This window comes from Ailuropoda melanoleuca, chromosome 7 (assembly GCF_002007445.2).
Source record: "Ailuropoda melanoleuca isolate Jingjing chromosome 7, ASM200744v2, whole genome shotgun sequence".
NCBI lineage: Eukaryota > Metazoa > Chordata > Mammalia > Carnivora > Ursidae > Ailuropoda > Ailuropoda melanoleuca.
In genome coordinates, this window is record NC_048224.1 from 12,682,969 (window position 1) to 12,755,057 (window position 72,089).

A 72,089-nucleotide genomic window follows, 5' to 3' on the forward strand; every position below is an offset into this window, starting at 1 on the left:
ACAAATTGTTTGCTCTCAAGCAATTGAATTAGTAGAAGAAATTACCAAGAAAAAGCTGAACAGAAAGAACTAATAAATAAAAATCTTAAGGCTTTTGAAATTACTATGAGGCAACTTTTCCTTCCTAAGCCAGGAAAATTTCCCAAAAAATGATGAGGTAGGTTTTTGATCATTTCTACTGGCCTTGTTTTTGTATTTAGCAAATATATATTTAATTAAATTTGAATACGCTTGCTGCAACCATGGGTGAAAAAAAATTAACATACACACTTAGCATGACCTTGTGAAGCATACAAAGCAGAACAGAGTAAGAATTTTTCCTCGTCATCCTATTTCCCTGGAATAAATCCTAGGTTGTTTCACTGTTATTAAACCATTTTTCAACAATAGTTCATCTGCCAGCATTAGCATGAATAAATTTCTCCTCTCAGTATAGGAAGCAAATCACCACTTTCTTTATCTTTCATAAGCACCTCCAATCCTTCAACAAGTTCACTTGTCCACTGGTCCACGTACACAGACAACTAGGTGTATATAGCTCCCAATTCTTAGCCAACTTCTCATTCCCCAATACAAAGAATGTCTCCATCTACCCCAGTAGATCTAGTCAGAATTGGTCTTCTGAGTCCATATTTTGCCTCCTAAAGAACATCACAGAAGCTTTATTCATTAGCATTCTGAGTCGGTCCTCTAACGTGGGGGTTAGCTCTAATGCAGTTTATATTTAGTTCACCCCATGTTTCTAGTTCTTTACATCAAGCCCCCCTATTTGTGCTGAGCATAAGGGAGCCAATTGGAAGAGGTTTTGAGCCCTTGGCAAATTCCACCGTAAAATACACCAAAATGCTATAATCTGTATGCAATCTTCATTAAGAATTTCTACCACCTGCTTGCTGAAGCCCCAGCACAGCTCCACTTATAATCACCATGCAGGGGGCAGCATTAGTTAATGTCATTAGACAAATGTTGAGATCTTCTTTTGCATGTTCATTAGCACCAGGTGGGAAGAAACTGCTAGATCCAGGCGTGGAACTTTGGGGGCTAACTTGGGCTTATGCATTATTTAATCAGCCAACTTTCTGAGCATCCGCGAAGAACCAAAAAGGCTAGAATAGCAGGAATTTTCTGTGTTTTTTCCAGATATGTTAGGACCAGTGTCAATTTTCACAAAAGAGAGGATGATCTGTAGGAGCTGTGCATGGAGCAAGTCACTTAACCGCTCTGTGCCTTGATTCCTCCTGACGATAACTTTATCTACCTCCTAGGGTTGGTTCGAGGATTAAATGAGTTAATTCAGATAAAGCACTTTGAACAGAGCCTGGCGAGCTCTTCCCCCCCTCCTCCTCCTCATCTTTGTTTTGCTAACCCTGCTGTAGTACACTGTTCCTTTAAACACACTGGGGACCCCACCGTGCCAGAATCGGAGGGCAGAGAGTGATCGGACCCTGAAGCTCGGAAGCACAGCAGCTTCTCTTGTTTTTTTCTTGTTTAATCTTCAATCTTGGGGCACTTCCTAAGTGCCGGTCTCTATGCTAAGCTCTTCACAAACATTTTCTCACATAAACCTCCAAACAAGCCTAACAGGAGAGAGACACTACTATAATTTCCATTTTAGAGATGAGGACATTGGAGTTTGGAGAAGTTAATTTGCTTGCAGAATAAAGCTCCACCGTCTCTTAAGAAGTAGATGGCTTTCTTACATGTCATATTAACTTTGCTTTAGGGGTTATAGTCACCTCAGGACTAGTTATGACAAGAGCTTTGAGAGCCGAGAGGACCTTTACCCTTGATGTAATCCCCATGAAGGAGTTAAGGCTCAGAGAAGTCAAGGACTTCACCCAAAATCACACAGCCAGTTGTGACCAGCCGGGATCCAGGACTTTTGCAGGGATCCCTGGCCCTACAATGCACTGCTTTGTATCTTCATGTTATTTTATATAATTAATAGATCTCTTCAAGTGTGCAAATACTTAAAAGTATGCATTCCTTTCAGGGCATGAGTTTCTTCAGTGTGGAAATCATATACTTAGATGGAAAATTAATTGAAGAGAGAAAAGAAATACTTGGGAGAGGTTTTTCGTTTAATTCAAAATTAAACACAATTGCTTTAAGTGAGCAACATCTTAAAAGATGGTATAAAATCATACCCCAGAAGCCACAAATACGATAATAAAAGGTTTACAGTGCTTGTTTTACTAGACATTCTTCAGTTCCATGTTTCTTTCCTGTGTTTTTAACTAGCATGGAACTGAGGGAATTAAGTACAGTATTCTTTCAGCTTCTCTTAAGACTTTTCCTGCTTTAAACCTGAATTCTTTGTGGTGGAGAAGAAAAGGGAATTCCCTGTTCCTGCATCCATCCCCCACCCCCCCCAGCCCCGCCCTGAATGGCTCCTGACACACACACACACACACACACACACACACACACAGAGTTATTCCTCTCAGAGTGAAATCTTATTTTTTTCATCTCTTCTTTCTCACAGCCTCCACACCCTCCCCCAAATCCCTCCCCCCAAAACCTAAACCTCAGCATTTGGCTCAGTGACATTCTCTCAAGATCAAAGTCAAATGAAAATTTCCATGAAAATCAAAGTAACCTCAGTCTCTGCTTGCTCTCTCCCTGGAAAGCCTGGGTCTCCAGCCTGTGAAAAACTAAAAATTCCACACTTCCTCCTCTCCAGCATGAAACTCTCTGCTCCCTCTTCCTCTCTTCAGGTGTCTCTTCACTTCAAGCACATATCTGCTTTTCTGCAGAGACGTTGATAGAAACTTTCAGCCTCAAATTCAAGATCTAGCTACTGTTAGTGTCTCTCTCTTCCTGGGATAGGCAATGCCTGCGAGGCTTGAGGTGAAGGTGGGACAAGAGGACCAGAAGGGGGTGGGGAGGAGGTTGGAACAGAAAGAGAGGGACAGGAGATGCAGTGGGGATGGTAGGAAAGTCCTATTTAGTGATTTCCTGTATGTCTGGTATCGCCATATGGGTAACAAACATATTTCTTACTTTATGTGTGAGTGGCCTCAAGTTAGCAGAAACTGTTTAAAATTTTCAAGTCACAGAGCTTGTGAATGGTCTGGTTAAAATACTAACCCAAGCCTGTCTGACCTCAGAGTCCAAGTTTTGTGCAAGGATGTGATGTCAGTGACAAATATGGGGAAGAGTGGAAGGGGCTCTATGCAATACCAGGATCCCACCATTGCATACATTCATACATCTTCATGATGCATTATCCACCTGACCTTGTTTAGCACAAATGATGGGCCAAAAGCAACTGCAAGCTGGAGTGTGGACAAGGACTCTGCCCTCTGTCATTACCCCACCCTCCCTCCATGCATAATCATACATATGCCCGAGTAGCTCCTTTACTGCAAGGGGACTCAGGCAGTTCTCATTTTGCTCTTACAGTGGAAGGGCCCATTCTGAAATCTTTGCTGCTGTGTGGGAACCCTCCCATAAAGCTACTAATTGGAGAGTTAACTGATAATAGGAGGACTTCATACTTTCCTTTGACCAAGACGTCATCTGAGAAGTTTCACGCAAGTGAAAATAATATTCCTCCTCAAGAAATGGCAAAAGCAATTCCGAGCTTTGTTAGGAAATGCCTTCAGAAAGGAAATACAGTAGGGTTTTTTTTTTTTTTTGAGAGGAAAATATCAAATAACTAACACAGGAAATCTCCCTAGAGGCTACCTCCAGTAGGAAAGCTCATTTCATATTTTGCAAGTTTTATGAGAAAAGCATTCAACTCTAATAAGTAGCTATTTGAGTATTATTCCTTGTGTGTGAAATTCATTTGTTGAGACTAGCATAATACCATGGGATGAAGACTGGTCCCAATAGGAGCTATAAGTCATCCTAGGGATTATGACATGAAATGTTCAGATATCCATTATTAAAAATGAATGTTTTCTTTTGCTACTTTTCTGCCTAGTGGGGAAAGAAAGAAAAGTACCCTACAGATTCCATTAAAACAAACAAACCAAATCCTAGAGTGTATATTCAATAAAATCTTGGCTTGACACAGGGTCCTGAGTTGGTAATATGAATCAGCAAGTGGTTTTCCTGATCTGATTGGACAGCAGTATAAAGAAATGGAAGGCAAAACAAGCATTTAATGAGCATGCTACCCTTGCCCATTGCCGTGTTACATTGTAGCACTGTTTCAGTACTACTCTGGACTTAGCTCTGCGACCTGCTTTGGTCCATCTGATTAACAAATGTGTTGCAAGGAGAGACCTGAGAAGTGTTTCAGTTCCCACTTGCTCTTGTATTCTGCCTTAGCCATGAGAACATGTCTGCGTTAGCCTGCTGGAGGATGAGACACACACAAAACAGAGCTAAGTCACCTGTCACCCAGCGGAGATGATCCTAGATCAGTCAACAACCAGACGATCCTCCCACACATTAGCAAGCTCAACCGAGACCAGCAGAATTACTTAGCTGAGCCAAGATCAGCAAAACTCTGAGCACAACTCTCAGAGGCATGAGTAATAAATGTTTATTGTTGTGTGGTTTGTGGTAGTTTGGTATGCAGTATTATTGTGGCACTAGAAATGGATACAAAACCCGCAGTTAGGAAATAGTTTCTGGTATCAAAACATATGGTAAGTTGAGTTGCATGTTATGTGAAAGCCACAGTGAAGATTTGTGTTAAGATAGACTGCAGCCCTGGATGGGTAAACCACAGCCAGGTAAGGAGGGGAAGGATTCTAGCTTAAAAGGGAAACTCATTTCCCTACCAATCACCCAGGGAAAAGGAATATCTCCCCAAGTGAAAATGAAACCTAAGAGGAGGGGTCTTTGTTAAGTAGGCATTACGACGGGATCTCTCCTGGGAGAGTACTTCTCCAGGGTCCATTCAGAATGACTTCTGCTTTGTGGGAACAGACCAGGAGCTGAGAAGCAAGGGTTCAGGGGTTTCCGTATGGCAATGAAGATGGTATGTGATACTTTATTGAGCAGGTTGCTTATTTTGTCCCAGGCACTATATGCTATATCAGCTCTTGATATGTATTAGCTCATTCAGTCTTCATACCGGCCCTATCAGATAGGTATTACTTTTTTCCCATTTTATACATGAGACAATTGAAGCCCAGATCTATCATTAAAGAACTTGCCAAAGACAAATGAAGAACAGAGCTGGGCGGTCACCAATCTGACTCAAGGACCTCCATGCCAAAGGGCTATGGAACCGTACATCAGACAAGTGGAATTGGGACCAGACTTGATACTTTGTAAACTCAGTTGTTGTTAGCCCATGTTCTCTGTTTCTGACTTGGAACGGAGAAGGCATTTCATCCCACCGTAAGGCCAGTATCATGGTGACAGCAGAAAGGGAATAGGTAAAGAGAGCTAGAGTGAAAGAACAAAAGAAAATCCTAAGGCGAAGGTCAAGCTGGGGACAAGGTCAAGTGCCTTAGGGGCTTTATCTCACTCACTTTGGCCAGGATGTTCTCAATCTGGTGCTATTTCCTTAGACGCTTGGGGTTTAATTTTATGGCAGAGACTAGAATTTCCTTATGTTTTGTACTTACTAGGCACTTTTCTAAGCATTTCACATACATTATGCATTGAATTCTAGCAACAGCCCTTCAGTGATTAAGGATATTTTTATCCCTAATTTTAAAGATCAGTGTGATTTGAAATGGAGTTTCTGGACTGATGGCAGGCCATGAGCTCTTTCCAGGCCTCAGCAAGATGAGAAATTGAGATGAGAAGTTGAGAGTAGGTGTTTAGAAACTTTTAACAATTAGAGCAATGTTTTGCCTATTGAATCGAAAAATGAGTAAAAAAAGAAAATGAGTATATACTCCGTATGTTTATATTTTTTCATTTTCCTGTAATTCATTTTAATGCATTTTATGAAAGTATTTTTCCTCAAATGGATTGGATATTTAAAAAATAGAGTTTGAGGGGCGCCTGGGTGGCACAGTGGTTAAGCGTCTGCATAGGGCTCAGGGCGTGATCCCGGTGTTACGGGATCGAGCCCCACATCAGGCTCCTCCACTATGAGCCTGCTTCTTCCTCTCCCACTCCCCCTGGCTTGTGTTCCCTCTCTCGCTGGCTGTCTCTATCTCTGTCAAATAAATAAATAAAATCTTTAAAAAAAATAGAGTTTGAGAAACACTTCTGGGTAATAGAATTGAGGCTCAGAGAAATTAAATAACTTGCCCAAGTTTTAGTTGTTAAGAGGCAGAACAAGACTCCAACTCAAGTCTTAATCCAATGCCAATCAAATCATTTTATTTTTATTAAAATTAACATCCAAGTTCATTAAGACTGTGCCCGCCCACATCTGCCTATTTAAACCATGACTTGAAGTTTGATTTTTGGGGGGTGCTGGGAGGAGAGTGGTGGGCACCGGGGCCTTTCTATTGACAATTAGTCAAGTACTTAACAGAGGATAGAAAAAGACTCGAGAGCTGAACTTAAAAAATCAAAAGGATGCCACCAGTGTGGATGTGTAATACACACAGCGATGGCATGATTCTTGCAGCATCACTTGGAAATACCAGCACAGAGCTTTTTCCTTTGGTCCTTCTTCAACTCCTTCAAGGACAAATGTAGGAAATACAGAAAATTCTCATTTGAGAAAAAATTGTCTAACAGATCCTACACCCAGTGAAGCAGTTGATCTTGTGGTCTTAAATTCAAAAGCATTTCTTCCCGTCATCTGTTAGAGTAAAGCTGCGTCTTGATTATAGCCAGTAGTCGTAGATCTGCAAGGGCTTTGGAGCCAGACATACCCAGACTTAGGTCCTGCTTTTGCCATTTTTTTTCCTGCTCTGTAACCTTGGCATCAAGCTAACCTTTCTGGACTTTTTTTCTCATTTGTAAAACGTGAATAATTCATACCTCATAGGATTTTGAGATAATTTAATAAGGTAACTCATATAAACTGCTCTCATCAAGTATGAAGTAAGAGGATAATTACATCAGATGCCCCCAAACCAAATACATTTAACCAGCTTGTTTGAGATCTTTTCAAATGCTGTGGCTGTACAATCTCGAAATAATTAACTAAAAGATTTTTTTTTAAATGTAGTTATTCAGCAAGTAGATTTCTTTTCAGCAAGGAGTAGAACAAGGTCATTTGACTCAATTTTAAAAATTGAATTAACTGAATAGTTTGCATGTTTTGTTTCCATATACAAAGAGTCTAAAATTCAAGATGATAATTCTGGCCTATTGTACAGTGAAAACTGGCTTCATTAAATTTGTGAGGTATTCACTTTTATAGATTACTGATAATCTTATCTCACAGGGATGTTGGGAGAGTCCAATTGGATTATGTAGTGTATAGTTTCTGGTACATGATAAGCCTGAATAAGTGTATTTTCCCTGTATTCCACCTTATTTACTATTGCTACTGTTTTTAGGTCAGTGTCACTTTATATCATTTGATTATGTACAATGATTAGCACCTTGGTCAACTTTTTTACTTCAGGACTTAACAGAATGAAGTTATTTGTACTGGGAAGGTAGAAATAGGGGCACATGTGATTTAAAGCCATTATGAATTTGCCTTGAAACCCTATGGTGAAATTTCTCCAAATGAATGATAATAAAACCTCTCTGATAAATGATCCTCAAGGTCTGCACTCCAACTTGTTTCTGAGCTGGCATGGAGCCTTTGGCATTTCCTCAGTAACTGGCCCTAAATTATGTCAACAACTGCTTATGTACCTTTATAGTTTTGCCTAACCTTTAATCATTCCAGCATTCTTTTCCGAACAAAACACAAACCTGTGCTTTAGATCATTAATTGATTTTCCTTGTGACATCCTGGGGATCTGAAGTCTGAAGTCTCTTTTGGGAGCTCATTTCAGGCAGACTGGAAAGGATTTCAGAACACTAGACAGGACCAGTTAGAAAACCAGCTGCAAACATTGGGTAATTTTATTTCCATCTTCTGGTCATCACTTTGGTGGAATCTACAGATTTTAGATCCTTCCAGAGCACACATAATAACATGCTTGTAGGATCATTTAAGCATTAAATGAGATTAGGTATATAAAAGTACTTTTCAAACTATCAACCATAGACAAAGGATATACAAAGTTCAAATATTGTTATTTCATAGTTACCCCTCTGTGGTTCCTTTATGGGCACAAGATGGCTGCCGGGGCAAAATGTCACATATTTATTTATATGACTGTGTCCCAAGCAGTAAGGGAGGGGTGAAGGATTTTTCAGAATTTTCTTTCTTTGTATCAGGCAGAAAAATCTTTCCAGAAGTCCTCCCAATATAGCAGATTTCCCTTACGTTTTCATTGGCCCAAACTGGGTCACATATTCATCCCTAAGGGAGGATCATAGAATTACCCATTCCAGGCAAGGAGAAACAGGATTATCATGATTGGTTTAGGCCAAAGGGGCACAAATGGTCTGATTTAAAGATCTTTGATATTTAGCCCCTAGTCTTAAGAGCCTAGCATAGCTCTTTTGGGTTCCCTTACTTCTTGGCTCCTAGCCTGCTTCCAATGGAGACTTAATTTTAACACTCCCTGGACATCTTGGTTGTACATTCTGATTTTTCCTCTTAAAGTATACCTTTCAATGAAGGAAGTGTACAATCTCAAAAAAAAAAAAAAATCCTTCAAGTGTGCCTGAACTCTGCTGCATGAATTCTTCTGTGTATGTCTCCTTCTCTATACCTCTTGGCCATCCAGGCCAATATAGAATTGATGAGAAATGATGAGCTTTGGAATCAGTTGGACCAGAGTTTGAATCCTAGCCCTCTTACGACTTAATTAAGTCATGGAACCTCTTTGGACCTCCATTTCCTCATCTGTACAGGAACATAGGATTTAGTACAAGAATAGAAAGTACCTGGCAACCAAAAGAAATGATCCATTTTTTTGTTATTTTCATCATCAAGTCACACATCGGTTGCTATGATTGCTGTATCTCAAATTCTGGTCAAATTCTTCACTCAGCTCACTTGGGTTGGAGACCTGGTTTTTGATGGCTTATCCTGGCTTTAACGCTGTACTCCTTTAAGGGCACATTCATTGCTTCCAATATTCTGTTCTTTGCTGATTGCAGTACAATTCTGGATAAAAGGGTCTTAGACCCCTGCGTCTTAGCCTGAAAGACATCACAATAATAAATACTTGTGAAAATAAAAAAAGGAAGATAAATGTAATGAACATATAAGAAAGTGCGATAGGATCAGCAATTGCAGTCATAACGAAGACTGGACAAGTGGCTAATTGCAGTGGGTCACATAGGCTTTGGTTACTTGAATAGCAGCAAAGACAGTAAAACTCCAAAAGACGACATTATGCAGTGTGGTAAAGAGAGCAACTGAAACAGATCAGGAGAAGACAGTGGATCAAAAGAGAAAGGGACTTGGGCATGACCCAAGCTATTCCAATAAATGAACTACTGAGAAAGACCTGGAAACATAAAAGATTTTCCTTTATTTCCTTTATATATATATATATATATATATTTAAGATTTCATTTATTTATTTATTTATTTATTTAGAGAGAGAGAGTGGAAGGGAGGGGCAGAGGGAAAGGGAGAGAGAGCATCTCAAGCAGACTCCCTGCTGAGTGTGGAGCCTATCCTGGGGCTTAATCTCACCACCCCAAGATCATGACCTGAACCCAAATCAAGAGTCAGATGCTTAACTGACTGAGTTACTCAGGCACCCCCCCTTTATTTCCTTTAAAATATAATGAAACACTTATAATTAGCTGTATTTCTTTAATTTAGATAGTCTATGTTATAATCTTTTCATGGTGCATTGTTGCACCAAGTATTTATTTTCATTTCATTTTTACATATATAGATCCTCAAAAGAAGGCAAGTAACATCTAATACAGTTCAGTCTGGCCCTTGCCAATGATTATCCCTAGTTGTGTTCATCTGTACTCTTACCCTCACAAGGCTAAGGTGAGGTAAAATAATACTGGTATTTTACCTGCTGTCCTCTCTTCTTGAGACCTTACGTTTAGCACTTAACCTAGGAACAGAAGTACAAGACAGATTGGTCATTGTCATCAGGTCCTTTTTGTTGACATTCTAGGCTGTCTACTTGGGTTCTGCACACTGCCCCACATGAGTTGTTGAATTTACTGCATACCTGTCCCTGGCTAATCTAGCTTACTGGTTTCTTGACCCTCTGCTTTGCTCTGACCTCATGATCTTGAAGAGTAGCTTGTTTTGTTTTGATTGCCAGGCTGGGTCTTCTATCTCCCACCTTACATTCCCGGGGAAGATCTGCATCTTATGGTGTTAAGAGTCAACATTTCTTCTGACTTCAGTTACCAGTATGCAGCCCTGTTTCCACTCATCCTCAAACTTTTTCAGCCCCTCCTTGGCTTTTCTGGCCTCTTCCCAACCAATCCAGGGAACCAATCCTCCGTGGATCCCTGCCCTGGGTTCCAGTCTACCCTTAGGTCTCATTCCCAGTTTCAAACTCTGAATTTGACCTGCTGCTCTCTGAGTTCCCATGCCTCCCCAGATTCTGAGCTATGTTTTGGTTCATTCTTGCCATAGTGAGAAAACTGAGAGGGGAAGAGAAACTAGGATCTCACCAGCACTTTTCCACTTTCTTGGGCCCCATAGTCCTAAAGGCAAGGCCCAACACTGAGATGGTGAGATGGTGAGATGGTGAGGATGAAGCTTCACACCAAGTGGTTATTTAGAAAATGCTCCCTTTTTCTGTGATTAGTATACTCATCTCTTCCTAACTTTTTTTTTTTTTAAGATTTTATTTATTTGAGAGAGAGAGCAGAAAAGCATGAGCAGGGGAAGGGGCAGAAGGACAAGCAGATCCCTGCTGAGCACAGAGCCTGACTCGAGGCTCGATCCCAGGACCCTGAAGTCATAACCTGAGCCGAAGTCAGACGCTTAACCGACTGAGCCACCCAGGCGCCCCTCCTTAACTTTTAAAACAAGTGTAACCCCTAGATCAGAACATTAATTTTATTTCTATGGAATCTCAAGAGGAGTAGCTTTAATTTCATCAAATCTAAATGATGATAAGAACAGCAAACTTTTATTGAGTGCTTAACGGTGATAACTAATATATTCAGCACTCAAACCCTCTGAGGTATCATTGTTGTCATCTCCACTTTATGTATGAGGAAACTGGGAAACAGGCAAAGTAACTTCCCCAAGATCACACAGCAAATGATTGCGCGACAGGATTTGTACTTGGACATTCTGCAGTCTGAGGTCCTAATCATTATGTCACATGCTTCTAGATGTTTGATATGGTCGTTGGTATAAATAAATAAATAAATCATAGAGGATATGCAAATTATGAATTTTGGTAGGGATTTTTTTAAGTTTGGAGATTTTTAAAAAAAATTTTCCATGTGAAAATAGGTAATTCATCCTTTAATCAAAAAGATGATGCATTGAGATGTGTGGTGATGCTCTGAGAAGCACGTAGTCCTATCAGTAGCCAGAAGTGTAAAGTCATTTATATAGCCTAGATGATTACAAATGCAAGGGTGCTCTGGTTGCCTTCAAAGTGCAGGAAAAGCTAGAGGGCATGTATAGAAAGGCAAGTGTGTGATGCTATTTGCCCTCCCCAGCAACTCTTCTTTTAATAATTATGATGGTTAATAGCAGTCATAACTCCTCATACGTATATAGTGTTTTACAGTTTATAAAGCATATCTCCATGATTTATTTCCATTTTTGTCCTCTTGATATTCATTTGCAAAATGACAGGTTAAACAGCTCATTTAATTAAATGAGCTAACTGAAGACTAAAAAGATTAAGTGACTCGTCCACAGTACATGGATGGTGGATGATCACAGCAAGGTAAGTTCCTTTGCCACAAACCCTCAATCCAGGTGTTTGTTACTAGACCAGGCAAGTCCCAAATATATGAATTTAAAGGAGCTTTTAGTATCTGGAGAATAATCATTGGACTGGAATGTTTAATAATTAACTGAAACATGATGATAGAAGTCTTCCTATCCACTCCAGAAGTGGTCCACATCACTGTGATTTTAGACTTACCTTTATGCTGTAAGTATACGGTTTCTTTTCTGTCACTAGAGAACATAATATTCTGAGTTAACAAATGGGGACTAATAGGAGAAGTTATTTTCAACACAAAACAAAAGAGGGATCTGGACTGTGTAAGGAATGCCTACAAACAACAATAAAATACAGGACACTCAAAAGGAAAATGGCAAAGCAATTGAAAATGGAAAACTTAAATGACTCGTTCATAAAGCAATGTTCCAGCCCACTAGTAATCCTAGAAATGCATTATCCTTGTCAGTTTGGGAAAAAAATTAGAAAACTGCATAATGCCATGTGTTGGTGAGGATATGGGTAAAGGAATCTTCGCACACAATCGACAGGGAGTTGAATATTTTGGTTCTGCACCTAATTCTGATTCATGGGGGGAGGGGCACCCCCAGACCTCCAAACAAATAATGCTCTGACACCAGCTGGGTGTTCTACCATTTAACCCACTGTTTATCACAAAACAGTATCAGATCCCTCAGGTTAAGGTGTCAGCCCTATGAGACAAACCCACCACCACCACCACCCGGCCCCACTTCTGGCCCATGGCAAGCTCACCTGTGCTTTTCACCAACTGAGTATGAGTCAGAGAGTCCCACAACCCCTTCCTCAGCTTCAATTAATCTGCTAGAGTGGCTCCAGAACTCAGAGAAACATTGTTCTTACTAAATCACTGGTTATTTAAAAAAGGATAAAACTCAGAAAGAGACAAATGGAGGAGATACAAAGGGCAGGGTTATGGATAAAGAGCGCAGAGCTTCCTTGTCCATGTCCATGTACACCACTCACCCAGCACCCCGGGTGTTCACTAACCCAGAAGCTCTCCAAACCCAGTCCTTCTTGGTTTTTATGGAGGCTTCAATTCATAGTCATGATTGATTAAATCATTGGCCATTGGTGATAGATTCAGCCTTCCTCTCTTCTCCCCTTCCCGGGGTTCAGGGGTGGGACTGGAAGTTCCAACCCTCTAATCTCTGTTGATTCTCCTGGCAGCCAGCTCCCAGCCTTAGGTGAGTGCCTGGGGTTGCCTCATTAACATAACAAAGGACACCTCCAGCCTCTCAACACACAGGAAATTCTAAGGGTTTTAGAAGTTAGGTGCCCAGAACCATGGGGAAGACCAAATATATATTTATTATAAATCACAGTGTCACAGCCAAACTAGCATAGCCATTCAGGAAAGTAGTTCTTTGTGAAATTAATACATATGTACTTTATATCCAGCAATCCCACTCCTGAGTATAAATCTTAGAGAAGTCCTCAACCAATCTGTAAAGGAAAATGTATAGGGATATTCCTTGCAGCTTGTTACTGAGATTGGAGGAAACTCCAACTTTATTGAGTCCTTCGCTAAAGGATTAGATGAGTAGAATGTGTAATAAATGCATTTGATAGTGTATTATGACCTTGCCAAAAGCAATAAATACATGTAATTACAGTAATAAGAAATAAGTTTCTTGAATGAAACTTATTGAATGAAAAGATAAGTTGAATGAAAAAAGAAAGATTTAGATTTCAAATACATTTGTGTAAATCATGAACACATTCACAGTGGCGTCTAAATATCTTCAAAGGCACTCCTCAGCTAAGTCTCCTCATTGTGTTTAGGCTTTACAAAGAAGATACCTTCAAACACTTGCTGCCTTCTGCCCTGCACAAGTCCCCAAAGCAAGGCAACATCAGGGATCCAGCTACTTGCCTGAAACATAAGAGAAAGGGAAAGATTCAGTAAATCAAGTCCAGATTAGTATCTCAGCATAGCATTCCAACTCTTCTCTACAGAACGCACTTGCACCTATCTTCCTGTCTTCTTTTCCTGGCCTTGCTGAGGAGAAAAGAGGTACACACAACTAAAGACACACTTAAGTACATTCAAGTGAACACCTTGGAAGAGGTGGCAGAATGTAAGTTGAGATAGGGATACAGGAGAAAAATAAGTAAATCCGGAGTGGGACCTTGCTTTAGCCGATGATGGTCATGGGCCATGAGCTAAAGAGAAAGACAACCTCTTTCCTCCTACAGCCTTTCCATAACCCCCAGGAGAGTCTTATTAATAACTTAAATTTCCTGCCAGGATAGATAGATAGGTACTTAGAGGGAGATTTAATTTAATTGCAGAGAATAAGAGAATGGGCATTTCTGCACTTTTCAATTTGTCAAATAAAACTCAAACTTGCATCAAATACATATTTCTATTCAAAGAAGAGTCATTTACTAAGCTGGTTTATAACTGCATGTAATGCTCTTTATAATATTATGTCTCCATCTGTATCATGATCACTTGATGCCATCTTTAGCAAAAGGATAGAGGAGCCACTTAAGAGAGCTTTAGAGAGAAATGATTAGTTCCAGTGCACTGTTGTTCAGAAATAACCCCTAGTTGTTATCTTTAGCTTGCTTCAATTGCCAATTTTTCTTTGAGTTGGTGAATGTGTTACTCGGTAGAGAGAAAAAATGTGACCCTAGGATAATTTCTGTACTCTTAAAAAAGTCTTAGGGTATGGGACAGGTGGTGATAGTAGATGAGGAAAGGAGATGTTGTCAATGCAACCAGCCAGTATTATGATTACCAAGACAAATTCAAGGAAAGGAAAGGGCACATTTTCTTCAAAGTATTTAGCAACTTTAGAGATATCAGTTGTTCCCCAGCTACCTTTAGACAAAACAAAACAGACAGATACCCACATCTAATTCTTAGGGGTGGGGCAATGGAGAAAATGAATAATTTTCTGGATTGCCAGAATGGAGGCCAGTGAAGAGAAAAGTTATCTTCTTGCTAATGAATGGCTGTGGAGGTGGGGAGGAAAGCTAGCAGACAGAGGAAGAAAGGGGCAGGTAAGCAGCTCTACTGAAGGAAAGAGGCAAGTTTTTCCGTACACTGAGGAAGGCTTAAAGTCCAAACCAGATCATTAAGTATCAACAAAGGTTCAGGTATGTTCTGCGTGCTTGTGGTGGCACGTGTGTGCTCTTTTTTAAGTGGTAAATTAGATCTTTGTCTACAGACATGTGAAGAGCAGAGGAGTCAGATAATGATCCCAGTGTATGGCAAGTAACTGAAACACCTCTCTGGCAGCTTTTCAGCGTCCTTAGCTTAGACCTGACATGACAGCCTATCCTGGCGTACTTGGGATGATTTAGAATAGTGCTCTCAAACTTTTATGTGCATATGAATCATCCAGGGATCTGATTAAAAATTCAGATTCTGGTTCAGTTTTTCTGAGATGGTGCCTGAGTTTTTGCATTTCCACCAATTTCCAAGTGATGCCAGTGTTGCCGGTCCTCCAGACCACACTTGGAAGAAAGAGCAATGGCCTGGAACACACACAGTCACAAATATATGTAGCTATTTAAGATGTGTAATATACACATATGAACTTGGACACTCATATAGGTACAAAGAAAGACATTCATTTAGACCACAAATTTTGAGTACATTTTTTTTTTAGAACAGGCACTGTACATATACAGACATACATATGAAGAACAACCAGATAACATACTTGAAGACTGATCTTTGCAGATGGACCTTAAAATTACAAAATATTTCTTTGGTTTCCCAAGACTTGCATCATTCTCCAGCACCAATTTCTTTGGCCTTACTTTCCTTACTCTTAGTTACTAGACTTTCCTTACTCTTAGTTACTAACTTTAGAATAGGCAGCTGCCCACATGCAGAAAATCCCAGTATTCACTGTCTAAAATTCTTAAAATGGCTGTATGGCCTCAAGGTGAGAAGATAGGTATTGAAATGAAGAGATCTGGGCTCAAATTTCAACTCTGTCACTACAACACAACTTTAACTTCCTTGGGCTCCAATTTCTGCATTTACAATACAATGATAAAAAGTCTCCCTCGTGTGGATGGCTATTCACCGAATTTAACAGATATCTATTGTAGATTGATGGCCTGCAAAGGACATAGAAATGAAGTCAATTCAACTTCTTGACACAAGGAATTCATAGTCTAGTAAAGAAAACAGATGTGGTAGAAGGATGTAAAAGAAATAACACAGGGAGGAATTGATTAATTTACCTGGGGAATGGGTGAAGTCTTCCGAGAGGAGGTGATAGCTAAGCTGGGCTTTGAAGGATGGGAAGAATTATCTGGTAGAGAAGGAGAAAAGAGACCCATGTTTCTTAAATTTAATCTGCATCCAAATCACTGGAGTTACAGATCCTGACTTAGTTGCTGGGATAGGTCATGTAATTCTGCATTTTCTAACAAGATTTAAGTAATGCTATTGTTGGTCATACACCTAGAGAAGTGAGGGAGTTAGGCATCCTGGTTAAGGAAACACCAGCACAAAGATGAACTGAGAAACAGTATGGTGAGCTTGAAGAATAATTAGCAGCTGGGAATGGTTGGACCATCAACTGCAAGGAAAGAAGTCATGGGGGTTGATGCTGGAAAGTGGGTAGAGTTGGATCCAGGGAGAATTATATGAAAAGACATGAGTGACTCTTCCTGGAGCTTAGTAGGGACTTCAGCAAAGTTGCAGGATAAAAGATCAATACTCAAATATTAGTTGTATCTTTGTATTCCAGCAGCGAACAATCTGAAAAAGAAAATGAGTAAACAGTTCCTTTTACAGTTGCATGCAAAAGAATATAATACCTAGAAAAAAATCAAACCAAGAAGATGAGATACCTGTACACTGAAAACACAAAACATTGCTGAAAGAAATTAGAGGAATATATAAATGGAAAGACATCCCATAATCATGAATTGGAAGACAATAATATTAAGATGGAAATACTATCCAAAGTAATCTACAGATTCAGTTCAATCCCTATCAAAATTCTAATGGCCCTTTCTGCAGAAATGGAAAAGCTGATCATCACATCCGTATGGAATTGCAAGAGGCCCTGAATAGCCAAACAATACTGTAAAGGAACAAAGTTAGAAGGCTCACACTTCCTGATTTCAAACCTTGCTACAAAACTGCAGCAATCACAATAGCATGAGACTGGCATAGGATGAATGTATAGACCAATGGAATAGAATTGAAAGTCCAGAATAAACCCATACATTTATGACCAAGTTGTTTTTGACAAAGATGCTAAGACCATTCAATGGGAAAAGAATAGTCTTTTCAGCAAATGGTCCGGGAATACCTGGATATCCACATGTAAAAAAAATTAAATAAAAAATTAAAAAAAGCTGGTCCCATACCTCACACCATCTGTAAAATTTAAGGGACTTGGGGAAAGGAACATATGGTGGCTCTCTTTACTTGCTGGTTAATTTTCCAGTAAACCTAAAAATACTCTAAAAAATAAGTGTAGTAAAAAAAAAAAAAAACAACAAAAAACCTCCAGATGAGACTACAATCCACATTACTGGAATAGCTACAATGAAAAAAGACTGACAATAACAAGTGTTGTTGAGGACATACAGCATCCGAAACATACATTGCCAGTAAGAGTTGAAAATCATATGCCTATTTTGGAACATAGTTTGATAGTTTTTTGTAAAGTTAAACATACACTTACCATACATATGACTCAGCAATCCCACTCCTGGGAATTTCTCCAAGAGAACTAAAAACATACGTCCATAAAAAGACTTGTATGAAATGTGCATAGCAGCTTCATTTATAATAGCCAAAACATTGGAAACAAAAGTTCATCAACTGGTGACTGGATAGACAAATCGTGGTATAAATATACAGTAGGCATACCACTCAGAAATAAAAGGGAATGAATGATACATACAACTGAGGTGAATCTCAAAAAGTATTATTATAAGTGAACTAGCCAGACATAAACACCACATACCATTTGAATCCATTTCTATGAAATTCTAGAAAAGGCAAAACTGTATTGACATAAAGCAAATTAATGTTTGCCAGGGACCAGGGTCAGAGAGGGTATTAACTATGAAAGGAGGCAAGAGAACTTTTGAGGGGTAAAGGAAATGTTCTAAATCATGGTTGTGATGGTGGTTACATAATTGCATACATTTGTCAAAACTCACCAAGTTGTGCATTAAAAATTGAATATTTTCATATGTAAATTATTCTTTAATATGGGTGATTTTTAAAACTGAAAAAATGAACTCAAAATGGATCAATGACTTAAATATAAGAGCTGAAACTGTAAAACTCTTAGATGAAAACATAGGGGTAAATGTTCACAATGTTGGATTTGACAACGAATTCTTACATATGACAAAATCTAAGCAATCAAAAGCATTCATAACAACAAATAGGTAAAATGGATTCTAACAAAATTTAAAGTTTTTGTGCATCAAAGGACATTATCAAGAGAATGAAAAGATAACGTACAGAATGGGAAAAGATATTTGCAAATCACATATCTGATAAGAGTCTAATATCCAGAATATATAAAGAACTATTATAACTCAATAACAAAAAGACCAACAATCCAATTTAAAAAAGAGCAAAGGGCTTTCATAGATATTTTTCCAAAAAAGATATAAAAATGGCCAAAAAGCACATGAAAAGATGTTCCATCTCGGCCATTAGGGAATTGCAAATCAATACCACTTCACACCCTCTAGGATGGCTATAATAAACAAGCTGAAAAGAACAAGTGTTGGTGAAGATATGGAGAAATCAGAACCCTTGTAATTGCTGGGGATATACAATGGTTCAGCTGCTGTAGAAAGCAGTTTGGCAGTTCCCCGAAAGTGAAACATAGAATTACCATTTGAGCAATCCCACTCCTCTGTAGATACCTCAAAAAATTGTAAAGCAAATTCAAGTGCACCTGTGTTCCTAGCAGCACTATTCACAATAGCCAAAAGGAGGAAACAACCCGAATGTCCATTCACAGATGAATGGATAAATAAATTGTGGTATATACATGCAAAGTAATGTTATTCAACCACAAAAAAGGAATGAAGAACTGACACATGCTACAATGTGGAGGATCCTAGAAAATACTATGCTAAGTGAAAGAAGTCAAAGACAAAATAATGGCATGCTGTGTGATTTCTTTTATATAAAATATCCAGAATAGGTAAATCCATAGAGATAGAAAACAGACGGTTACCAGGGACTGGGGATAGGAGGAAATAGAAAGTAACTGCTAATGGGTACAGATTTCCTTTTGGGGTGATGAAAATATTTAGGAACTAGGCAGAAGTGGTAGTTGCACAATATTGTGATTGTACCAAATTATTGCCCTTAAAGTGGTTAATTATGTTGTACACCTTAAGCTTATACATTTTTGTCAGTTATATCTCAATAAAGCTGGGAAAAATGATAAAACACAAACAACCCAATACAAAATAAATACAATGGTTAATATGTGAATTTCAACTCAATTTGAAAACAAAAAGGATGCTGCTGGCTTCTGATGAAAGATAATGAACTTGAACTCAAGCAGAGTCAGTGACAATGGAGGGAATGAAGCAGATAATAAGATTGGTATGGGACCATGGAGAGTGAGACAGAGGAGGGAATCAAGGGTGTAGCTGAAACTTCTCACCTGGAGGAACTGACACTACATTGGGAATGTGGGAGGAAGATCAGGTTTAAGTGTGGAGACCATGAGCTTAGCTGGGTCTGAGGATCAGAGGTGCCTACGGAAATTTGCAGGTAGAGTGCTCTCATAGTCAGTGAGGCCACTGGCCTCTGGAATATAATGGGGGAGAAGAGCTATAGGATACCCTCATGGACAGATTTTATGCATGAAATTCCCTTCTGAAGCAAAATACTGATCATGTATAAGAAATTATTAACTTCTTACCTTCCTACTATGATGACACGAGTCTTTCAGTGGATTCAGTCTTGCCATTTTAATTTATTAGTGAAGACTGAGGATTGTAAATATTAAGGCTTCATCTAGGGACACATAACAAATCCATCCTGAGCCAGAATTGGCCAATGCTATTGATCTCACCACTCCTGCTTTAATACCACACTCCCTAGGCACCACTTCACTGCTGACGGCAGCATTGGGCTTAATTCCAGACTCAAGGACCAAGAACTGTGTCACTTCTACAGCTGGTGGGCCTCCTGGGGAAATGCATCTATTTTCTTAAAAGTCTTTTTAATTATAAAAAATTAGCTGGTGCACGTTTCATTGGTATCTTAAGGCTACAGCAAAGTCATGGGTCTTAGAAAACTCTGTTTTAGCCTGAGAATCCTACATCACACATCTGTACTCTTAATTTCCTCTAGCCACTTTCGCTGCTGTGTCTTCACTCGCTTACCACCCTCACCCAAAGAAAAGGGAAACCGTGAATCCCCAGGTAGAGGAAACACTCTTTGCTGGGGGGCCACTGAAGCAACACCACCATGTCTCTACCTTCTTACTGCTCCCCACTCTGTGTTCATGCACAGAAGCTCCAAGTTTGGAATCCATTGGAAATGCCAGTTTCATTGAAAACAAAAATACTTTTGTAAAATTACGCTAAAGAGGCATTCAAGAATCGAGGAGAACTTGTGAGTGCTATAGAAATAGTTCTTTATTCACATCTGGAAAACATTTGGTAAGGGCACAAGGAGGGGCAGACGGAGTACAGGTGTGTATAGGAATCTAAGTGTTTTTTTTCCACTTTTCTTGAATCCTTTCTCCCTACAACCTCTTTGGCTCCTCTTTAGTCTTCCCAAACAAGCTCCCTTGGAAACCTGCCCTTGCAAAGTTCTCCCCGTCTCCATTTAATTCTCTTTTCCTCCTTTGTAGCTGGTTTTGAGCCACACGGCCCCAGATGGTCAGTCTGGGAACAGACACAGGCTTTTTCAAAGAGACAGTATTGATTCTCTCTAGACCCACAATGACCTCTTTCTTCTGCTACTTCTTACTCCAGTTCACAAGGCTTTTAATCCTCACTGAAGACAGTGCTTCAATATGGGTCAGAGAATGGGCCACAACTCAAAATCAACTGTTCCAATCCAGGAAGCTTCAACTGGCACAAGCAGTGTTCCATTAAGTGGGGTCTGGTGCCATTGTTTTTGACAAGGCTCTCACCAGCTGGTCTTGCTATGCTTGGCTAAGATTTAGACAAGAGAGGGAGGGTCTGGCTTGAATGGGAAGAGAGACAAGAGCTGGCTTTAAAAGGTGATACCCTCAGGACAAGCTTGAAGGGAAAGGCAACAGGTGGTGTCCCCCACTGGGGTGGTTCTGCTTTGGTTGAAGAACCAAGAAGGCAGAAGAGAAACAAGTTTATACACACTTAGCTGTCTCTGAAACAAAACCGAGACCAGAAGAACACTGAGTTTACTCATTCCAATTTACATACCCACCTTTGACTCCAGATTTAAGGAAAACCTCCTATGATGAAATAAAACATAAAATTCTGGTCGAAACTTTCATTTTCACAGTAGGCGTGTGAAACAAAAGCATTCTCACAGCCATTAGATTTTTCTTTTGGGGAGCTAACTTTCCTAGTCATCTGTTGTAAACATCATTTATCCAGCAGCAGAGAAATGCGAGATGTCCTGCTTGTGAATTCTGCAGCTCACTAACACACTGGCATTTTAAAAATGTGAACAGTGCTAGGTAAAACGATTTAACAAAATACATTTAATCTTACATATTAATGGTAAATATTGTGTATTATTCTATGCCTGTTTAAGCAGAATTTGTCAGACATAATAAACTTATAAAGTAGCAATATTATAAATGGTAGGGATCACTAGCCTTAGAATCAACAGAGCTCTGCCACTTACCAACTAAATACCTAGGATGAGTCTTTTAATTTCTCCAAGCCTTGTTTTTCTCATTTGTAAACGGAGGGTGATAACACTATGTACAATGAGAGTGAGTCAAAACTCTTAACATAAACACTTAGCATAATGCTGGCCTATTGTAAGCACTTGACAATAAAATGCATTTACACTTTTTATTGCTAATTTTTGATGATTTTGGAGTCCTCATAAGGAATGTCAATTATTGCACCTAGCCCGTCAATCCTTTTATGTAAGTGTCTGTTAAAGTGGGTATTAATACTGTGAGGTCCCTATGGGCCAAGCTTTATGCTAAGTGATCTGTCACTATTCCTGTTTCTTAGCTTTTGCTTCCCCGTGCTGCTTTCAGTCTGATCTCCTTATAAACTAAGAACACCATTCCCTCTCCCACTCACCAAGGAAACTAGATAATCTTGTGTGCTAAATCAGTAGGTTTAAACTTCTACCCAATTCTAAATAAACAGACTAAGTCTCCAAGATTTCCCTGTAGAGAAAAGTACACAGGCTTTATGACAGTTATTTCTTTTAACTGGCAGAGAGGTCTCTTGGAATGAGGACACATCCGTCAGAGGAGGGGAGAACAGAGCCCTGTAGAGAGGGAAAAGTGCAAAATCATGGAGACAAGCCAGGCCATGTTGGAGAAGGGGTAGATGGTGTCCTGACCGAATCACAGGTAACTGTGAGGAAAGGCTGTCCAATGATGAGATTGGAGAGCTAAGGCTCAGCTATTCTGGGTAGTGTATAATATTAATAAAGAGGACTAAAACTATAATCATTTTCAATATTTTGGGTGCTCCGTTAAGCATTATACGTGTATTATCTCACTGAATCCTTACCATAGCCCCATTAAATCTACACTATAATTATAGACGACTATAGATGATAAAACTGCAGCTTGAAAGGACTAAATAAATTGCCCAAGGTCTATCCAGGACTATTTGATTTCAAATTCTGTACTTGTAACTACCATGCTATTCTCTGCCCTAGAATTAGCGTCTGAAAATAATTTTGGCTTCTCCGTGGGCGCGAAGGGGAGCCAAGGGAGGTTCTAAGTGGAAAAGTAATATGATGAGATTTATTTTTAGGAAAATAACTCAGAACGATGGGTTACAGAAGAGAGAGGCTGAAGGTAGGGAGAATAGTCTGGACATTCAAAATAGATCCAAGCAGGACCTAAGCTAAGGCTTTGGCAGCAGGGATAAAGAGGTGGGGAGGGACTCTTAAAACATCCCCAGGGTAGAGGCAGTAAGACTTGGGGACTTGCTGATTGAGGGCAAAGAAGTAGGCTATGTTACCCAGGGTTTTAGACTGATGATGGAAGGGCTGATACGGCTAGGCTGGGGCAGCACTTTTTATGCTGTCCTCTAGGGAACAGAAATATGAAGGCTGTCATTCAAAAGAACCCATTATCAAACATGGTTGGGTTAAATAGGATTGTTTTGCAGGATTTCTTGATATGTTTAAACACTGCTGTTCATTGGGAATTCTCAAGGGAACAACTCCATATGCATTAGGGGATGTCTAGGAGCCTTGGCAATATGGGTCTGGTGCTCAGGAGGGCTGGGCGGGAGGTAGAGCTCCGAGGATTGTTTTCTTCAGATCTTTGACAACATTTCTGTCACAGTGACTGCTCACTTGATAAGTGTTGTCAAATAAAGATATTTTTAAAAGTCCAAAACCAGTGGCTATACATCAGGAGTTAGAAATGCAATCTGGGTGAGTACTAAAATATATCTACCTCTGGGTGGAACCAAATAGCTTCATATAGGAACCGTGTACCATGCAATTCAAATCGGCAAGCTTCTGGGATGGGAATAAAATGTTTGTCAACTGAATAAAGAAGCAGAGACAGAATGTGGGTCCTTGTTTCATCTGCCCCTGAAAGAACCAGGAGGGCCCAGGGCCTCATTGGAGCAGGCTCAAGGATTCAGCGTAAATTCAGCTCGGTTGACTGGGGACTTCCTTGCCTCACAGCAGAAGCTACCCATGCCGTTGTTTGTAGAATCACATCAGCTCTTTGTACATTGGCAGCAATATGCTCCCAGCTGCCCACGTATGTGGTTTCTCTGGTCATACGGTAAAAGGACTTGTGACCTTAAGTAACCCACAAGGGTTTGGATGACAGAGCACAACTTTCTTCCTGGCAACCACCATGCAGTGTGGTGACCTATCACTGTGTGTCAGTGTGGGGCAGGGTAACGCGTACTCTCAGAGATCCATTCCACACCTGCTACCTTCATAGTTGGTTCACTCAGTCAGGGGCAGTCCCCAATCCAATATAACCTTCACGATTTTTTTTCTCATACTCTCATTAAACTCTTAACTTGTGCCAGGCAGTGTTATGAATGCTTTAGAGATATTAACCATCCCCATAAGGTAGCATCATAACTGTCCCTGTTTAATAAATGAGGAAAATGAGCTATAGAACCATAAAAGCGCACAGCCTCTCACAGCAGAGAGATGAAGATTCTGGTTCTTATCTTTTCATCTAAACAGTATCTAGAGACTAATCATATTACTTCCAGCAGAGTTTCCCAGACTTCAGTCATTCACATACCGCATACCAGTGATTGTTGGCATACCTACATACCACCTTTAATATTATTTAGTGTATTTGAAAACTCAACACCCTCTTAAAACTTCAGTTTTCCCCCAAGGTCTAGAAAATAGAAACTCACACTATGCATGTGTTAATTTTTTTCTAATCTACTTGAAAATAAATTCCCAACTTTTACAATTTTATCCATGTCCTTCCTAAAATTTGTTCTCTAACCATTCACAGATATTTACTTTTCCTCTGAACAGCTTACATTGTAAACTAGAATGTTATTCATTCCAAACATTAAATATGTACAATCCTTCAACACAGTTAACAGTTATAAGGTATCTACTACCGCATTCAGGGCAGTGTGCCACATTAATTCCTCATTCCACACCTTCCCTCCATAAAGCCGAACCTGATAACCAGAGGCCACACAGATTTCTTCCCACCCTGGGCCAAGAGTATGCACTAGGTAATTGAGCATTTTATGGTAGACCATCCTACTCTCTAATTATGTCTTTCCCCAACAAGATGTTAAGCCCCTCTAGAAATATTACTGCTATATCCCCATAACCACTAATAAAAGAGCTTTGAACTTCACGCTTAGTGATTGATAAAGCACAGTAATTAATGCCCATGGTGAAAGTGATCAGATCTAAACACAAGAAGAGAAGAAGAAAGACACGGTAATTGAGTCCCCACTATATGCCAGGCAGCCTTCCGTTATTATCCTGTTCATTTGTAATTAATCTCCACAGCGGCACTGTGTGTAGAAAACTGAGGTGGAGAGGGGCCAAGTAGATCGCAGAGTTTCATGCTGCTGGCAGGTGGCAGAGCTGGGAGCAACACTGAGATCTGGCTGATTCCAGGTGAGTGGCTTTTTCTACTGCAGCAGGCTTCTGCACTCTGCTTCTGGTAGAAAAAGACACTTCGGGAGGAGGGAAGACAACCTTCTCCATCAGGAAAAGACAGCACAATTTCTCATTATCTCAGAACATGAGTCCTCTGCTGACAAGTAGTAAATTAATAGGCAATAGCAAACTGTGACCATTGGCAAAAGACTATGGAAAGAAAGACTTAGCATGGATGGCCAAGGTAATTAACCATCAACACAATAAATTCCGTGGGCAAGAGTCTTGGGCAGGCTCTCATTCTGTGCTCTGAGTCATACAAATTCCCGACTAGAGCATGGCCAATTGGTTTATGTCTGAATGAGCTGGGCACCTGTGGGTGCAGCAGCTGCAGGGTTTCTCATCTTGGCTCATTCACAGCGGATTAACAAATCATGCCTGGGAGGAAGAGACGACCAGGCCCTTGACTCTGTTCGAAGTCTCACTTGACGCTCTTGGATTGAGATCCAGGCAGGAGTTGGCAAACTAGAAGGGAATGCCCAAAGGGGGAGCAGAGTGGCGTCTCGGGGGCCTCTGAGGACCTCCACAAATGTGAGTAAAGGGCACTGGCTGCCATCTGCTGACCTGTGGACAGTGTGGCTCCGTGCACTGAGGTTCAGCAGCTTTCCACAACACCCTAAGCCCCTTCCTTTCGTCTGCCCTGGAGCCAGGCTATGCCAGTTCACTCTGCAGAGAAAGAGAGAAAGACACTTCCTAAAGAGTTCTCTTCAAATATGCAGAAAGGGGTGGGACTGGAGGCATCTATTTCCCACAGAATGCAGACTTCATTAATTAAAACTAACTAAAATAATAGCTGTTTGTCTTAAAAAGCCAAGGATATTGAATTTCAGTAGGCGCAAATGCCATAATTTTTTAATTTGGGGGATGGTTAGGGGATTTAACCCCTGTGTGAGCTAATATCTCAGAGTTTGAGTTTTTTTTTTCCATATAAGGATAACTGTTCCCTTCATGCAGGATTATTACAGGAGTGAGGATTGAAGACTGGCACATGAATTTACAACAAATGTCAGCTCTCTTCTTTTTCTTTCTTCTTCCATGAATATCTTTTGGACTTAAAAATAATAATCTTGGGGGGCACCTGGCTGGCTCAGTCAGTAGAGCACGCAGTTCTTGATCTTGGGGTCATGAGTTCAAGCCCCATGTTGAGTATAGGGTTGACTTAAAAAATACTAGCAATCTTGGTATGTAAATTTTATTTCAGTTAGAATATCATAATCTTAATCAATTCAACATTGAACTTTTCTCTTCTGACCTCTACCTTCGACATATGTTCATCCTTCAGTTACTCTTTCAACACTTATGCCCCAAGGAAAAAGGAGGGTAGGAATTGTGTGTGGATATAACAGAATGCCCTGTCTTCTGGAAGGGAAAAAAAAAAATGTAGGAAGAGCTGAATTTATTCCCTGGAACATACTTGTAAACCACAGGATCCAGGCTGTGAGGAGGCCATGTGAGAATACCTGGGGACTAGGATCTTTTCCATCTGACACCAGGCATTTTGAGCTAACCTCCTCACATAAGAAGGAGTGCTTAATGATGACAATAGCTCATGTTCAGTTAGAGGCCATAGTCTTTGAAGCATTTAACACATTTGGACTCTTTGCCCTTCTTTACCAAATTATTAGCCTGCTATAATCTCCATTTTGTAGATGAGCAGTTTGAAGCACAGAGAGTTTAGTCCAAGATCATCCAGTTGATAAGTGAAGGAGCCATATGCAATTGGCCATAGCATCCAGCCCTCGATCACTCACTGCTTCCTAATGTTCAAGAGCTGGGGCACAATATGCTTAGTCAAGGCAGCATGGTTATGCCTCTCCCCACGCTGGCCGTGAACAGGCACATGCCCAGTGCTGAGCGAACTTCTCAGAGCCCATTCTCAAGAGGCAGCCGAACATGGTTCTTTGGGTGAGGGGAGGGAAGGTAGAGAGAAAGCATCATTCTCCAGCTTTTTAAGAAGATAAGTTCCTAAAAGATATTCCAGAGACACAGAACGAAAGGGGGTGGCATCAGCAAAGATACTGATGTGCGCGAACGGCAGGAAGTGTGGGATGTTAGGAAGAGCATGAATGGGGAACAAACATGAGGCCGGGAAGAAAAAGCAGGCTCTAGATCTCAGAGAGCTTTGTCTGCACCAAGGAGCTTGACTTCATCCTTCAGGTCAGTGCTCCACTAATTTCTCCACTTTAAAATCTTAGGAGAGTGTTTGCTTATCTCCTTAAGTACTGGGTCAGGAGCCAACAACTCCAACTGTGAAATTCCTCTGGAATCCCATGTTTCATCTTTAACAGCCAGGAAAACTGTGTGTTGTACTCCACAATATATTCATATTTGTTAATACAAGGGTAGACTTGTACATTTATCACCAGTGGCATTACAGAAGATCTGTCCTGTTTATCCTGCGCTCTCCTATGCTCCATGAGCCCCTTTCCTCAAAGTAGCCCTTCCCTGGTTCCATGATGGTAGGTCTAGACACGAGGAGCCTGTTAATCCAACTAGGCAGTGACATCATTGGGTCTGAATTGTAGAAAGTGGTCACAGCATGGAGAATGGAGAGGAGAGGAGGAAGGGAAGACAGAGGGACACAACTGGTCAAGAAACTACGCCAATGTTACAGGCAAAAGATGGTGTAAAAAGCCAGAAGGCAATCTCCTGAGCCCTTTAGCTGGGTGTGTTTTTGAGAATAAGAACGAAAAAAGAGGTATTTTCCTCAATACTGGAATAAATGTCTAAAATTTGGTCTAGAAGAGGATCTTTACTATTTCCTCTTCATAATTTGTGTCATCTTAGTGTTGGTGCTGGATTTTCCATAGTCAGACCAGGCATGAGTTTAGGATACCAGCAAAACCAGGGCACAGAAAGAGAAATTATAATGCCATCATCTATTTAAGCTTTATGTCATTTTGAAAGATGTGTTTATTTAACAATTTGATAATGTTTTCATTTTTACTTTCATATGGGTGTGGGAGTACTATAATCTTTTGTGATGTTTCTTAAGCTCTCAATCCAGTCCTTAGTGGGAGAAAGTGGAGATCCCCCGTCAGTGAGGCCAGAAGGAGAGGGTCAGGGTCATTGTGCACACTCACTCCAACGGTAAGATTCACCCAAAGACAGAGGGTTTCCCCAATTGCCGATGCACCATTACTGATGGGGAAAGGCACAGAGAAGTTGTACTGAGTAGTTAAAAATGGTTTCATTGCTGAAAAAAACTGGCAGACAATAGCAGCTGTGAGCCTGGCAGGCAAACTTCAGGCTTAACACTTGCACACAGGTTCAGCTCTGTTTAGATCCCACTTGAGGACATGCTTGGATTCAAGCAATACGTTTTACCTGCCAGGGGCAACACTATTTGAATAAACAGTTAATTTGCCACTGTCCCTCACTGCAAAGGTGAAGCTGTCATTTTCCTTCCCAGATTTCAATCCTGATTTTATCAATAGAGGATGCATTATTAATTTTCCCGGACTCCTTCCAACAGGCTCTTCTCATTGTGAGCTCTTAAATTCATATCTGGCACCCTCATTTTCTGGGCAAAAAAAAAAAAAAAGCCAATAACATTGGGGATAAGCCACAGCAATAATAAAAATTATGGTAATAATAATTTGGCTCTCATTTATTCAGCACTTAACTCTGTGCCAGAGTGTGTGCTGGGTGATTTACATTCACTGTCTCAATGGATCTCCATTAACAAATCAGCAAGATCTGTGATCATTGTCACCTTCATTTTCTCCACAAAGAGACTGGGGTTTAGAGATGGCAGAGCTGGGATTCAGACCCTGGCAGATGAATTCTGTCTCTCTTGGCCCATGAGCTATATTGATGGCTTTCTGCCAACAAGCTTGGGTCTTTCATCTGGGGGGACCTCAGCCAAAACTGGTCTACACATACCCCTTTTTGAGCTCAACCCCTTCCTGTCTGTGCTACTTCCTGAAGCGTTTCAGTGATGCACTTCCGGGTTACCTCTACCCTCTACCCTGGTGGACATTAAATGCCAGGGCTACACTTGTTCTTTTTGGCTGCTGCACTTCTTTTCCTGAGGACATGCTATTTTCATTAGGATTAAAATGGCCCTCAGCAATAAATATTAAAAACCTGCCCAGTGAAAAGAGCAGTTTCCTCAGAAGCTTATGAGGATTAGAATTTTTAAGCAGGCCCTGCTACATAGGATCACCCCTCTCCTTCACCAGCCCTTTGTGTGCTCCCGCACGGGTGTGCTTTCAGCATCAGTCAGATGTGGTGTTTTGCTCAAATCTGTTCATACTAATTGTCTGCCCATATTGCTGTGTACTCCGGATAGAATGGTCAGGGGAAAATAGGACCTCACCCCTTCTCCCACCCCTGGGGGGATTCAGATTCCATGTGCTTGATCTTTGTTGGTGGCGAGATGAAAACGCTTGCCATACATAGCAGCTTTGCTCCTTGATGTCCAACGGGCAGCCCCGAGCATGGGGAACCTCAGCCATCCTGTCTGTTACAGAGCCACCCACAGAAGCCTCGGACCGGCAGAAGCCAGGAAGCAGCTAGTGGGAATCTCTGAACCAGCAGAGAGATTTGGGGAAGTGAATTCTTTTGGGTATGAATTGTGGTTCCACTGCTTCATGGCATGAGATGGTGAGCCTCAATTTACTCATTTATAAGATGAAGATGATAATACCTACCCATTGGGGCTGCTGGGAGAGTTAAAGGGGCCTACATAAAGTGTTGAGCACAAGGCTTGTAGCATGGAGATGCTCTTCTGAAAATTAGTATCCTCCCCTCCCCTCTCTGGCTGCAAGCCTGAATAGTAGGTGAGGCATTTATTATCCATGTTCCTAAACATCCCCAAAGACTTGTGGTTCCTGCATTAAAAACCACATTGACTGTTTCCAGCTAATTGGGTGTCCTTGGGTCTGAGTTTCTCCATATGAATATATGAGCTTGGGAGTTTTAAAGAGTATATTGTAATTATGTTCTTGGACAAATGGTACATTTTCTAGAAAAGCACAGAGAATTTATTCAGCACCCGGAGCTGGGTAGGAATTGCTTGATATATGGGTAGCAACTCACAGTAAGTAATGATTTACAATAAATACTTCAGCAAAGAAAAGTCTGGGTAAACTCTATATTTTATCCTTCTGGCAATGAGCTACAAAAGGTTTGCATCTTAAATCAACTGGTGGTTTGCACCAGAAGGATGTGGTCTAAATAGATTTGTATGACGGGGCAATTACTCATCATGGAAAGGATCCCAGCTGCTGTCGTGGCTTCTCCCTACACAGTCAGTGAGCAAGCAGTTATGGAATTACAGAGCTGACCTCCTGTCCACTGCCCCAAAGTTTCCTGAGCCAGAGTCACAGAGGATGTTCATCAGTGAGACCCAGGAGGCACAAAGAGCTGTCAACACCCACAGCTGGGAATATAACATCTAGAAGGGACCCATTGTCTCCCTCCTTATTTCGATCGCTGGTGCTGATTTTGGCAGGTGGCAGAAGAACTCGGCTGGGACTGCCCCAGTTCAGGATCCTCATGGCCTGAGTGCTAAGGACAGTGTGGAGAGCTTCAGAGACTGTCGTTTTGGCGGGGACTGGAAACACAGTTTTGTGAATCACTGCCATGTGCCAGGAGCTGTGCTAAGCACATTATGTGGATTTTACTCACAACAGCTTCCTATTCCATAGATACACAAACTGAGGAACAGAGGGCTTAACTGACTTGCCTGTATACAGCTAGGACGGAGCTAGTAAATACCAGAGACAGACTTGGGCCCAGGCAGGTGGGATCCAGACAGCCCAGTAGTTACAATAGGGAGGAAACCCATCCTGGACGCCAAAGACTTTCTGTGCCAGTTCTCAATACACAACGTGCAGGATCTTCATCCTCAAGGAGTCCATCCAACCTCATGGGAGGGCGATATAGAAATAGAAGACAGAAAGCACACATAGACTGGAGTCACGATAACTGTGACAGGAGCTCGAGGGAGATCATGAGCTGGCTCCAGGAAAATGGACCCCTTCTCCCACAGTTTCCGTTTCGGCCACCTCTTCACATTTGAGTTTTCTTTCAGTGTCAGTGTTTTACAGGTTTAAGGCTCCAATTTTGAACTAAAAGATAAAGCTTGGCTTTGGCTTAAGCAAAAAGAAGAGAAATACACATGCCAGTAAGAGAGAATTAAGAGTAAAACGTAAGACTTTCCTTCATACACAGAGAGATGTTTCACGGGAAAACAGAATCGCTGTGTACAGGAAAGTTATGTGTAAGGAGATGTGGGGGAGCAAGGCAGAGAAATATGTTGAAACTATTTTTTTGTAAGTTCAGAAGGATCACCTGACCCCGATAGATAGTAAGATGAATATTATCTTGGTATCCGAGAGCAGAGATGACCACCCGTTGCTCTAATGGCCAAACTCTCACTTTTACTTTATTATTTTTTAAAGATTTTACTTATTTATTTGCCAGAGAGAGAGAGAGACAGAGAGAGAGAGAGGCAGGCAGAGGGAGAAGCAGGCTCCCCGCTGAGCAAGGAGCCCAATGCAGGGCTCCATCCCAGGACCTTGGGATCATGACCTGAGACACTTAATCAACTGAGCAACCCAGGCGTCTCCATACTTTTACTTTTAAAATAAATAACTGAACAAAAGGATGGTAGTTGTATCCCATAGGTCACAAAGGAATAAGCCAAAGGCCAGGCTATCAATCCTTGATAAACAAGATGTCCTGTCCTCATAGATCCATACGATGAATGGGGGTGAGTGCGAGCAGGGAGTGTGCACCCACTTTCCTGAGAAGCTGCATATTCCTACGAGGACAGCACCTGCCCACCCTCACGGAATCCTCTTCCCCCTCTGCTAGCCACACTAGGCCTCAGCAGCACAGGAACCCAGCCCTACGTGGGGAAGTAGGAACTGCCCTGTAAAAGGAACCCCAATGAGGGCATGGCAGGAAGGGGATGGGGCCAATGCAGCCAATTAATTTTTCTGTGCTCCTTAAATCATTTTCTCCCAACCTGCTCTGCTGAGAATAAGCATAACTGTCCCCAGGATGTCAAGACCCTGTCTTTTCAGTAAAAAACATGGAAATCAGAAGTAGACTCACTGCGTAACTCTGAATAGAGATACCTCAATCCATGCTCAGGTGGGAATGGTGAGGTTTGGGGGATAGTCCGCTCCTCTCCATGTCACCTGCCGTCTTTGAGACCTACTTGCCTCATCGTGAAAGGGATTGCTAGGTATTTTCCTACTGGGCCTTTAAGACTCTTGTTACGTGGATCTGGTCATTGAATAATTATGTGTCCTGTTCATGAGGTCTCCAGCTTACAGTCACCTGTCCAAAGAAATGACATTTTACAAAGCAACACCTACTTTAATCCAGAACTAAAGTATTTAGTAGAGCAGAACTTCCTAAAAGGTGTTTCTTGGAAATGCCATTGGTCCCGTGGTATGTTCCCTGAGAAACAGACTTCACGGAAGGTATACAGTACAGCCTCTTTACACACTAGCCCATTGAAGGTGGAAAATATTGTTTACATGAGTTCAACCCAGCATTGCCAAAATTTATTTGGTCATTGAATTCTTTTGCCTTCCAACATCTCGAGGCAGCCCTTAGCGCTGGTTCAGTAGAACATACTTGGGTAAGTGCTGACACAATCTGTAAGGATTGCTCTGTTCCATGCACTCTAGTGCAGAGACAGGCATTCTGCTTTTCACCACATGACTTCAACATCAAAAGAGTAATGCTCTCATTCGATGCCTCACCCCAATACTGTGTCTACATAGGCTGACAAGCCAGCACTCTCTCACCAGTGGTTGGGAGGTGTCTCTGTGCAACACTCATTGCTTCCATGTTAGAGAAACAATTAGCATTTGGTTCTACAAAAAGGCTTACTGCAATTTACTAATTTTTTCCCCTAGTAAAAATGATCAATTTGATATCCCTTTGAAAAGATAATAGTGTAACACCAGGAAAATCCACAACTGACCAAAGGGCAGGATCAGGCCTAAAAACAGAAGGACCTTCACTGTACTTACCGTTTACCAAGCAAACCCCCCAAGGCAGGTCCTCTTATGACACCCATTTTGCAGATGAGGAAACTGAAGGTAACTTCTCCAGGCTCTTACAGGAAGTCACAGTTAGGACTTGAACCCAAGCAGTCAGACTCGAGTTGGTGCCTTCAGAGTAACTGCCACCAAGGAGGCCATGGAAATTCCTGCCCCTCCGTCTTCCAGATGCCGAGTAGTCAAATACTTCTTCCAGGTTTTTCTGCGATCCCTGCCTACTGCCCATGTTTGATGGTTCCAGGAAAGCTTGGCCATTGGGGCCAACTGTCTTCTATTTAGCAGGGTCCTCATTAGCTTTGGCCTCTACATACAGCCTCTCTCTACCTGGAGGCTGGCTTCATGGACCTGCCATCACATGGGGCCCTGTACTGTGCCGTTGCCATCTTGAAACTCTTAAAAACTTCTGAATAAGGGGCCTACCACATTACTTTTGTACCAGGCCCCCCAAATTATGAAGCTGGTCCTGCCTGCCTCTTTGATGTTCATTTTGTTTGTCAAAGTAGATATTGTGGTAAGAGGATTTTGTGTAACAAATCTCTCCCTGAGAGGTAAGGAGAAGGGTCACTGTAGATGATAGGTAGCAACTAGTTAAACAACTGAACACATAACGTACACTCATGTTAGACAAGTATGCCTGTGGCAAGAATGATGTTCCCAAGACTGCTCCAACAATTAGCCATATATCCACACCCATTCTCCGCATCCGTATGGTTGACAAGCACCCTGTTATCAGACAAGTGCATCGTTCTAGGACAAACTGCTTTGTTTCATAAAGTTTTATCTGGAAATTATGAGCTATCAAAATATTCATAGCTTTTGATGCAGTAATCCTACTGTAAGGAATGTAGGCTAAGGAAATCTTTTTTATAAAGGGAAAAAATATATGAATGCTGATACTCGGTGAAGTGGTAGCAAGAAGAAAAAGAGAAAGCAAACTAAATGTTCAGAAACAGAGGGATTGTTGTATAAATTATGGAGTTCAACTTAATGGAAAGTGTGCCAGGTATTGGTAAATGTTTTATGTAAAGGGCAGAATAAATATTTTAGGATTTGCAGGCCATAGGGTTTCTATAATCAACTCACTAATCAATTCTGCCACTGTAACAGCCACAAACAATGCAAAAATGAATAACCATGGCCAAGTTTCAATAAAACTTTATTTGGAAAAACAAGCAATGGGCCAGACTTGGCTAACGAAAAGTTGTTTGCTAATCCATGGCATCATCATTTAAATGATGATTGTGAAGACTGTATTACATGGGATAGTTAATGGAAATAAGAAGGATAAAAAAAAACTGTATATCCTCAATGATTTCAAATGTGTATTTTTATATGTCTGTATATTTTAAAATCTGGAAAAAAAACCATACATATATGCAAGTAGTAATTGGGCTGGAGAGCTAGGATTATAGGGTGATTTTCTTTTCTTTGCTCTGAGAGAGATTTCCTCAGCCTTGACCTTCTTTCATATATCCAATGCTGAATTCTGTGTAAAATACATATAGGCGCCTGTCCCTTATAACCACAGCTCTACCAAGCAGCCAACAGATGCTTAGAAAGCATGGGCTGTGCTTATGCAATCTTCATTTGCATAATAGCTTTGCTTCCCAAATCTTTAGTCCCCAACATTTGGAGGTTTCCCTTCAATTAGCATTACATCAAAAAGGAGGACACTTTTGCTGACCAATGCTCAGCTGGGCTTTGTTGGTTGGCCTTTTCCAGGGAAGCTGGGCACGTCAATGAGCATTCCACAATCTGCAGTGGGGAGAGGGAGGAAAGAGAAGTGACATTCTTTGAAAACCATGCTAACTCTATCTTAACCATGGATCCTTCCAGTTAATAACTGAACATAAGCTATCATGAATTTGCGTTGGGAGACCACCTGCCTGAAAGACTCTCTTGTTTTGTTTTGTTTTATTGAACTATGGGGTGGTCTCCATTAGTGGATTTCGCCGTATACAGATTTAGTCAAAGCCATTATTATATTTAAATTTGTTGAGCTGGAGTTTTGTAAGAGATTTATCCCCAAAGGAAATCGACTCGCCTTTGTGTATGTGTTCATTTCAAAATACAGTATCTTGTCTCATTAAATCCCGAAGAATGAAGGATTATAACAAAACAAAGCAGGCCCTGCTTTTATTAAGCAGGCCAAACAATGTGCTGTAAAGACGATGAGTTTTCTTTTCTTCCTTTGGGATTACATAATTGAACCTGCGTTGATATAAAGAGAAGATTTCTGAATGAGACAAACTTGAAAACAATCTCATTTAAAATAAAAACACATTTTTTTTTCTTTTCTGGAAGGATCTGATATTAAATAAGAGATTTTCCCTCTTGTGCTCCAGTCTGTTAGTTATCATAACGAAATAATTTCCCAAACTATACGTCTTGTTACTGGTTGTCATGGAAATAGTTGTGCTATATCCACAGTTGAGCATTAAAATATCACAATGAAATTCATAGGAGAGTGCCTGGAGAAGTCTCTTTCATTTTAATCTGCATGCATCCGATAATCACCTCAAAAATAAATGGTTACCATTCCCTTCATCCACAGTTGATCAAAAAGTCAGGCAAATCGGAAGGCCCTCTCCTCTTTCGTACAGATAGTTGGGTCTACAAAATTATTCCCTTGTGAGAACTGGAAGAAAGATGTTCAATCACCTGGCAATCCTAAAAGTAGAAGGCTTTAAGAAATAATATTAATTAAAGAAACATCTTTTGATGGCTTGCTCTATGCCTGATACTATGTTAAAGGCTTTACACATATTAGCTAATTTAATCTTCATAGTAGCCCAAGGTGTAGACACTGATATTGTACCCATTTTACAGATGAAAAAAACAATAAGGTCAAGCATCTTGCTCATGGTCACAGAGTTACTAAGTTGTTGAGCAAAGACTTGAACTCAGGTCACTAGGATTCTAAAACCTCTTTTATTAACTAGTCCACTATGTTGCTTCACCAAAGGGAAAGGTCCTAAAGAATTCGGAAGGGGGGGACTTTTTTTTTTTTGTATATCAAAAGAGGATTCTCCCAGAAAAAATTCTTTGGGGTGGGAGTGGAGGAAGATAATTTTACATTGTTTGTAGAATGTGACTCTAGTCTATGAAACCAAGCACCAGTGGTTTACCAGGTGCTAAAGATGGAGTAGAGATGGGAAAAACATGAACAGTCAAAATGATCAGGGATTCCAGGATCTAATTTCCTGTTTCTAAAACAAAACAAAACAAACAAACAACAACAACAACAACAAAAAACCCCTGAAAAACTTAAGGTTACTTATCATTTGAAAATGAACTGAAAGTTAGGGATGGGGCATAGGGTCAGCTGGTAACTAGCATTTAAATAGCTTCTCTTAGGAAATTTGGACATACATTCTGTCCTATCATATCCATGTGCTTATACACACATAAACGTAGTTACCCAATTTATCTGGCTTAATAATGGATTATATGATCTATCATATATAATGTAATACTATATATATATATATATATATACATATATATACATATATATATACATATATATATATACATATCTATATATACACACACACATATACGTAAGAAGCCCATTTTAAAGCATTTTAGTTTAAAAAATAAACTATATTCTACATTTACTTTCCTTTCTTGTTTATAGATCATATTAATTTCATGTTAATGACTTAGGGTAATCATCAGAAACATTGCATATTATTCTATTTTAATATTCATGGCTTTAGGTGTCATTGAATTCTAGGGGACTCTCTGCTCCTACATCACATGACATGAGGCTACTATGTTCTTAGAAACCTGAAGCTTGTAATTTGGAGGCAGGGTGGGTCTTATGCAGTGTCAAGAAAATAGTGTGTGCTTTGGAGTTTTAAAGACTGGGATTGACTCCCAACTGTATGTTCTTGTGTAAGTCACTTAAGTTTTGTGAGCCTGAGATCTTCTCATCTATAAAATGGGAATAAATTGCAATACTTTACTTAGAGCAATGTTTTGAGGATAAAAGAGAATATATATAAAGGAACAAAGTTTAAAATGCTTAGTAAATGGAATTTTAAAAAAAATTTATGTCACCTTCTTTTTGTTAGTATCCTGGCTTCCTACCATTAGTGCCATTTACTCCAGCAAAACTCAACTCTTCACTAGCTCAGTCTTTCAAGATGTTGACTGATAAATCAGATGACAACTGATAAAGCTTACTAAAATTAAGCCCTGAGTAAGAATAAATAGGCTCTGAGCAAATAAAAGGCGTAGTTTTCATGATTGCTTAAAACCAGACTCCCTGCTCCTACTCTCTGGTTTAGAATCTTGAACAGGGATGGTAAACAGGTTTCATCTTGTAGGCTGACTCTAGTTTCTTGGAAGTGGCTGTCTGTAACACTGGGTTGAAAAGGATTCTGTACCTGAGTCCTAGTTCGGCGTGAAAGAGGGCAGTGATCAATTAGTACTGTCTGTCTTGGGTAAGGGATGGGGTGGGATGATGTGGGTGGCATGTCAGTCACAATTTGCAAAACCTAATCTAGGCTCTCAAGCTTTCCAACTCAATTGTCTTCCTATAAATGAGGGGTGTATACATGTATGAATATAGGTCTGTATAAATCCACATACATAAACCTATATATGTGTATATAAATTCATTCATGTGTCTTTATTGAAAAGTCTGAATGCATTGGGATTCAAACATGAGACAGTTTTATTTTTCACTAATCAGTGTTCTCCACTGTTATGTCTAAGGTCCTTTTGGGCATCTTCCATGACTTCTTGTAAAACTTAATTATTTAAAAAATTATTTCAGCCCAGTTTGAAAGTCTAATCCCAAAACTAATAGAAATTTCCTTCCCTTTTCTCTGTAGCACAGGCTGGATCTGTATTTCAAGACACTTGCAGAAGTGAGGACAAGTGGTTTTCTCTTTAATTCCTCTTCCCGTTCCCTCTCCTAGGTCAGACTTTGGGATACTTTCTTTCCCCCAGCCCCATCCATTTCTGGGTCTCTGGGTTTTCTGGGAAGGGAAACTTGGGATAGGGCAGAAATCCCTGGCTGCCTATCTATACTGGAAGACAGCTTTGGTCTCATCTGGCTTGCCCTAGATTATCTTCCAGTGGTGACTTCTGTGAATGGAGAGTTTGCACGTGATTTTACTTCACCCTTCTATTGCTGATGGGTAGTTGTGCCTATCTTTGTAGACATAGTTCCTCACCTCTACCCCACTCTCCAGATGGGGCAGCCTTCACTTGGTTGCCACCTGGGTAGTCCCATAGCTTTTGCCTTTTGCACTGGAGCTGTGGGTAATTGCCATCATACATTTCAGAGGCAAAGTGGGTCAACACCCCCTCCCCCATATTCTTCTCAAGTATACTACACTGTTGTGGGCCAGCCCACTATCATTAGAGACCTCTAGGAAAGAGGCAGACTCCAGACTCCACATTCCTCATGCCATAGACTCCAGGGGATGCACTGAGCTCCCACTTATTCCTTCTCCACCCTCTGCTCTACCCCACTGGCAGGGCCAAGGAAGATATTCAGGTACAAGTTCAAAAGAATATGCAGTTGGAGTGGGGAGATGCTGGTCTTCCCTCCATTGGGAACCCTTCATTTCTGAGTCATTCTCTTAAATACCCCTTCTTTATGTTTTTTTTTAAAGATTTTATTTATTTATTTGACAGAGATAGAGACAGCCAGCGAGAGAGGGAGCACAAGCAGGGGGAGTGGGAGAGGAAGAAGCAGGCTCATAGCGGAAGAGCCTGATGTGGGGCTCGATCCCAGAATGCCAGGATCACTCCCTGAGCCGAAGGCAGAGAGAGGCTTAACCACTGAGCCACCCAGGCGCCCACCCTTCTTTATGTTTATATGGTTTATATTCAGCTGTAACTTCTGCATCTGGTGCTCGGCCTGACATTAGCAACTCAGGCAGTTAGAAAGGAAAGATAGATATAAAGTTTGGGAGAATGAGGATGAGTTGCAACCCACAGGGATGAACTGGAACCTGTGTCAATCTCTCACTTCAAAGATGGGGAGTCTTATAGAAGCTGGTGCCGTTTGCTATGGAGCTAAACACATATCTGACCCAGGAGTTGAGCTGAAGGAGGAAATCTGATGAGAACTACAAGAGCTGTGGGCTGTAAAATGCTTGTAAAATAAACTAGCGGGTTCCTGACAATATGCTTGAGCATAAGCTTAGTGTCTGAGCTTCTGAGAGATGGCTGCTGCCTCCCTTCTGCCTTGCGGTTCTCCTGGGAATTCCCCTTGTGGCCAATCCTAGCCCAGACCATACTGAGAAGGGAATTCTGGAAAACCTAGTTCTAGCTTGGCTAAGTTACACAGCATCAAATGCTCAAGACTTCTAACTCCAGTGATTCTTTTACTTTCCACCCGCTTCCAGTCTCTCAACTAGACTTAGATGGGGATCAAAATTGGATGGTGGCTAGTGGCAGTACAGCTGATCTCTTAGTAGTCCTGGATGGGAACCTAACCCCATTTGTTTGAATGTGGGCTCCCTGAGTCCTCCTGTTCTCAGCTTTGGGCCCTGGTCACCATTTCCAAGGCAGTAGGAAATGTTTCACTACATAGGATTGTATTTACATAAGATTGTATTTTATCACATTCCAAAAGATTCTATTTCACAACCCCATAAGATGAGATTATATTTTAAAAGAATCTTCTGAGAAGGAAGGGATCAGTACCTGGACCATGCTAGTGTACTTTTAGCTGTTTAGACATTTCTTTCTATCATCACCTGAAAATGTATACAAATATAATAAGCACATTTAAAGTGTACATGACAATTTTGCTAATTTAGATCTGTACCACGGACTGGAAAATCTAAACCAGTGCTTTTTAAACTATGAGAGGAGTGTAAAAAATGATACTAAGTAGATCCTTGTTTATCTTATGTATATAATCCATGCCCTTTCTTAGAAATTGTGTATTTCTATGGGACCAAAATGTTATTTTTAGCTTGATTCTATTGTATTATTAAAAATCTCAGAATCCATTCAGTAGGATATTGTTATTAGGGAAAACATAAAAATGTAACATATACTGTATTGATTGGCACATATAATATCTAATTCTAGGGCTTGGATTAGAAAGACATTATTCAGGATATAAATGTAGATGTATAATAGACACACTTACGAAATAGTTCATGAGGTTAAATGAACTGTACTCTGCATTGATTCCTATGTGATTTCCTGAGTATATTTTGCTTATAATTTATGCTACACTCACCCATATCCATCCACTACCAAAAAGGATCTGAGGTGACTGATTTTCTAGACTTAACCTAATCCTGTGCATAATTCAAGATAAATAAACTATGAACTATGTATGATTTATTTAACTCTTCCACCAAAGCTGTCTAAATATTTTCTCTAAGTACTAAATATTTCTAAATCATACAGGATATATTTAAATTCGGTGACTGATTTGTTGAAAGTAAATGTAATAAAAACCTCCAACTACATGCACACACATGCAAATGTTCAGAAAAAGGCATGGGAGGATTCACTCCCAAGTGTGCGCAGGAGTTCTCACTGAGAAGGAGAGAGCTACTGTGGAGGGACGAAGAAGGGAGATATTTGGTATTAGGGGAGAAAAAGAAGGGCTTTCATTTGCAATTTTTACAATACATGTGTATTCATGTACTACTTGTATATTTAAGGAAACAAATACTTCTAATTAAGAGATAACATCAATTTTAATTTAAAAAGGCATAGATCTGTAGAAAATTTAAACAGACTGATTACCAGCAGTGAAGTTGAATCAGTTGTCAAAAACTCCCAACAAACAGAAGTCCAGGACCAACTTCACAGTGAATTCTACCAAACATTTAAGAAAGAGTTAATAGCTATTCTTCTCAAATTATCCCCAAAAATAGAAGAGAAGGGAAAACTTGCAAATTCATTCTAGGAGACCAGTATTACGCTGTTACCAAAACCAGATAAAGACATGGCTAAAAGAGAGAACTACAGGCCAGTATCCCTGATGAGCATGGATTCAAAAATCCTTAACAAATTGCTAGCAACTTGAATCCAACAATACCTTAAAAAAATCATTTACCGTGATCAAGTGGGATTTATTCCCAAGATGCAAAGGTGGTTCAATATTTGCAAATCAATCAATGTGATACATCACATCAATAAGAGAAAGAATAAAAGCCATATGATCATTTTAATAGATGCAGAAAAAATATTTCACAAAGTACAATATTCATTCATGATAAAAACTCTCAACAAGGTAGGTGTAGAGGGAATACACCTCAACTTCATAAAGGCCCTATATGAAAAACCCACATTGAACATCATACTCTACAAGGAAAACCTGAGAGCTTTTCCCCATAAGGTCAGGAACAAGACAAGGATATCCACTTTCACCACTTTTATTCAACATAGTACTGAGAGTCCTAGCCACAGCAGTCAGATGACAAAACGAAATAAAATGCATCCAAATCAGTAAGGAAGAAGTAAAACTTTAACTATTTAAAAACAATTGCACATGATATTATATAGAGAAAACCCTAAAGAGTGCACCAAAAAACTGCTAGAACTGATAAACTCAGTAAAGTTGCAGGATACAAAATCAACATACAGAAATCTGTTGCATTTCTATACACCAATAATGAAGCAGCAGAAAGAAATTAAGAAAACAATCCTATTTACAATTGCATCAAAGATAATAAGATACCTAGGAATAAACCTAATCAAAGAGGTGAAAGACCTATACTCTGAAAACTATAAACACTGATGAAAGAAATTGAAGATGATACAAAGAAGTGGAAAGACGTTCCATGCTCATGGATTAGAAGAACAAATACTGTTAAAATGTCTATACTATCCAAAGCACATATGATGCAATCCCTATCAAAATACAATAACATTTTTCACAGAGCTAGAACAAACAATCCTAAAATTTGTACGGAACCATAAGACCCCAAATAGCCCAAGAAATCTTGAAAATGAAAAACAAAACTGGAGGTATCACAATTCCAGACCTCAAGTTATATTACAAAGCTGTAGTAATCAAAACAGTATGGTAGTGGCACAAAAACTGACACATAGATCAATGGAACAGAATAGAAAACCCAGAAATAAACCCACAATTATATGGTCAATTAATCTTTGACAAAGGAGACAATATACACTAGGAAAAAGAGTCTCTTGAGCAGATGGTGCTGGGAACACTAGACAGCTACATGCAAAAGAATGAAACTAGACTACTTTCTTTCACTATATCCAAAAATAAACTGAAAATGGATTAAAGACCTAAATGTGAGGCCTGAAACCATTAAAATCCTGGAAGAGAGGACAGACAGTAATTTCTTTGACATTGGCTATAGCAATATTTTTTGAGATATATCTCCTGAGGCAAGGGAAATAAAAGCAAAAATAAAGTATTAGGAGTACATCAAAATAAAAAGTTTCTGCACAGTGGTGGAAATAGTAAAACTAAAAAGCAACCTGCTGAATGGGAGAAGATATTTGTAAATGACATATTCAATAAAGGGTTAGTATCCAAAATATATAAAGAACTGATATAACTCAACACCCCAAAAACAAATAACCCAATTAAAAAATGGACAAAAGATATGAACAGACATTTCTCCAAAGAAGACATACAGATGGCCAACAGACACATAAAAAGATGTTCAACAAGGCTAATCATCAGGGAAGTACAGATCAAAACTACAATGAGCTATTACTTCACACCTGTCAGAATGGCTAAAATAAACAACACAAGAAACAACAAGTATTGGCGAGGATGTGGAGAAAAAGGAACCTTTGTGCACTGTTGGTGGGAATGCAAACTGGTGTGTCCACTGTGGAAAACAGTATGGAGGTTCCTCAAAGAGTGAAAACAACTACCCTAAGATCCAGTAGTCACACTACTGGGTATTTACCCCCAAAATACAAAGATACTAATTCAAAGGGATACCTGCACCCCTGTTTTTTGCAGCATTATTTGCAATAGCCAAATTATGGAAGCAGCCCAGCTGTCCGTCAATTGATGAATGGATAAAGAAGATATGGTATATATACAACAGAATATTATTCAGCCATAAAAAAGAATGAAATCTCGCCATTTGCAACAACATGGATGGAGCTAGAGAGTATAATGCTAAGGGAAATAAGACAGAGAAAAACAAATACCATATAATTTCACTCATATGTGGAATTTAAGAACCAAAACAGACCAACAAAGGGAAAAAAGAGAGAGATTAAAAGAGAGAGAGAGAGACAAACCAAGAAACAGACTCTTAACTATAGAGAACAAACTGATGGTGACCAGTGGGAGGTGGGTGGGGGGATGGGTGAGACAGGTGATAGGGATTTAAGAGCACACTTATCATGATGAACACTGAGTAATGCATAGAATGGTTGTGTCACTATATTGTACACCTGAAACTGATATAACACTGTATGTTCACTGTACTGGAATTAAAATTAAAAACTTAATAAAAAAAATTACATCAGAAAAAAAAAAGGCCACATGGGAGGTGTCTGTAACCCTGAGCTCAACCCATGAGCCTAGGATTCCTAACAGAGTTTAACCAGTGAACTGGTAGATGCTCCCCTAGCTACACACCCTTTCTCCTCATGTGGCTGCTGTAAGTATTTGGTGGGGTCACCGATATAAAACACTTTGCATAGTAACTGGCATACAGTTAGCACTTAACAGATATCAGGAATGACTGCTGTCATTATGTGCTCACAACAAAATGGCATAGATCTGGGTGAGAGTCATTACATTGTATGCCTATTAATGATTATAATGAACTTTTCTATTTTTTGGCATGAAAAGATCTACATCATATATTAGTAAGTGAAAAAACAATATTTAAAAGCATGCTTTGGGTGAGTGCAATGTTACAAAACTCTCTAGAAAGGGTGTGTATACTTGTATTTTTGCATGTGTGTGTAGAATTGGTATGAGGTTAATCTATACACTAAAACATTGAAGTGTTCATCTCTAAGTGGAGATTTCAGGTGGTCTTTCTCCTTCTCTTATGCTGTTTTAACCTTTACTTTGAAAATTTAGGAAAGTCAAAAACATTTAGATCAAAGACTCCATTAAATTCAACATCATTTAAATAGGACTATGTGAAAAGAGTACTTTCCAGGTGGCTCTTTCTTACTAGTCTTTATTTTTCCTTTGTCCCCTTGGAGATGAGGAGTTTACATCATGTACACTCATATACTTTTGAGAACATATGCTGTATTTATAGACTTAATTTATATATACATAGCCATGTATATTTATGTATATACAAATCCAAATACAGAACTAGTAGACTAAAAAATGAACATCTTCACACTAAGTAAGTAATCATTATAATACAAATAATTAAATAATTTTCATTTTAAAAAAAGTTACATAGGGATGCCTGGGTGGCTCAGTCGATTAACCGTCTGCCTTCAGCTCAGGTCATGATCCCAGGGTCCTGGGGTAGAGCCCTGCTTCAGGTTCCTTGCTCAGCGGGGAGCCTGCTTCTCCCTCTGCCTGTCGCTCCCCCTGCTTGTGTGCTTGCTCTCGCTCTTTTCTCTCTGACAAATAAATAAATAAAATCTTTTTTTAAAAAAGATTACATAAATTGTAAGGGAAGTGTGGATGGGGTGTGTGTGTTTGTACAATACATATTTTCTTAAAAGTATTTAGTGGATTGTGCTGATTTATACACATTGCACACACACGTAATACAAAATCTAAGGCAGCTGTCCCAATTGTTAGTAGTCCAAAAAGACTCACAATAGCCACAGCTCCAGGAGAATGAGCTCCAGGCTTTCTTGCTCTGGTGTGTTTTCCATGGCGCCAAGTCTATAGGGGCGAAGAGATGGAGCAGTGAGGCAGCACAGGTTCACCCAGAGTCGAAAAGTGGTACCAAAGGAGTCTTCGAGCACACAGGTGGGCTCAGTTCAATCTCCTACACAAATAACACTGTCCATTCCTGTGTTGTCTTCTGGTGTCCACTTTCCAACCCCCTCCTAAACTCCAGCTCAGATCGTCCCGCCATGTGTGGGGCTACTCCTAGGAGCCATGTACTTATTTTACATCTGGCGTTTCTCCTTATATGATTATTAGCAGGAGAAGCCACTACACTCCCCCTGCACCAGCATCACCCCCCACCATGCCTGGTAGGAGCTGGGACAGAAGAGCTGGGACTTGGCTTCCCCAAAGGCTCCACCTCGGTTGGCTGAACTCCATCCATGATCCAGACTCACCTGACTCTACTGAGGTCCGGAATGAAAATAGTCTATATTCTCATCCTTCCTCTTCCTCCCAATGTCTCCCCTAAAACACATGATTGAATTTATTCTGGATCTACCACCTACACCTGACGTATTTTCCCCTTCTTCAGTGTTACTACATTTAACATACCTTTTCTGGCCAGCACCACCTAACAGTCTCTCGCTAGTTTATGTCTTTCTAAAATGTCTTTCTTCTTGGGTGCCTGGGTAGCGGCTCAGTCGGTTAAGTGTCTGCTTTTGGCTCAGGTCATGATCCCAGGTCCTAGGATGGAGCCCCATATCAGGCTCCCCGCTCAGCAGGGAGGCTACTTCTCCCTCTGCTTGTGCTTACGGTCCTCTCTCTCTCTCAAATAAATAAATAAAATCTTAAAAAAATAAATAAAATGTCTTTCTTCTCTCCTTCTGAAAGGAAGCACATCTCTGGATTTCCTTACACTCCTTCCTTCTCCGTATCATCTATCAAATCTCCTTCCACTATTTTCCACAAAGATGAGAGTAATTTTGAATGATAGTAGTATCAAAAACCGAGGTGCCTGGCTGGTTCAGTCAGTAGAGCACGTGACTCTTGATCTCAGGGTTGTGAGTTCAAGCCCCATGGTAGGCATGTAGCCTACCTAAACTTAAAAAAAATAATGATAGTGATACCACAAACACACACAATTCTTACCATACAACAGGTATTTTTAAGGCAAATTTTGTATATTAACTTACTTAATCTGCACAAAAACCTTCAGGGTAAGGCCATTATTAGCCACAGCTTACAGAACCATTAGACTGCTCGCCCAAGGTTTCACAGCTTCTAAGTGGCTGAGGGGGGATTCAAGCCAAGTCAGTCTGGGGTCAGAGGCCAGGCGCTCAATGACAGCTCCTCCGTCCCTCGCACAATCCCTATTATTGAAGTCCAGGGCAATGTGGTCCTTGATCCACGTGCTCACTCTCACACACAAAGGAACTGTGGCAGCTAAGTTATATTCCTGAAGACTAGGTTTCCGCTGCTTCTCTCTTACCAGTTCCTTCCTGGGACCTTAGTCCAGGTACTTAGTGGGCAGGAATGTGAGTTGACTGTTACTAAAAACAAAAAGTCAGTCACACAAAAAATCCTGGTCTGTTGCTGTTATCCAGCCTTGACTCTTTCCTTGAGCAGCCATTTATTTGCTCATAAAGATAATCACATTCCAGTTCTGAAAGGAGTAAAAGCAGGTACTGAAACACCTCCTGCACACTGGGCATTACCCTAGGCATGGTCATCTGAATTAACTCGGTTGGATTCAAGAAGATGATTGGGGGCAGGTAGGACCACGGGGGGCGGGGGGGCTCTGGGGTCAATAGCGGGCAAACACAAAGACTATTAAATTCAATTTAAATGAGATGAGCTTCAGTTATTAACAGAAGAGAAAATGAAATGGCACTGCGCATCTATTGCCATTTAGATCCTAAGCAGTCTGAAAAATCAGTCTATTTGGTTATAAAAGCTATAATAGACTGACTCTCAAGTCATGCCACTGTATATTTTCATAATAGATTTGAATGAGAACATGCAAATAAAATGCATGGCCCAAAGGTTTGAAATGATCCATTTGACCTGATCTCAGAGTGGTGCGACAAAATATAGTTAATAAGATCAGTACACAAAAGATGGGTTTCCCCTACTTGCTTTTAAAAAAATTTCATGTAAACCGCTCCGTATTTCCATGGAAACACAAAGAGAACCTCATAGTGAGGTGAGCAGGACGCAGCAGAGAAAAGGGACAAATTAGCAGCCTTGGTTACTATTAATAATTACCTGCGTAAAAATGATTGCTTTTCGAAATTGTACAATCTTTGTAGCTGTCACTTACTCGTGATCTCAGGTTTCATTGGGACTGGAAACCAATGGCTTTGGTTCATTTCATTTGCATTCAGAAAGACCCCCACCTCCCAACACCAATTCAAGAGATGACCAAGTCCCCTTTCTCTTGTCTTGCTTAGAAAGGGCACTCATCTGCAGGAGAAAAGGAACAATCTGTTTAGCCTTAAGGTTACCTATGTTTTCATTTACCCAGCTCTTGGCTCCTGGTGATTTTGTTCAGGGTTAGAGAAGACTTAGCCAAATGCCTGGAGAAGCAGCTGTTTTTCAGAAACAAACTGGGAAGATAAACAATCGACCCTCCTGTTCCTCAGCTGGGGAAGGCAAATGGCTGGCCAACGTGTTCAAAAAGTGATGTTTTCAAGGAGTGCCTACCACTCAACTTGAGAACTTGTTTTCCAATGAGTGAAGGGCCTGTGAACATCGCGGAGCTGGGAACGTCTGCACTGTAAAGGAATACGGTGCTCAGACATAAGAAAAGAGCCTAAGAAGACCAAGCTGGTTCCTCTAGCCTTTAATTAGCTGCATCTCCACGGAAACACTTTTCCATTTTCCCAGTTGTCTCTGTAAATCAATTTAGAGCCACTTTGCTTAGGCTCCAGGCAGACAGAGCGGAATCACAGCTCTTGCAAGAGGTGTGAGTTTCTCCCATTTATCATCCTAGGGTGCTTGCTTCAAAGCCGAGTCCGAAGACTACTTAAAGGCAAACAAATCTAAACAAAACGGACCTGTGCTGTCTGGATTGGGTTGAAAGTCTTGAGAATGTGTGGCAGAAAATTCCAGGCACAGACCTGGAAAGCGATTTGCAAGAGACCTTACAAAGGGCTTAGAAAAAATAAACAGTCGATGAACTCCCATCCGCAAACACGTACATGCACACAAGCAGTGGGACTGGAATAGAAATGTGAACTTTATTGGAACCCGTATTTGGCACAGGAATTGGTTTTCCCAGCTTTGGCCTTCAGCAAGGAGGTTACTACTGAATTATTGACAATGCTGCCAAGCTTGACAGCCTTTTTACATTTATTGGTTCCCACTCCAGCCTGTAAATATTTAAGCTATTTGTGGTGTTGGGAATGTGATTATGTGATTAGAATTAGTGGATTATCTGATAAGGAAACCCATGGGGCTTACAGATTTAAAAAGAGTATAAAAATATGTGTGTGTGTGTGTGTGTGTGTGTTTGTGTGTATCTAGCTGATTTCAGTCACTACAAAAAAGGGAGGGACTAAGGTTTTAAAGCCAAAACAGAAGTCTAGTCCCAAAGCATGAAGCATTTGAACCAAAAGAATTTTGGACGAGCATTTTTGAGTGTTTTTCAATCCGTGGACATCTGTTGACTTACTGAGAAACACCTGAGGGGCAAAGGAAACTCTTGTAATTCGGCCATCTGGTCATCTTCTCATTCAAGCATCTGTCCTTCTGGACCCTCTTCTCTAGACCACCAGACAAGTAGCTTTCAATGCTTTTTGATCTTAGGCTACTTCAAGAAATGCTTCTTTACAATGCCACTCGGATATTTGCAACACACTCATAGATATGATGGAATAAATGTTCCTAAAATAATCCTCACCCAAAGTCCACTTTGGTATTTTCTATTCTCTTCTATTTTCTTGAATGCTTGTCAGTAAATTAATTTTATGTCTCACTAATGAATTGTGTCCTGCTGTTTGAAAACATTGCAGTAGCATGAATTAGACTTAAGTGCGGAAATTGTAATCACCCTGTATCCCAACTCCTAACACTTGGCCCCTTGATAAGTATTTGCTGGATAAATGAATGGCAAACCAATAAATGAATTAAGTTGAAGTTAATAATGTCTATCCAGTATGTTAAGCAGAAATATTGGTTGACCTGGAATATCATTTAATTAACCAATTATTCCAAAAAGGTAGAATCATAAAAAGGAAATGTCACCCTTCGGTGGTGGTTTTAGATATTTCAGTGAATATTATTAACTGTTACCAGCTCCTTGATAGTAATAATAATAATTAATAATAACTATGGCAATAGCAATAATAATACTAGTCCACACTTACTGATCAGCTACTGTGTACCCGTTTCTGTGCTGGGAGGTGATGCTATGAAGATGGTTGACCTTAGTTCCTGTTCTTGGAAGCTCCTGCTATGACTTTCTTGCCATGCACCTCCCAGTTCAGAAACCAGATGTCTTGGAATTCCAATTATAGGTACATTATGGTCTTTGGCTAGTATGGGCAAATGGAAGTGATGTTTCTAAGAGAGGTGGAGGTGGGAGGGAAAAAATCGATGTGCCAACAGCTTTCATAGACAGCTTCTCCACAAACAAAGACACAGGAAGGTAGAAAAGGAGTAGAGGACGCGTTGCTGCTCTTAAAGAATTGTTCTGGACAACTTCTCTTGCCCTAAACAAAAACACTATACCATCACGAAGAAACTTGGTCGTGATAGTAAGGGAATATAACGTACTGGTTAAGTGCTAGTTCCATGGTCAGAAGGATCTGTGTTCAAATCCTAGACCCCTTACCAACTGTGTGGCAAGGATCAAGTTGCATATTCTTTCTTTGCCTCTGCAATAAAGTGGGGTCCAAGTATGGTCTCTTTCATCAGGCTGTTTTATAGCAGAAGTCACAAATGGAACTGCCTACAGGGGCCTGGCAATAATGTAAATGAGGTAAGGGGGTAAAAAGTTTGGAAATAGTGTGGGCTGTGGAAAACTGAAGAGCCCAGACCCCCTTTAAACACATTCAAATTTATATTTGGGAAACAGAGTTCTAGTCTACGGGTACAGATTGGCCTGCATGCCACCAGTTTGCAATTAAATAAGACAATGGCCATAAAACACTTCTCACAGTGCCTAGCACATAGTAAGCACTCCATAAATTGAAGCTATTATTAGCTATTTTTTTTATCACATTTGTAAAATCCCTGGAACCATTTGCAGATTCTCTTTAAGAGAGAAAATAAATGGTCTCAGAATAACTCCTTTGCATGCCTCAGTTAATGGCATCATTAAAAATATAGACAGGCCTTAGGCCAATCCAGGGATAAAGGAACTGGAGGAGCCTGTGGTCTGTTGTCTGCAGATGAGAGAATATGAAAAAGTTAATGTTTAGTAAGCCAGAACCATCCCTGGGGCATGGAGAAGTCCAGGGGGAGATCTCTGGGCCCACACTTCGGGGACTCCTGTAGCATTTGCAACAATGAACAGCGAAGCAGTCGCTTGCAGAGAAAAATGCATTCCTGACAGCTGATACTAAACTCCTGCCTGTCCCTTCCAAAGCAAAGTAATAGAAGGCTCTGGAGTCGGGCAGACCTGGGTACAATCTTCATTTCTCCCACTTGCGGCATACAAGGTGAATGTAACCAGCATGCAGTAACGCCATCTCCTCTGCTGTAATGGGTCAGCAGTAACTGTCCAGCCAGCACTCGACAGCATAAGAGGGGCCCAATACTTTTAACCTTCCTTCCTCCCCATTTCCTGTGAATGGTGTTAAATGGCGGTGGCTTATTTTTTTCCTCAAACATCATCTTGATTGCCATCTGTCTAAAAACGGGGACAGGACCGTGCCCGAAACCTCATTTGTCCTGCTCGGTCCTCACCCCTCCACTCCCTTCCCTGATTCACTCCCATGGGTCCCGAATAACCCAAATGGCTTCCCACCCTTCCCTCACTCTGCGGTCATTCACAGAAATGTGCCATTCTACTTGGGCTTCCGCCTGGCCTCACAGAGTCCATCAGGCTTACTAGAAAGCTCCCCAAAGGGCAATAAAAAGTTTATGTTAACCTCAGGCCCACCTGCAGCATCTCTCGAGTACACATCCTCCTGTCTGTCCTCCTCCTTTGATTCCGGACTTTGTAAATTTTTTACCACATGTTGTCAAAAGCCTGGCAGATGCCCAAATCCTTCCCTGATAACACTCGCTCTCTTTAAACAACCTGGCAGCACTTCTAAGTGAGAAAAAGCCCTAAAATAAAATACGCTGTGTTTAGTCTCTAAGGTCATTTCCTGGCTTTGTCCTGCAGTTTCTGTTTCCTCTAAGTAATCACCAAGCGACAGTCCTGGATTTATTGTGGAGGCTACTTGGAAGTTTGGGTGAGCCTCTCAGCCAGACTGCACACCCCCTCCATCACGCTTCCTCCCACTCCCCCCCCCAGTTTATCATTTGCTGTGATTTAGTGCGGGGGCCTGAGGTGCAACTGTAGCAGGAGTCAGATCGTTGTCACCAGCGCTTTTGAGAAGGCAAAAGGGCATAATGCGCACAGCTGAGCGCCGTGGTCACGGTGGGGCGCGTGGGTCTGCCAGCGAGAGCTGTGCGTCCACGTTGGCATCCTCATCAGTTTATTTCCAGCTTTTATAAGAATACCTGACCTTGATTAAGTATTTACATGGGCAAGGGGAATTGCTTTATTTCACTTACTACTCACAACCACCATGTAAGGTAAGAACTCTTATTAAATAATTTCTAGAAGTACCCCAGCTCAGTATTGCAGCCCAAGCCCATCTGACTGCAGAGCCCATGCTCTCAACCCCAGTCTTCGTTAATGTGCTGCGCTTGACCCACAGTGCTGATCCTACAATGTTGAATGTTTCCTGATCACAAGGAAGAATAATCAAATCACATTTATGGAGTGCTTAGGAAATGTCAGGCAACTTTTGAGAACTTCCATAGATTTTTGCGTGACACTCACAACAACCCTATGAGTGATTCTTGTTAGGAGGTCCAGTCTACCAATGTGGAGGCAGGATTCTGTGGCAGAACCAGATTTGAACCCAGGCAACATAACCTTTAACTCCAATGTTAGCTGTCATTGCTGGGACACGTGCGTGTGTGTGTGTGTGTGTGTGGTAGGTGGGTGGGGTGAAATGAGCAAACATTGTGACAGATACTAAAAGACAGTGTGACAAGTCCCATGTTAGAGTTACACAAAGGGTGCTCTGGATGCATTGAAAATGGGCCTGTTCTGGATGCTATGACAAACACCGTAGGATGGGTAGCTCAAAACTTATTTCTCACAGCTCTTGCAGCTCAGGATTCCTGCTTCATAGATGGCTGCCTTCTTGCTGTGTGCTCACAGCATGGGAGCTCACTTGTCTAAGGGCACTAATCCCAGTCCAGGTTAGTCTTCGACATATGAATTTTGGGAAGACACAGTCCACCTATAGCACCTCCATTAAACTTGAGGTGTTTTTGGATTGGCATCACAGAGTGGATGATGTTGGAGGTGAACTTTGAAGGAGTAGAAAATTCACCACAGTAGAGTGTTCTATGGGGGTTCTCTGGAGAGCACATTTCAGAGAGACAGAACGGTATATGTAAAGGCATAAAGCATGATGGGCAGGATTGAGACATAGCGTTAGTGTAGTGTGGCCAGAGGCAAGGAGCACGGCATGAAGTGGCTTCACAGTGGAGCAGAGGCCAGATGCGAAAGGCCTTTTAAATTGTTCTACCACGGGTGCCTCCATGGCTCAGTCAGTTAAGCATTGGACTCTTGGTTTTGGCTCAGGTCATGATCTCAGAGTGGTGAGATCGAGCCCTGCTTTGGACTCTGCGCTCAGCACAGTCTGCTTGTCCCTCTCCCTCTGCTCCTTCCCCCGCTCCCACTCTCTTTATGAAATAAATAAATAAGTAAAATCTTAAAAAAAAAAATAAATTGTTCTGCCACACCTGAAATCCATTCTGAAAGTTATGGGGAGCTTTGAAGGGTTTTCAGGAGAGGCAGTTGTGTGGTCACGTGTGTTTTAGATAAATCACTATCTAAGGGGTGGACCGAAGAGGAAATCGTATCTGGGTTCTGGAGACAGGGGGGCCAGGGAAGGGGCTGTTGCAGTAAGTGAGCTTAGCAGTGGGAGGAGGACTTGAGCTTCTGTCACAGAACGGTGCAGATGGAAGGCCTGCCATGGGAGAGCACAAGGGCTTCCCTTAGGAGGACTCCAGATGCCATACAGTGAGCAGGAAGGCTGCCAACCGGCTGCACCCACAGAGTGTGCTGGTCAACTGGTCACTCATCACATTTCCTGTGCTCCTGTGAGCTCTGGGGCCTCTACACAATTTCCTGCTCCGTCCCCCCTTCCAGCTCCATGTCTTTGTGTATGCTAAATGCTTTGTCTGCCTGGGACAGCATCGCTCACCAGCTCCCGATATGTGCCAGTCACTGTTGTCAGAGTTCTGTGAACGGTAACTCGCTTCATTCCTAGAAAGTAGGTATGAGGCAGCTATGACCATAATTTGTTTTACAGATGAGGAAACCATTAGTAACTATGTAGTAAAATGAGCCCTTTTAGAGGAACAACCAGGAGAGAGGAGAAAGAAGGGGAAGCGGCAGATGCATTTCTCAGAATGGGATGTGGTGTGGTTACGTGATGAATTTACCCAGTCGTAACCCCCGCCTACTCCCACCTCACACCCTCGCCAGCATTTCCCTCCAGAAGAAACCCTTCCTGTGAGGAAAATGTTTGTGAAACTGCCCTGTTATTCCCTGACCCCTACAAAAACGTCATGGATGCCTTGGGAATGTGACCTTGCCTTTGATAAAACATTAAAAAATAAATAAATAAACCAAAGACATACATTTTATTCAATACATAGATGTATACCCACAAACTTTACAAATAGAAAAAACTTTATTGAAATGCTAAGAATTTTTTACATTTTTTTTTAAATTTGAAGAGTAAGCCACTAACAAATAGATTATAATAAGTTTTAAATTCATGGAGAATAACCATGAAGGAAGTATGTCCTTTTTTGTAAATGAAGAGATTGCTAGGAACGAGAGCACTGACTATCAGAGCTGGTTGAGGACTCACTGAGAGGCGCTGTCCAGAGCTGCCATAATCCTAGGCCTGGAGCATAGACCCAGTAAACACCTGTTCTTTTCCTAGCTTCCCAGGGACCGAACTGCAGCCTACAGAGCAGCCCCGGAGCTGATTAGGATTTTAGCTTTTGAAGACAGTCTGGAACTCAGCCACAAGTCACTTCGGCTGCTCTAGGGCTTGTGTTGTGCTAGTAAACATTGAACAACCAGTACTCAAAAAAAGAAAGGAAAAAGCCCTGAATTGTAGTGTGCCCCAGTTTCTGTGGTGTAAATCCGCCCATGCTGTCTGATTTCAAACTGCTGATGTGACGTCAGAGAACACAGAATTGAGAAGAGATTCACATAACTGGCTGTCTTCGGCCGGGTCTGTGTTTGTAGTACACAGCTGCGCCGGGGGACTCTGACCACGTGTCTGGTCTCCTGGGCTCCAGCTTTGCTCCCAAGACCTGATCTGTACCTCAGACACCCCTCTATTAACCAACCATCTTGTCCAGTTCTTAAGTGAGTTACTCTGGACGGTTTTAATTGGTTAATGCTTTGGGCGGGAGCTGATGCTGTCTCTTCCAAACAGGAAATATGGGTTCCCCCCTCTTTCTGGAAGTGGAGTGTTTCTATGAAACACTTCATAAGCTGAAATGGCATAAAACAAAGAAGCCATTGCCATTAATGTGTATGGAAAATATTTTGAGTGTGCCTAGACCGCAAAATAACCTCTCTTAGGGTTTTCTGATACCTTAGGACACATCTTGCTAATGGATACACAAATCGAGGTAGGGTACAGATGCTCACAAAATTCAAAGTTATGATGCCTTGATGCTGAGATGTTCCTTGGGAAGGAGTTCGCCGCGTGGGGTGTGTTCTGCCTCTGTACAGGCTCACTGCAAGGCAGACGCTGAGTGCTGTTTTCACTTTTTGCCTCTTTTTGTAAAAGCAAAAATCCTCTTTAGATTTCTTTTGGTTAGAAAGCACAGTTACTAATGTAGGTCTTTTGTAAAGGCGAGGTGGCATAAAGTGAACTTTCGAAAAGCAGGGGATATCTACACTTCAATTTAAATTCCCTAATTCTCTCTGTTACAATGATTTCAAATCTCTGCACTGTTTAATTAATGGAGGAGGATAGCTGTCTTGTATATTTGGCCCAGAGCAATTAAGCCACCAGCAAAGTTTGCAGGGAAAGGAAGGATGATCATTTAATTAGAGGTTAAATAATGAATTATTAATTATTGAATTGAGTTAGTATTCATTAATTAGTTTATAAAGTGCAATAATTACATCTTTTGTGTTTTAATACGGAACTGTGTTTTATAATTATCTGCTAAGTCAATTATGTAGCCATTAGCATTTTGCCCAAGGGTCAGGTTACCATTGTTTTTTGTTCTCTGCAGACTGCAGATGACAGAGAAATACGGTAACCACGTTCTTTCACATAAATGGTATCCTGTTTACAGTAAAATGTTAGACAACTTGGGTCACCAAGTCAACTAACTCAGTGCAGTTAATGTAGACAAGAGGACAGACCATTCTGCATCATCTGCAGTAATTCTGTCAATAGGGAGAGTTTCCTGCTGTGATTAAGATGGCAGTGGGAGCTGGTTCCAGTAGGGACAGGGAAGGACCCCACCCAGGGGGTGTGGGGCGAGGTGGGGTAAGGATAGGTGTGGGGCTGGGGGAGCACACATAGAAAAAGACCCCTACTTCAAGCTGACGTAACAATTTCTCATTCCCCGCAGCTGATCAAAAACTAGAAAATGACAAGACACAATCCCAATTTCTTTTTTTTCAGCTGGTGTTCTTTGTCCTTTCGGGGTCAAGGCCCCCTTTGAGAATCCAATGAAAGATATTCTCTAAATAATGTATACACAACACTTGCGCAAAAGGTTGAATGCAATTCACAGACCCCGAAGTCCATTCCTGAACTCCAATCTAATGATTCTCAAACTTGAACGTGAATGAGGATGCTTTGGAAGTCCATGTTAAAATGCAGATTCCCGAGCCCCATTCCCATAGATTTGAATTTCCTGGAAATACTCATTTTAAACACATACTCAAGAGAATTTGATGTGTCTGAGAACGTGACTCCCTGGTTCTGCAAGTTAAAATCCCCTCTGTGTTTTCAAAAAGACCTCGAGCAGCATGATACTAGTGAAAAAAATAAGAGCGCCCAACTCAGATAGACCTGGGTCCAAAGTGCCATTGTTCTACTTCGTTTGCTAGGCATGTCTTGTATTTGTTTTCAGACTTAGCTCCTTCATCTGTGAAGTGGGTATAATACCTAACTTGGAGGGCTGCTGAGAAATAAATGAGAGGATGAATTGGAAACTGCTGGCCATTGACAATGTTTGTGATCTCCCTTTTCATCTTTAGTAGATAAGGTAGACACTTGATAGAAAAAAATGTAACAGTGGAAAGACTTGTCATTTCGGGGCCTGGGAAAACCTGAGTAGTTGCTGAAGAAATGCAGGAGTTTTCACTTGTGCTGGCAGCATTTGTTGTCAGAGTACATCATTCTCACCTTGGTATAGTAAATGAGAAATATCCAGGCCATGCAGGAAGGGCATTCGCTTGGAAAAATTAGGGAACACGTTAGCGCTAGAGATCTTTTTCTAAACGACACTGGAAGAATGAGGATGAAGTTGACCACAGAGAGAAAGTTACAGACAGGGGAGGCATTTTGTCAAAGATGTAAAAGTTACTGAAGATGCCTCAAAGCACTTTCAGCTCTACACCCCAGTCCCGCATGCCTGGTTACTGACATCCCCCTTCCTTACAAAGTGCTTTCACTCTGTCTAACATTGTTTCTTTACTAGAGGAATGTTCATCAGGTTTCATAACAGAAGTTGATGTAAAAGCATAAGCTTTGCTCTACACAAATTCTATGTGTGAACTACATCTCCGAAAAAAATAAAAGATGCCTTATTGATTTTTGGGGTAACTCTTTGTTTAAGACACTGCATTACATTTGCCTTCACTCCGTTCTTCTAGATATTGTACAATTCGACTCAGCTACTGGGGAAAATGGCTTATTCCTAAGTATTTTGACCCTTGAAGAATCAGTAGATACTGTTTCAAATAGAACTAGCATCGATCCCACAATTGTCTGTGAATGCTCAAGAGGGAAAAAAAAATCTTCATTTTAAGGGAGCTTATGTTACAAAATTATATTGATGAACATGGGTATTTCAAATTCACACTGCATTTCTGCTCTAGGACTATCATAAATTGAGACATTCCCCAGATTTTCTCAATAATCCATTTTTCTAGAATGTGGTTAAAATATCCTATGTAACTAAATAGAAAAGATAGAAAAAGTCAATACTACATTATTTTTAGAAATCGAGAGGAAAATGAGGAACAATGAGTTTAGTGGAATGGTGATGACCAGGGCTTGAGTCCTTGTTCTGGCTTTTCCTGACTTTGGGAAAATCATTTAAGCTCTTCAGATGTCCACAATGGTTAGATTATGCAAACCTTTAACTTGATGTCGGGCATGATGTCAATTCCAAATAATTTAGTTAAATTGCGCTGATGAACTAAGATGACACTTGGAAAGCCACTTGTCCCCATCATATAGTAAGTGCTCAATATTGGCTATCATTGCCAATATTGTTGAAAATTAATTATGATGTATAGGTTGGCTAAGAATATGCTAGTTCCTAGAAAAGCAGAGACTTGCAATGAAAAATGAAGCTGCAGAAGAAAATCTCTATCAGGTTTTGAAAGGGACATCTGTCCACTTTCGAGAATCTTAACGGTTGATGATGGGAGGTTTTTATCTCACCCAATTCCTGTCTTTCCTTTTTCCTGGAAAGGAGATTATCAACAGCAGAATAGTTAATCCTTATCTGAAATGGCTAGGATTCTATTTTAGCTCCTACAGGAGTGAAGAGGGAGAGGAAAAAGGAAAAGAACGGGAGAAACAAAATGACTCATTAAGGTAATCCGGAAGAAGTTAGAAGAGAGAAAGAGAAAAGATATGTAGAGAACACGAGGTTGCCAAGAATTAAGTGATTCTCTGAGGAGAAGAATTTGTGAGAAGCAAGAGAAATAGTTGCCAATAGCTCTGCACACTATCTCCCCATCTCCCTGGTGGCAAGAACATTTTGGTTAAGCTCAGGAGCAAGAGTATGTGAAACAGTTGTTGCATTTATAAGACTGTAAGTCTGGACTGATGATTTGGGTGATGTCTAACAGAGTGGTTCTCAACTGGGGGGGGTGAGATCTTGCCACCTGGGGAATAGTTGGCGGTTGTCTGGAGACATTTTTGATGGTCATGATTTCACGATTCTGGGAAGAAAGGAAAGAAGGCAACAGATGGGGAGTGTTCTGGGCCTCTAGTGGGCTCTACCCAAGGACGCTGCTAAACATCCCACAATGGAGAGCCCAGCCCTTCACAACAAAGGATCATTCAGCCCAAAATGTCAATAGTGCTGAAGTTAGAAATCCTGACAAGTGCAATCTGAAAAAATTAGTTTTAGAATTGTGATTACAATAATGCTACTTTATTTTACTTTTTGAGAGAGAAAGAGTGCACCCAAGGGAGGGATGGGCAGATGGAGAGAGAGAATCTCAAGCAGACTCCCCACTGAGTGTGGAGCTCCACACTGGGCTTGACACAGGGCCCGATCTCAAGATCCTGAGATTATGACCTGAACCAAAACCAAGAGTCGGATGCTTAACCGACTGTGCCACCAAGGTGCACCTACAATGATGCTACTTTAAAAGGCTGGGTCTGAAAGAATTGGCAGAGTTCTGGTAATGTGAAGTTTAGATCCTCCAGGGTTTTGGCCCCTTGGGCTCATTTTAACTCCAAAGTATGGCAAAATGTGGTAAAAACAAGTCTCCCCCAAAATTCCTATATCATCAGAGACACCAACTCTGGAGCCGCTAGCTTCCCTGTGCTTGAATTCCAACGCTGCCTACGCTAGCTATGTAAGCCTGGCCAAGTAAGTCATTAACCTCTAAGCTTTGCTTGCTTCATCTGTGAAGTGGAAGGAATGAGAAGAGAGCCCGCAGGAAGTTGAGAGAGATGAAGGAGCTAATCAATGTAAAGTACTTGGCCCAATACCTAGTGGGGTATTAGGGCTCCTTAAATACTAGCCGTCATCCTTTCTATTCTTATAGTTGTTTCCTCGCAGAAGACTTGGGTCTCTGTGCCCAATACCTTAGTAAGGACTTGACTGTTTCTTGATTTCTCCTAAGGCTAGAACTACACAGTCAGAGGTGGCAGGCCCAAGATGCGAAGCCTGACTTTCAACGCAGTGCTCTCTGCAGATGACCCTGTGAATAAAGGTTCAGTCCATAATTTCAGAAATGTGGAGCATGAGGCACTTTCACATGTAATGTGTTGTTCCCTTCTGTCCTCTCCCCTTCTGTGACCTTTCTGCAACAGAATCAGTAAAAGTACCAGCAAAGGGGCTTTTCCTCCAATATAAAATAAGGAATTAAACTAAAACCACAAGTTTCCTCATTTGCATTAAAAAAATACGGGTTTCGCAAATAATGAGCAAAAATGGATTGTTAGATGACAGGCCTGATACGATAGTGGTGCGGATAATAGGAGGAACAAGACCACACGGAGCCAGAGAGTAATTTCTGCTGCTTAGGAGGCAGGAAAGATAAGCCAAGAAAGGTGCTAGAACGAAAGAATCAAGCTGAATTTTTAAGAAGTTATATAAAAAATTTTAAAAGCAGATTCAAAATGTGTTTTTGAAGAAAAATAGATGGGTCTTAAGTGGAAATGGAAATTCAACATAATATAAAATGTCACAGAAATAATGGACTAAGAGAGAACAGATGTTAAAACTTAAATTAAAAAGGTGTGGGTGAGGGAGAAAAGGAAAGCAAGAGGAAAATACAGACAGAGGGGGAGAAGGAGGCAGCATAGTGTGTTGGAAAGATGCTGAACCAGGCCCCGGACCCCTGTGTTCTAGCTCTGGCCAGCGTCTTACTCTTTGACCTTGATGAAATCCCTGAACTTCCCTGGGCCTCCATCCAAATAAGGGGTGGATTAGATGGGGTCTGCTATGTCTGGAGGAACTCTGGGCCTGTCCTGGTTAACTGCAGGGGTGCAGAGCAGATCAGATCAGGGAAAGCTGGAATCTGGAGCTGGGCGCGCCCACTTGAGAGGGGCAGCTAGGGGAAAGGTCTGGTGGCAGGGTGGACAGGAAGTTCCAGTTCCAGGGCAGAAGGAAGGATTTGGAGGGCGCAAAAACAATGGTGAGCACTAGGGGGCAGAAGGTCCTATAGCAAAAGTGTTCCTCTAGGTCTTTGTACAACTACAGCAGGTGAAGCAGGCAGGTAGGAGGTTGGCATTGTAGAGATTGGCAGCCAGGCTCCAGGTTCTGGGTTTTTGTTTGGGGGCACGTTTCCACTCCCTCAGAGTGTCTCACTGGTGGGGTACTATGGAGCTCAGGGCTGACAACATGGAGGTACTGGGTACAGGGGAGGAAAATGGGGACCCAGTTAGAAGCAGTGGAGAATACGGTGGCCACCGACTCATAGAAATGAGGATAAGAGTTTCTCCTACATAAGGGTAAGAGCAGGGCTGAAACTGTAGGGAAGACATAGCAAAGATCCAGGGTGCCAGATATGGGAATGTGGATAAATTTCTCTCAAGCTCTAGCATTCATCCATTCATTCACTCAGTATAGGGTCACAGTTAAATGTTGGGCTCTGAAGATGTGCTGACTAGAGGTCAAGTCTCATATCCTCCATCTCCCAGCTTGGTGACATCCGGCGAGTGATTTAACATTGCTAGCATTCAATTGTAAAATATGGCTGCAAGAATCCCCGAAGATTGTTGTGAAGTATCTAAATGTGTGCGTGGCACCATCCCTAGCACAGAGTATGTGGTTCATACATGGAAGCTGTCATCATTCGGTCAGTCCAGATTTATGCAACCCTTAGTAACGTGTGACTCTCAGTCAAGGGAGATAGAACAACTATTTTGTTGTTATCTTAGAGCAGTCTTGGTGGTAAATTACAACAACAGGTATATGTGAGACATTTCAGAGAGACGCCACACTAAGGAATGTGTAAAGCAGCTGGAGACACTCACACTAATACATACAGCGCAGAACGATTCCAGGTTGAGGGTGGGAAAGAGGGTTGGGGAAGACGGAGTAATGAATCAAATGTTGGCTGTGCTGTTGCCAGGACTTCTCAGCCTATAGCAAGACTTGAGAGGGCCTTGCCAGCTCCATCCCAACATGCGTCACCCGGTTCTTTTGAACTTCCACCAAATGACCAAGGCAAAATTTACTTGAAGGGCAGGAATCTGAGCTCCGTCTGGATCTGCTTCCCTGAGTCCCATTTGCAGACTTATTCTTTGTGGCTGCCCAAAAGTACATGAAGTGAAGTCTGAGGTTCCAAGTGGTTCCAGAATCTTCTTGAATTGCCCAGACCCCCCCCCCCATGGCTTCCACTCGTCAATGAAGATGCAAGTGAAGTCTAACATCAGGGCTATTTACCATCGCTGGCCCTCCTGGCGAGCTGACGCAGGGAAGGGAAGGAGAGCACTCCTTAGAGCCTACTTGAGGTACTTTCCTCGTGGGTTTTGTAGTTTCATCCTCAACACAAAGTGAAAATGAAGTCCATCAGCAGCAGATGAAGTTTAGAACTTTAATAAGTTTCTATGGGTCACACAGTCTATGGGAGTTAGGAGTTGAACACAGGCTTGTTTAACTCCCAAGATGATGCTTTTATTCTCTCCTAGAAAAGACATTTCTGCTAATAATAGACTTCCAGTTTTTAGGACATCTACTTTTTTCAAGGAAGCGATGTCTAAAAGTAAAGCAAGTTAACCTGTGTGTATGCATGTGAGTGTGAGGAACATATGTGTGTGTGAGAGAGAGAGAGAGAGAGATTTCTTCTTTTATGTATAAAGCGGCAGACCCTCCCCTCCCTTTTTCATTCCAGTGTAATCTATGCACATGCAAAATAATTACTTCTTCCTGTAGGAAGTGTCAGTCCTCCCAGCAAAGAAGAAAAGGCTACAGCATATGTTACCGACACATGTTTTTGCTAGTCTTGTCTCTGTTCCGCCTGCTGTGGCAATCAGCTTTTGCAAATACTGTCACTTACCAAATACAAAAAGCATGTGAATGCCCAGCCAATGGCCTGGGATAAACACAACCAGGCTTTCTGACTTGGAACATCCACCCAGAACAGAGGCTTTGTTTTAAAAGAACAAAACCACCCTTGTATCATCAAAATCGTTTGTGGGGAAAGAGAGGGGGCAGTTAGGATAGTGGAAAGACATGGACCCAACCCAACAAACTGCTTCAGGGTCAGCCTCATACATATGAAGGAAAATTGATAGTATCTGATAGCGAGTGCACTGAATCCAGCCAAGCCAAAGATGGGTGGGGCTCAAAAACACTGCTGGAGAAGTTGGTATCTGGCCAAATAGCTAAGTAGCCAGTTGGGGGTCTGAGAAGCACAGGCACAGAAGGGCTTTGAGCTCTGCCTCTTGGCAGGACGCCCACCCATCAAGTTCTTTCAGAGGGAGTGTTGGCAGTGGGCACTCCTAATCCCAGAAGCACTTGACAGGTAGGCTGGCTGCCGAGAGCCCCCCTGTTCCCCCTCAGGTGCCAGACTCCGCACTTTGGCCACAGCAGCTCCGAGCACAACGATGAGACAAAGGAGGGGAGTCTGGCACCTATGGTGGGGAGCCTGTCATCTTGTGGTGGGGCATTTGTTGAGTGCTTCCTGGCCTGGGGAGAGTGACACTGAGGGGCGCGCTGTCCCTGGTGAGCAGACCGCGGCAGGAATTGGCTGGGGTCAGGAGGGCACAGATCTGGGCACCTCCAGCTTGCCACCAGTCCAATACTTGTCAGAGGGTAGGCTCTAAGCATATTTAAATAATAAACAGGGAAGAGATGGTAGGAATTTGTGGCATCAGTGAAAGGAAAAGAAGAGTCTCATTTAAAGATAGTGTCCCAAGAGCAATCTGAACTAAGTTTGCCCCCTGAGGAACTCTGGGATATTGAGAAGGCATCTGGGATTCCATTTGTATAGCACACTTGGGCCTTCTGGAAGAAACGCTAGAGAGGATTTTTGGAGCTTACAGTTAAATTCTACAATTCCTGGAACTAAAGTCCCTGAAGAAAGAGTAGAAACCCAAAGTACCTGACCTTTGGGGACTGAGTCTTGGGAGGAAGTTACTCCTTTTCCAGGTGGGAATGGGGTGTCTCGGACTTCCTTCTTGGGACTGAGGCCTTATTGGTGAGGAACGTGCCTATGTGGCCCTCCAACACCCCCACTTCAGGAATGAGGAATATATGTGTTATGAACTGAATGTCTGTGTACCCTCAGAATTCACATGTTGGAACCTAATCCCGATGTGGTGATATTAGGTGAGGTCTTTGGGAAGTGATTAGATCGTGAGAATAGAGCCCTCCTTAATGGGATTCGTGGCCTCATAAAAAGGGACCAGAGAGCCGGCTCACTTTGTTTCCACCCTGTGAAGATACAATGAGAAGCAGACGATCCGCAACCCAGAAATAAGATATCACTCAGAAACCAGCCATACTAGCGCCCTGATCTTGGACTTCCCCGTCTCCAGAGCTGTGAGATAGAAATTGTTGCTTAAGCCACCCACTCTACGGGTGTAATTTGTTATAGCAGCCCCACATGATGAAGACAATATGCTAAGCCTTGCAGAAGGGACTTTGGGGCCTAATGGGCTGCAACGACAAGAGGGAAAACCTACCCTGTCTGCTGTGCCAGGAGCAGGATTTGTGCAAGCAGGATCCTGAGCTGCCACAGACCCGCAGGGAGGCTGACCAGGAACTTTGGGCTCATTTCACACTTTGAGGCAGGTTGAGCTCAGAGCTCAGGTGAAGGCATCTTCCCTGCCCCCCCATCCCCCACCACCCAAATTCCCTTTGCTGGTTCATAGGAGGCCAGGGGGTCCAGGAGGAAGAGTGTGGACTTAGGTCCTCGCTGGGTTCTTCAGAAAGTTGCAGATTTTTCTCTCCTCTAGCAAATTGGTGATGAAAACTATGCATTGGCCCAAAAGATCATAAAGGGAAACTGACGTGGAACTACAAAGTTACAAAGCTCCAGAGAAATGCAAATTGTTATTTTCTACCACACAGTTAGACTTCTTCTGATTATCCTGTTTTACTTATTTTTGTGTATGTACGGGCCTTAATGCCACCATGCCTACATCTATTACTAAGAAATTAGGCTTCCATAATATATAGTAAAGCAAAAATTACCCCAGAAATCCATACTTGGTTGTTGTTAGACTAGCACATGACTTACACAGGTGTCACCCCAGTATGCTGTGATTTATCTGATACGTGGCTGTTGACCTCTTACAGAGGGCTTCTTGAGATCAGGAACCATCTTTTCCCTCTCCGCCCGACCAGCTTCCAGCACAATGTCTGGCGCCGAGCTTGTGCTAGGTACATTTCTGTTGAACTGAATACAGCTTTAGCTTAGTTGCTTTAAACCTTTCTCTGTGTGGGCTGTTCACTCATGCGTTTGGTGGAAATTTATTGAGAACCATGTGGCAGACACCATGTCAGGCGCTGGGTGTACAATGATAAAAGGGAGCTTACAGCCTAGTGGAGAGGACAGACATATACCAAGTGATTGCCCTCATCAACATATGATTACAAAAGAACAGATTTCTCAGAAAACATGTAGCAAAGTGAGGTAGGAAGGTTTCCCTGAGGAAGTGACCCTTAAGCTGAGATTGGAAGGAAGGGCAAAGATTAATATGGTCATTTAACACTTACCACTTACATGCTATTACGGTATGCCATACAGTGTTCTTGCTTTTATTTTCCAACAACAGTGTTTTTGAGCCCCACCCACCTTTGGCTTGGCTGGATTGTTGGAATGGACCTGCCATCATGATGCCTCATTATGCAGGTGAGAAAATCAAGGAGGTTAAATAAGAAGTTAAAAACTTGCCTGAGGTCCTGGAGACAGTGAGTAATGGGGTTTGAACCTGGTAGGCTGGCTCTGGAGTCATGTTCCCCATGTGTGGAGGAGACCAGCTTGTGCAAAGGGCCTGTGCCTTAGCAAGCAACAAATAGCAGGTCTACTCACCCCCAGGCTGGACAGGCTCCTAGCTACTATCATATCAAGTCTTTCCCAGCTCTGACAATTCCCTTACTTAAGGAGAACTTTGGCCAGGGCAATGTCCTCCATCTTGTTTTATCTGTAAGGCACCTTTCATGATGGTAACAAAAAATGTTTTTGGAACCAAAGCACCGAGGCCAGGTGGTGTCAAATGAAAGAGGAAAGATAAGTGCCTACCGTGTGGAGAGGCCAGAGGCAGTATCTCAACAAGGAGACTTGTTGGCATCCATCTTCATATTGTCTAATTGCTTCCGGAAAAAGGAAAGGAAAGGAACAGGCTGACCCGGGCAGGTTTCCCTGTTGCATCTGGTGACTGCGAGTCACAGAGTAAGGAAATACTTAGGCAGACAAAGCCAAACTTCCACCAGAACGGCAACACCGAGGGCTTTTTCTTGGGCAATTCAAATCGGTTGTCAACAGAAATGCAAATGGAGCCCATCTTATTCTTGAAGCCATATGTCCTCTGCGATAGAAACATTTTTTTCCTGCTGAGAATGCTGTTCAGGGTTTACTTGGTTACAGCTTGAGTGAGTACTGTATGGTAATCAAGGGGGGGGGCGGTAAGAGGGAAGAGCAAATGCCCCAAGAGCTGCAACTGAACGAACGCGGACAGTCTTTACTGAGACAGAAAAGAATTCGCAAGCTGAGAAGCCACCTATATCACCTGCTGTGATGGAGAGGAGAGCTGCTTTGCAATGGTCTCTGCTCATTTCCTCCCATCCCCAGGGAATCTCATTTGCTTTTGATCTCACGTATCACCTTTCAATTTTTTAAAGCGATGTTTTGCTTCTCCTTAAAACACTGTTTCTTCACAGTGAATCTCCAGTGTATTCCCTGTCTGTCTACATTCTTATGAAGCCCAGGACTCTATTTTTGGGTTTTTTTAAATTCCTCATTCTAGGGTCCACATGGAGTGACCAGGAAGACCACTCAGGGAGCCTTTGTTTCTTGCGGGACTGCTATTCCTCTCCTTAATCATGTAACTCTAGTTCTTAGCACTAGAGCTGGGGAGGAAGCCACAGGCTGCCTGCAAGAGTCTATTAGGACTGGAGTCCAGAATCCCAACCTGGGATTATGACAGGTGGGGCTAAGGTGAAGGCCCAAGGGCCCAGGCATGGCCTAGCATTTGAGAGCATGAGCTCTGGAGTCAAATTGCCCAGACTCCACTCCTGGTTCTTTTGCAGCTGTGCAGGCAGCTTGCTTAATTTCACTAAGCTTCAGTTTCTAATAAGTGAAAAAGGGAGGACAGTAGGACCTATTGCATAGGATTCAGTGAGATAATACTTATAAAACACAAGCATAGTACCAGGCTAGAGTAAAAAGTCAGGTTAAATGTTAGCTATTTTCATTATTAAGACAAGGAGATTAAAAGCAGGAGCTGGAACCAAGGCTACAGTAGATGGGTTAGTTAGTAGATAGATGATAGTACTAGTCTATACATAAAGTAGATATTTTGCTAGTTAGGAGTTAGGTTAAAGTAGATAAAGTGGGAAGAGAACATAGACAGGAGCAGTGTCATGTGGCATCTATGCCTGTCCCAGCTTGATCCCTTTGAGCAGGAAAAACCCATGATCTGGATATAAAACCCCAGGTCATTAATAATAACTACTATTTATTGATGCCAGGAACAATGCTAAGTGCTTTAAATAACTTGTTTAATATAGTCCCCATAGTACTGTGTGGTTAGTTTTTATATTCTTGGAATGTCTAGCACAGTGCTTGGCACATAATAGATGCTCAGTAAATATTTGTTGACTTTAAAGCGTTTTGCAGCATTACGAGGTTATCCCTTTTGAAGACACATAATTTGCTTGGCAAGTCAAACACGGAACCAATATTATAGGTGTTCACCTTCTAACCACCTAAAGCACAGGAGAATACACGTATGTGATGAAATCTGTTGGTGAGATCTTTCTACATGGGCGAGAAGACTCTTTTACGTTGACCTACATTGAAAAGGCAAGCTAGTGATGGGTCAAAGGGGGCATTATTTAGAGAAATTGCTTCAGATTTTATAGGCACACAGGGCTAGACTGAAAAATATTCTTCTTGGCAAATGAGTAACACAAAGTAATTAAAGGAGTCAACATTCAAAACAGAGAAGTGCAAATCTAAAGTAGACAGTGAGATAAATAAAACATGAGTCCCGCTGGGTGGGGAAATACCAATTAATAGAGCTCTCTCTAAAACGAAAAGATGGAATTCTCATATGTAATCCCTCTTAGTAGTTTTTCATTTAACCAGGGATCTCAATATTTCTAATGTGAAAAAATTTTATAAATAGCAAAACCAAGGTTTAAAAATCCTCCCAGAATAATTTACGTTCACAATTTTTTTCTGCCCATTCCTTTTTTTAACTGTATGATGGTCTTTAGCAATCCTGGGTGTTGGGTGATTGCTGGGATCTTCTAACCCAGTAAGAGGACAGGCATCATTGTAGAGCAACTCTAAGTGGCAAGGATTTCCATGGGATTATCTAGCAATAGAGAAGATACTAAGATGACAGCAAACTCTATTTTCTTTCAGAGAATGAGGAAATAGTCGAAGCAGGAAAGGGAATGTTTTCTATTTTATAATGGTTATTGTTCCAGAACCATCACACCAATCAATCAGCAACTATATGTTTGAATACCTATGAAAATGTTCATATAATTCATTGTGTCACACCTCACTGACTGGGTACCTTAAGTTCAGTGATTCCAATGAATTTTTTTCCTTTGAAGTATCTTACTGGCTCATAGTTTAGCAGCTACCACTTTTTGGCAGTGCATAGAAAGCTACAGACTCTAAAGTGGGTGACTCTACTTTAATTCACTTCTAAATATAATCTCTCTGTGTGTTTCTCTGTGTTTCTGTCTCTCTTTCTCTCTCTCTCTCTCACGCACACACACAGTCACTTACATAGTTTCAATCATGGTCCAACTAGGAAAACAGAAGCCACACTAAGTATACAAGAGCACATTTACTCCAGATGACTAGTTACAAAGATGATGGAATACTTGAGTAGTCACATGGAGATCAGGTAAGCAACCCAGAGATTGGCAATGTCAGGAAACTGCTGCCATCCCAAACTAGAGGGATTAAAGGAGGTTTACCAGAGCCCAGAGGAAGAAATCACAGAGTAGGAAGCTAGAAATGCACTACATCTGCTCAGAAGAAATCAGAGCAATGGAACAGACACAGCCACTTGGAAAGATGGCCCTGGATGCAAAGAGAAATGGAAAAATCACCTAACTTCTTCCATTCTCGGCCCACAGTTTCACTGGTGTGTCCCATTGGTCAAACCTAGCAAGAAACCAGCTGATAAGAGACACTGGGAAATACAACTTTCTGGTATCAGTCACCCCGTAGAACTGAGCAGAGGCGGGAAGGGACATGGAACATACCTGGTATTGAGAGGCCAAGAACTGACATAAGTATATGCCCGCATATACACACACATACATAACTTGGTTCCAACATCAGCATTGTCCCTTTCTGAATTTGAAGCTATGAAGCAATGTAAAATAAATAAGGCCAGTCATTTGCAAGGTAATTTACTCTCCAAGTCTACTTGACTTTACAATTCCAGGGAATCTTCTTTCAATCTTGCGAAGGTGCAGCTTAGAAAAAGAAAGGGGAGAATAGTAACCTAATGCTTAACCATGTGTTAGGATCAGTGTTCAATGCTTGTCAAGCATTATCTCACTTTATCTTCACATCAACCCCGTAAGTTTATTATAGACTTTAAGGTTAAAGTGGTGTATCAACCTCAGTGCACAAGTGAAGAAACTCAAGGAAGTGAGTACATTATCCATGATAATACAAGTAAATATTGGAGCCTAGTTTTATATAGGTGGGTCTGACTTTAAATTTTTACTGACCTCATGCAGCCTAGAACGTAACTGATACAAAGTTGAAACCTATTCATTTGTTTTACCTTCTACAGTTCATTATAATGAAAAAGTGATTGAAAATAGGGGAAAAACAACTTGAACTAAAGAATAATGAAAGGATATATGACTTTCAAATTACAGAGGAAAATGGAAAAAAATTTCAATTACCAAATTAAGGGAAGAAAAGGAAAAATTAATATGTAGAAGAAGAAAGATTAGAAAGCACATAGTAAGATAGATTTAAGCCCAAATATGTCATTAATTATATTAAATGTAAATGAACTAAATGCACCAGCTAAAATAAAGATTTTCAAACTGGCTAAAAACATAAATCTCAACAATATGTGGTTTACAAATAATACATAGAAAACAGGATAGAGATAGTTTAAATGTCAAAGGATAGAAAAAGAGAATTTGGTTAGCTAATACTAACCAAAATAACAATGTTAATACCAAGCAAAAAGTATTATTAAATATAAAGAGGGACACTTCATAAAATTTTAATCAATATTAAAGATCAGTCTAATTTTTTGTACATTTAGCATAAAAACTTTAAAACATATAAAGGAAAATTGAAAGAAGTATAAGAAGAAACAGACAATAATCACATACTAGGATATTTACACATCTGAGAAACTGATAGAACAAATTAGGATGGATAGACAAGATGCAAACAACATGATTAACAAACTGAATAACATGATTAACATACTTGACATAATAGATATATATATACAGAATAACACTGTCAACAATTGCAACATACCCATCTTAGTGAAGCACACGTTGAAACTTTACTAAAAGTTACCATATACTGAGCCATAAACTAAGACAAAGGCACTCTACCTCTGTTACTGTAGGTTAATTTCTTTCTCTCTCTCTCTTTCTCTCTCTCTCCCTTCTTTCTTTCTTTTGCACATTCCCCTTATTTGCTTGTCTTGGTCTTTGTATTTCATTTTGGAGGATTTCTGAAATGTATGGTGATTTTTGGCTATCTGTTATTATTTAGGAGAGCTTGTTTTAAACTGTAAGTATAGGAGGCAGGGCTTTAATTATTCAGTAGGGGACCCCTAATGTCACTGTCTGTGGTCTTTTCTCTGGGATGATTCAGTTTCACTGAGAAGAATACTAATCCCACTTTCTCATGTGTAAACTCAGGATAACAATAGATTCTAGCCCACAAAGCTATTGTAAGGATTAATGAGATAATCTATATCAAGTGCTTAAAATATTTCCTGGCACATTGAAGCATCCAAAATATATTAGCTATTATTATTTGAAGTTTTCAATTACTCTCATAATTTCAATATCATTGATTAGATATGTTGATGGTACCCAAATGTATATAACCAATCACTTTTTTAACATCTCCACATAGATGTATCTAGGCCAAACATAACATGTTCATTCTCTTCTATTTCAGTAAATAATCATTCAATAAACCATTACTGTCTTAGTCAGCTCAGGCTGCCATAACAAAATGCCAAAGAATTGGATGGCTTAACCAACAGAAATTTATTTTCCACAGTTCTGGAGGCTGGAAGTCTAAGATCAGGGTGCCAGTATGGTTGGGTTCTGGTGAGGGTCCTTCTCCTGGCTTGCAGATGGTCATGCTCTCACTGTTTCCTGATACGGTGGAGAGACACTGATCGAGTCCTTTTCAATACTTATAAGGACTCTCATCTCCTCTTGGGGCTCTAACCCTCATGACCTTATCTAAACCTAACTACCTCCCCAAAGCCCCACCTCCAAATACCATCACATTGGAAGTTAGGGCTTCAAGATATGAATTTAGAGGGATATTAAACATTGAATCCATGAAGGAAAATTGACAGAAGTACAGGAGGAAACAGACAATAATCACAATACTAGGACATTTACACATCTGAGTGACCAGTAGTACAGACAACAAATCAGTACGGATAGAGATGTGAACAACATGATTAACACACTTGACATCACCTTTGCAATTGCTAAAACCAAAATCCCAACTTGTCCTTGAATCTTCCCCTTTATTAGTCTATGGCCTTTCTCCCCAACCAAAATAGAAGCTATTAGACTACAAAGACATTTTTTGTCTNCGGATAGAGATGTGAACAACATGATTAACACACTTGACATCATCACCTTTGCAATTGCTAAAACCAAAATCCCAACTTGTCCTTGAATCTTTCCCTTTATTAGTCTATGGCCTTTCTCCCCAACCAAAATAGAAGCTATTAGACTACAAAGACATTTTTTGTCTTCTTTGGGGTTTGGGAAGTATGTCCCTGCAATGGCTGAACTAGCATGTACAATAAAATGAGGCATTAAAATAAAGAATAATTGCACTTTACAACCTTGTAGCTGTAAAACCATATTCTTTAAAGGTTGGATTTGTTTCTAACTGTTTGATTTTCCTCTTTTCCCATTTTTTCTCCCTCTCGCTTCAATCCACCACTAATTACTTTCAGATAGAGCTTCGCTCTCTTCTCCATTTGGATGTTGCTGTATCTTCTTCCCTCTCCCTCATAACATTTACTGGTGAGGACTCTCTACCTGGTTCCCAATTTTATCCCTTGACTGCCATGTCCTGGGCATCATAAAATACCCTTGGGTTCGTCGCAGCAGACTATTGAATTTGGAAATGTAGACTTTCTTTCAGATATTTTTGGCTCTTCCTTTCAGACTTCACTGTTAGGCCTTTGGGGCTTCATGTTGTTTATTCTTGGAGACTTCCTGGAGCGTCAAAAATGGCTTAAAATGATTAGTATGCTGTGCGTTGGCATATATGACATTCAATCGCCCTACGACCAAGCTGTATTTCAATGAGATTTGCGTAAAAGAATCAGAAACATATGGATTTCATCCTCCCTAACTACCTCTACTTTTTTAAAAGCAGGGTCTCAGCATTTGAGCTTCTCTGGATATAAAATGTTTGAAACTGAATGAGATATGGCAAATCAGAGTGAGAGAGGCTTTCTCATTCCTGATGGCAGCCTTGTCTCTTATATCATCCTAGTTAGTGATTATGCATTTGTTAATTTCTGCCCAGTTTCTTTCTCTCTTGCCTCTAGGTTTTCCTTCCTTACTCTGAGTCCTTATTAACCTCTTTC